Raw genomic sequence first — 70,964 nt, forward strand, 5'->3', positions numbered from 1 at the left:
AACAAAAATTATGAAGGGAAACCATGAGAAGATTTTGTCCAACCAAGTCACAGGGACTTAGTTCCCTTTTTTTTTGTCAACATACAGAGTTGTTTTCCACAGCCAATTGATCAACGCTGTTAGGTATTGTTGCATACATATGCCTCCATTATATCAAATGTATACAGGGATAGGGATCAAAAGGGAGATTTAGTGATAGGTCCATTATAGAGATTTCATAAGTGAACAGCTTCTTCTATGCACTCGGTTTTCCCAGTTGTGTCATGTGTTTGGTGGTAGCGTCGACCACTTCTATGCATTTAGTGGCTCCGACGATCTTTGAGTTGGTGTAATCTCGACTAACTTTTCATAAACCAAAAAAATATTTTTATGATTTGATCACACCATGTTTTAGTACTTTGAATACCCTTTATATCAATATAAAGTAGGCTTCGTTCCGGTTTAATGTTGGTGTGATTCAAGGATTTTCCCAATATATGTTATTTTTCGACAAGTTGAGGGTAAAATTATCATATGTTTTGACGAATATGCAATTTAGTAGTCAAACTAATTTGGTTAATTAGAAAGTAGGATAGACAAGCTTTCCAACGGTTCAAACCACGTGCAAATCGGAGTTTGGGAGTGCCCGTGACAAGGCCGCAAAGTTTGGTTAGTTTTGACACTTAAAGGTCGCGCCTGGGCGCAACAGACTGCGCCTGGGGCGCATGCATTTTCGCCTGAGGCGCATTGAAACTTGAAAATTGTGCAAACTTTGCGGGTTTATCCCGGATACTCCCGAACTCCGATTTTCGCAAGGTTGGAACCGTTGAAAAGCTTGTTGAGTGTAATTTCTAACCCAAGTGGTTTAAATCTTAAAATATTTGTACATTAAAAAATATGACCAATTTACCCTCACAGAGTTGACTTATAAATTATTTCAGTAAAAAACTCGCATCTCCCTCATTTTTAATTGAATAAAGACCTATTGTATATCGATAACGAGGATTTTGAATGTACTAAAAGTTGGTGAAATCCAATCATAGAAATAATTCCTTTTGTTTTGTGAAAATTGACAAACCTCATCGGAGTACTACCACTACTCCAAGACCTACATTGCCACCATAATACAACTCCTCCACCTCCATCCCTTCACCATCTACGCCAACATCATTTCACCATCATTGCCACCGCACTTCCACTCTTCTACCACCATTGACATTGCATCTCAACCCTACCACCTCCGTTTTCATTTAACCACTGTCACAAACACACGGGACCACGATTTCATTGCTACGACGATCACGCCACGCCATGCAACACCACCACGACTTCTACAGTTCCACATCATTATCATTTTAGGACCACATAACCACAGGCCTCCATTCCACCATCGGAACACTTATTTACTTCACCACTACTACGGACATTAATTATTTTACCGGCATTACAAATTCAACGAAAATAGTGAATAACGATTGAGAATATTCTGGATGTTTTCAATCTATAGCCACCACATTTCAAGTGTAACTTTGAGCAGTGCGACCACAACGAATTGAGACCTTAGTAGGAAGCAAATCGAATAAAATGAAGGAGATGCGAGTTTTTTACCGGAAAGTCAAAAGGAGAACGAGAGTTGTGATAGTGTTAGTTATATGGACAGAGCTTCTTCTCTGCATTCGATTTTCTTAGTTGCGTCGTGCATTTGGTGGGAGCATGATAAGTGCCAAAATATACTTATTTTGGCCCTCCAAATTATATTTACTACTCTTTTATATTTGTCAATTGATATTTTTTTATGTGTTTTTACGTTTGCAGGTTGCTCGAGCTTGGTTTTCATGATTTTTGGGTAAAGTTGAAAGTTAGCAAAAGTTTTGGATTGAAGTGCGAAGTGCATTGAAGTTTTGGATAGTCAATTTAATATTAGTCAAAACCCAAAGGACTACTATGCAATTAATACCATATATCCCTATAAAACCAATACCAATGTTTTAACCTACTGTTCTTCGGCAGTTTTTAAAAAAGGGGAATTTTTCCCCACAGCCGAAACAAGAAAAAGATTCGGACGGGAAAGAGGAGGCAGCCATCAGGAGCTCTAACATGCACAACTTCTGCCAAGGGTTCGCTTCAATGAAGAACGGGGGCTGCCAATTCTTTCGTTAGTTTTATTCAGTTTTCTTTTCTTCCTTTTAACTTTTTGAAATTTTGTTTAATTACTTGCACTCCGGTAACTCATTTTAATTTTTGTTCTTTATAAAAGTTGTTCGTTTGTTCTTATTTAACTTAGATCTTTTGTTTGTTTTCTATCCCGTATTTAGAATCATGTTTCAAATTAGGGTTTCTTTTGTTTATTGTTTAATAATGAGTGAGTAGTCGTATGGGTAGGGTTGTAGGGTGATTAGCACACCGTAATTAGTTCGGGCACTGCTCCTTTTATCAAACAATGTAAAAATGATTTTAGATTGGAAAATACTTCCCGCAGACGAACCCGGGCATCGTTGGAGCCCATGTAAACGGGAGAATGGGGTCCAAAACTCGTTCTTCGCTGCGCATGGGTATACGGCGACCATAGGGTCTCGCATCTTGCGGGGTATCTTTTTCAATCTAAAATTAAAAGTTTTTAAGAACTTCAAACAGAGCAGGTTAATCCGAACTAGTTACAAGTGCTATGAACCCTACGACCGTGCCTCCTTTTAATTTTCTGAAAGTACAATCAATTTCGTAGGTTTAGTTTAATCTCAAATCAACCGACAAGGGGTGGCTACCTAAGAGCCCATTTAAATTATAACAACCCGAATTTTTAGTCAGCACACATCACCGTCTTTGTGGATTCGACTCCGGACTTACCGAATATTGTGCTGCGTCGGTTTCAGCCCTACGTTTGGGGCAACCCATTAATTTAGGATTAGGAAATCGGTCAAGCAGAGCATCAGACCATTTCTATGCTTTTAGTGGCTCCGACAATCTTTGAGTTTGTCTAATCTCGACTAATTTTTCATAAACCAAAAAAAATTATTTTTATGATACGATCACACCATGTTTTACTATTTTGAATACCCTTTCTATCAATATAAAGTAGGTTTCATTCTGGTTTAATGTAGGTGTGATTCAATGATTTTCTCAACATAAGCTATTTTTCGACCTAATGGGTGTTTTTTTGTCAACATATAGAGTTGTTTTCCAAAGCCAAAATGTCGTTTGTTATCATTGTATATACAGATGCCTTTAGTTTATCAAATGTATGTAGGGATAGAGTTGGTTATATGAACAGAGTTTCTTCTCTGCATTCGGCTTTTCCAATTGCATTTGGTGGAGCATCGGACCACTTCTATGCATTTAGTGGCTCCGACGATCTTTGAGGTTGTATAATATCGACCAACTTTTTAGAAATCAAAATATATTATTTAAGTGATTCAATCCCACAATCGATCTTTTAGTCCTTTGAATACCCTTTCCCCAATATAAGTAGGTTTTGTTTCGGTTTAATGTCGGTGTGATTCAAAGATTTTCCCAAAATAAGTTATTTTTTGACCTGTTAAATGTGTAAAATTTTCATGTCAGTCAAACTAATTTGGTTAGAAAGTAGGTTAGGCAAACTTTTCAACAATCCAAACCACGTACAAATTGGAGCTCGGGAGTGCCTGTGACAATGCCGCAAAGTATGGTTAGTTTTGAAATTTCAAGGTAGTGCCTAGGCGCAATAGACTGAGCCTGGGACACATTACTCCACAATTGCTCAAACTTTGCGAGTTTGTGCCAGACGCTCCCGAATTTTGATTTTTGCAATCTTTGAACTGTTAAAAAATTCGTTAAATCTACTTTCAAACACAAGTAGTTTCAATCTCAAATTATTTGTGCAACAAAAGACATTACCGATTTATCCTCAGTGAGTCGAGAAGTAAATCATTCCAGTAAAAAGCTCGCATCTCTCTCATCCTAAATTCGATAAAGACCTATTATATATAGATAAAAAGGATTTTCAAAGTATTAAAAGATGGAGGAATCCAATCATAAAATTAATAATGTTTAATATATGAAAAGTTGGTACTAAGCAAACCACTACAAAGATCATCGGAGCACCACCACCATCAGTTCACCACCTACACCATCACTTCACCACCATGACCACCGCACTTCCAATTTATTACCGCCATTGGCACCACACCTCAACCCTACCATCTCTGCATTCATTTAAAATTAGTGTGATTCAAGGATTTTACAAAATAATTTTACTTTTCAACCTGTTGAGGGTAAAATTGGCATAGCTTTTGGTGTATAAATGATTTTGTAATAAAACTGATTTGATTAGAAATTAGGCTAGACAAGCTTTTCAACGCTCCAGATCACGTGCAAATCAGAGTTCGGGAGTGTACATGGCAAGACCGTAAATCTTGTCAATTTTGAAATTCCAAAAATGCGCCCGGGGCGCAATGGAATGCGCCTGGGAAGCATGGTTTTGCGCTTGGGGCGCATTAAGACCACAATTGCACAAACTTTGCCCTTTGTCCCGTACGCTCCCGAATTTTTATTTTTGCAAGGTTTGAACAGTTAAAAAACTTGTTAAATGTAATTTCTAACCCAAGTAGTTTGAATCTCAAATTAATTGTTCAACAAAATACATGTCCAATTTACCCTTAGTGAGTCGAAAAGAAAAAATCATTTTATTAAAATACTCGGATCTCACTCATCTTAAATCCGATAGAAACCTATTATATATCCTTAAAAAATATTTTCAAAGTACTAAAAGATGGTGGAATCATATCATAAAAATAATAATGTTTAATTTATGAAAAGTAGGTTGTACGTAGACCACTACAAAGATCGTCGAAGCACCACCACCATCAATTCACCACCTACACCATCACTACTTCACCACCACACTTCCACTCAGATACCACTGTTGGCACCACACATTAACCCTACCACCTCTGCATTCATTTATAGTTAGTGTGATTCAAGAATATACAAATATAAATTATTTTCGGACTGTTGAGGGTAAAATTGGCATATCTTTTGGTGTATCAATAAATTTGGGGTAAAATTAATTCATTTAGAAATTAGGTTAGACAAGCTTTTCCATGGTTCAAACCACATACAAATCGGAGTTCAAGAGTGTCTGTGGCAAGACCTACTCGGTTTTGAAATTCTGAAGATATGCGCCCAGGGCGCCATGCATTGCGCTTGGGGAGCATGGCATTGTGCCAGGGGCGCATTAAGACTCCACAATTGCTCAAACTTTGCGAGTTTGTCCCAGACGGTCCCGAATTTTGATTTTTGCAAGGTTTAAACCGTTAAAAAGTTCGTTAAGTCTACTTTCAAACACAAGTAGTTTGAATCTCAAATTATTTGTGCAACAAAAGACATGACCAATTTATCCTTAGTGAGTCGAAAAGTAAATCATTCCAGTAAAAAGCTCGCATCTCTCTCATCCTAAATCTGATAAAGACCTATATATAGATAAAAAGAATTTTCAAAGTATTAAAAGATGGAGTAATCCAATCATAAAAATAATAAAGTTTAACTTATGAAAAGTTGGTACTAAGAAGAGCACTACAAAGATCATTGGAGCACCACCACCATCAGTTCACCACCAACACCATCACTTCACCACCATGACCACCGCACTTCCACTTTATTACCACCATTGGCACCACACCTCAACCTTACCATCTCTGCATTCATTTAAAGTTAGTGTGATTCAAGGATTTTCAAAAATAATTTTACTTTTCGACCTGTGGATGGTAAAATTGGCATAGCTTTTGGTGTATAAATGATTTTGGAATAAACAGAATTGATTACAAACAAGGCAAGACAAGCTTTTGAACTCTTCAGATCACATGCAAATCGGAGTTTGCGAGTGTACGTAGCAAGACCGTAAAGTTTGTCTATTTTGAAATTCCGAAAATGCGCCCGAGGCGCAATGGAACGTACCTAAGGAGCATGGTTTTGCACCTGGGGCGCATCAACACTCCACAATTGCTCAAACTTTGCAGGTTTGTCCCGGACGCTCCCGAATTTTGATTTTTTTAAGGTTTGAACCGTTAAAAAATTTGTTAAGTCTAATTTCTCGCCCAAGTAGTTTGAATCTCAAATAAATTGTTCAACAAAATACATGACCAATTTACCCTCAGTGTGTCGAAAAGTAAATCATTTTAGTAAAAAAACTAGGATCCCACTCATATTAAATCTGATAGAAACCTATTATATATCCATAAAAAAGATTTTCAAAGTACTGAAAGATGGTGGAATCCATTTATAAAAATAATAATGTTTAATTTATGAAAAGTAGGTAGTTAGTAGACCACTACAAAGATCGTCGAAGCACCAACACCATCAATTCACAACCTACACCAACATTACTTCACCACCGCACTTCCACTCTGATACCACCATTGGCACCACACATCAACCCTACCACCTCTGCATTCATTTAATGTTAACATGATTCACGGATTTCCTAATATAATTTATTTTCCGACCGTTGAGAGTAAAATTTGCATATCTTTTGATGTATAAATAAATTTGGAGTAAAACTAATTGCGTTAGAAATTAGGCTAGACAAGCAAAACGACGGTTCAAACCACATGCAAATCGAAGTTCGGGAGTGTCCGCAGCAAGACCGTACTCAATTTCGAAATTCCGAAGATGTGCGCCCGGGGTGCAATGGAATGCGCCTGGATTTGCGCCTGGGGAGCATTAAGACTCCACAATTGCTCAAACTTGCGAGTTTTTCCCGAATTTTGATTTTTGCAAGGTTTAAACCGTTAAAAAGTTCGTTAAGTCTACTTTCAAACACAAGTAGTTTGAATCTCAAATTATTTGTGCAACAAAAGACATGACCATTTTATCCTCAGTGAGTCCAAAAGTAAATCATTCCAGTAAAAAGCTCGCATCTCTCATCCTAAATCCGATAAAGACCTATTATATATAGATAAAAATGATTTTCAAAGTATTAAAAGATGGAGTAAACCAATCATAAAAATAATAAAGTTTAACCTATGAAAAGTTGGTAGTTTGCAGACCACTACAAAGATCATCGAAGCACCACCACCATCAGTTCACCACCTACACCATCACTTCACCACCATGACCACCGCACTTCCACTTTATTACCACCATTGGCTCCGCACCTCAACCTTACCATATCTGCATTCATTTAAAGTTAGTGTGATTCAATGATTTTCAAAAATAATTTTACCTTTCGACCTATTGACGGTAAAATTGGCATAGCTTTTGGTATATAAATGATTTTTGAATAAAACTGATTTGATTAGAAATAAGGCAAGACAAGCTTTTCAACACTTAAGATCACGTGCAAATCGGAGTTCGGGAGTGTACGTCGCAAGACCATAAAGTTTGTCTATTTTGAAATTCCAAAAATGCACCTGAGGCGCAATGGAATGTGCCTAGGGAGCATGGTTTTGCACCTGGGGTGCATTAACACTCCACAATTACTCAAACTTTTCGGGTTTGTCCCGGACGCTCCTGAATTTTGATTTTTGCAAGGTTTGAACCTTTAAAAAATTTGTTAAGTATAATTTCTGACCCAAGTAGTTTGAATCTCAAATTATTTGTTAAACAAAACACATGACCAATTTACCCTCAGTGAGTCGAAAAGTAAATCATTTCAGTAAAAAAAACTAGTATCTCACTCATCTTAAATCGGATAGAAACCTATCATATATCCATAAAAAACATTTTCAAAGTACGGAAAGATGGTGGAATCCATTCACAAAAATAATAAAGTTTAATTTATGAAAAATATTTAGTAAGTAGACCACTACACAAATTGTCGAAGCACCACCATCATCAATTCGCCACCTACACCAACATCACTTCACCCCCGCACTTCCACTCTGATACCACCATTGGCACCACACATCAACCCTACTACCGCAGCATTCATTTAAAGTTAAGGTGCTTCACAGATTTCCTGATATAATTTATTTTCCGACCGTTGAGAGTAAAATTTGCATATCTTTTGATGAATAAATAAATTTGGAGTAAAACTAATTGGGTTAGAAATTAGGCTAGACAAGCTTTTCCACGGTTCAAACCACATGTAAATTGGAGTTCGGGAGTGTCCGGGGCAAGACCGTACTCAGTTTCGAAATTCCGATGACGTGCGCCCGGGGTGCAATGAATTGCGCCTGGAATTGCGCCCGGGGCGCATTATGACTCCATAATTGCTCAAACTTGGCGGGTTTGTCCCAGACGCTTCTGAATTTTGATTTTTACAAGGTTTAAACCGTTAAAAAGTTCGTTAAGTCTACTTTCTAACACAAGTAGTTTGAATCTCAAATTATTTGTGCAACAAAAGACATGACCAATTTATCCTCAATGAGCCGAAAAGTAAATCATTCCATTAAAAAGCTCGCATCTCACTCATCCTAAATCCGATAAAGACCTATTCTATATAGATAAAAAGGATTTTCAAAGTATTAAAAAATGGAGGAATCCAATCATAAAAATAATAACGTTTAACTTATGTAAAGTTTGTAGTAAGCAGACCACTGCAAAAATCATCAGAGCACCCCCACCATCACTTCACCACCTACACCATCACTTCACCACCACGACCACTGCACTTCAACTTTATTACCATCATTGGCACCACACCTCAACCCTACCATCTCTGTATTCATTTAAAGTTAGTGTGATTCAAGGATTTTCAAAAATAATTTTACTTCTCGGCCTGTTCATGGTAAAATTGGCATAGCTTTCGGTGTATAAATGATTTTTGAATAAAACTAATTTGATTAGAAATTAGGCTAGACAATTTCAACGCTTTAGACCACGTGCAAATTGGAGTTCCGGAGTGTACGTGGCAAGACAGTAAAGTTTTTCTATTTTGAAATTTCGAAGATGCGCCCGAGGCGCAATGCAATGCGTCTGGGGCACATTAAAACTCCACAATTGCTCAAACTTTGCGGGTTTGTCCCAGACGCTCCCGAATTTTTATTTTTGCAAGGTTTGAACCGTTAAAAAACTTGTTAGGTCTAATTTCTAACCCAAGTAGTTTGCATCTCAAATTAATTGTTCAACAAAATACAAGATCAATTTACCCTCAGTGAGTCAAAAATAAATCATTTCAGTAAGAAACTCGGATCTCACTCATCTTAAATCCGACAGAAACCTGGTATATATCTTTAAAAAAGATTTTCAAATTACTTAAAGATGGTGGAATCCAACCATAAAAATAATGATGTATAATTTATAAAAAGTAGGTAGTAAGTAGACCACTATATATCATCGAAGCACCACCACCTACACCAACATCATTTCACCACCGCACTTCCACTCTGATACCACCGTTTGCACTACACATCAACCCTATCACCTCTGCATTCATTTAAAGTTAGTGTGATTCAAGCATTTCCAAATATAATTTATTTTCCAACCGTAGAGGTTTAAATTTGCATAACTTTTGGTGTATAAATAAATTTGGAGTAAAACTAATTGGGTTAGAAATTAGGCTAGACAATCTTTTCCACAGTTCAAACTACATGCAAATCGGAGTTCGGGAGTGTCTGTGGCAAGACCGTACTCGGTTTTAAAATTCCGAAGCTGTGCGCCCGGGGCGCAATGGATTGCGCCTGCGCAGCATTGGGCGTATTAAGACTCAAAAATTGCTCAAACTTGGTGGGTTTGTCCAGGACACTTCCGAATTTTTATTTTTGCAAAGTTTGAACTGTTAAAAAGTTCGTTAAGTCTACTTTCTAACACAAGTAGTTTGACTCTCCAATTATTTGTGCAACAAAAGACATGACCAATTTATCCTCAGTGAGTCGAAAAGTAAATTATTCCAGTAAAAAGCTCGCATCTCCCTCATCCTAAATCCGATAAAGACCCATTATATATGGATAAAAATAACTTACAAAATATTAAAAGATGGAGGAATCTAATCTTAATAATAGTAACATTTAGCTTATGAAATGTTGGTAGTAAGCAGACCACTCCAAAGATCATCGGAGCACCACCACCATCAGTTCACCCCTACACCATCACTTCACCACCACAACCACCGCACTTCAACTTTGCTACAACCGTTGGCACCACACCTCAACCCTACCAACTCATCATTCATTTAAAAATATTGTGATTCAAGGATATTCCAAAATAATTTTACTTTTTGACCTGTTGATGGTAAATTGGCATAGCTTTTGTTGAATAAATGATTTTGGAGTAAAACTGATTTGATTTAAAATTAGGCCAGACAAGCTTTTTAACGCTCCGAATCACGTGCAAATCGGAGTTCGAAAGTGTACGTGGACAGACCGTAAAGCTTGTCGATTTTGAAATTCCGAAGATGCGCCCTGGGCGCAATCGAATGCGCCTGGGCAGCTTGGTTTTGCGCCTGGGACGCATTACGACTCCACAATTGCTCAAACTTTGCGGGTTTGTCCTAGACCCTCCCGAATTTTTATTTATGCAAGGTTTAAACCATTAAAAAAGTTGTTAAGTCTAATTTCTAACCCAAGTAGTTTGAATCACAAATTATCTGTTCAACAAAGTACATGACCAATTTACCCTCAGTGAGTCAAAATGTAAATCATTTCAGTAAAAAACTCGGATCTCACTCATCTTAAATCCAATAGAAACTTATTATATATCCTTAAAAAAAATTTCAAAGTACTTAAAGAAGGTGGAATCCAATCATAAAAATAATAATGTTTAATTTATGAAAAGTAGGTAGTAAGTAGACCACTACAAATATCATCAAAGCACCACCACCATCAATTCACCACCTACACCAACATCACATCACCACCGCACTTCCACTTTGATACCACCGTTGGCACCACACATCAACCCTACCACATCTGCATTTATTTAAAGTTACGGTGATTCAAGCATTTCCAAATGTAAGTTCTTTTCCTACTGTTGAGGGTAAAATTGGCATAGCTTTTGATGTATAAATAAATTTGGAGTAAAACTAATTTTGTTAGAAATTAGGCTAGACAAGCTTTTCCACGGTTCAAACCACATGCAAATCGGAGTTCGGGAGTGTCCGCATCTCTCTCATCCTAAATCCGATATAGACCAATTATGTATAGATAAAAAGGATTTTCAAAGTATTAAAAGATGGAGGAATCCAATCATAAAAATAATAATGTTTAACTTATGAAAACTTGGAAGTAAGCAAACCACTACAAAGTTCATCAGGGTACTACCACCACCAGTTCACCACCTAAACCATCACTTCACCACCACGACCACCGCACTTCCACTTTGCTACCACCGTTGGCATCATACCTCAACCCTACCATCTCTGCATTCATTTAAAGTTTGTGTGATTCAAGAATTTTCCAAAATAATTTTACTTTTCAACCTATTGATGGTAAAATTGCATAACTTTTGGTGTATAAATGATTTTGGAGTAAAACTAATTTTGATAGAAATTAGGCTAGACAAGCTTTTCAAAGCTCCAAATCACGTGCAAATCGGAGGTCGGGAGTGTACGTGGATAGACCGTAAAGCTTGTCGATTTTAAAATTTCGAATACGCGCCCGGGGGCGCAATGGAATGCGCCTGGGGAGCATGGTTTAGCGCCTGGGCGCATTAACACTCCTCAATTGCTCAAATTTTGTGGGTTTGGGTTTGTCCCGGACGCTTCCGAATTTTAATTTTCCAAATGCTTGAACCGTTAAAAAGGTCGTTTAGTCTACTTTCTAACACAAGTAATTTGAATTTCCAATTTTTTGTGCAACAAAAAACATGACCAATTTATCATCAGTGAATGGAAAAGTAAATCATTCCATTAAAAAGCTCGCATATCTCTCATCCTAAATCCGATAAAAACCTATTATATATAGATAAAAAAGGATTTTCAAAGTATTAAAAGATGGAGAAATCCAATCATAAAAATAATAACGTTTAACTTACGAAACCTTGGTAGTAAGCAGACCACTACAAAATTCATCGGGGTACCACCGCCACCAGTTCACCACCTAAACCATCACTTCACCACCACGACCACCGCACTTCCACTTTGCTACCACCATTGGCATCATACCTCAACCCTACCATCTCTGCATTCATTTAAAGTATGTGTGCTTCAAGAATTTTCCAAAATAATTTTACTTTTCAACCTATTGATGGTAAAATTGCATAACTTTTGATGTATAAATGATTTTGGAGTAAAACTAATTTTGATAGAAATTAGGCTAGAAAAGTTTTTCAACGCTCCAAATCATGTGTAAATCAGAGTTCGGGAGTGTATGTGGATAGACTGTAAAGCTTGTCGATTTTGAAATTCCGAAGATACGCCCAGGGCGCAATGGAATGCGCCTGGGCAGCTTGGTTTTGCGCCTAGGTCGTGTTACAACTCCACAATTGCTCAAACTTTGCGGGTTTGTCCCGAACGCTCCCGAATTTTTATTTATGCAAGGTTTGAACCGTTAAAAAACTTGTTAAGTCTAATTTCTAACCTAAGTAGTTTGAATCACAAATTATTTGTTCAACTAAGTACATGACCAATTTACCCTCAGTGAGTCGAAATGTAAATCATTTCAGTAAAATAGTCGGATCTCACTGTAGACACCCCAATCTGGGCTTCCAGATTAGTTTACTTTCGGTTTTTGATTCTTCGATGATGAAACGGATCAAGAACACCCCTGAAATGATAAGTGTTTGAGCTTTGAATGTTTGACAACCTTTTGAACTGAACCAAATCAGAGCCACTTCAAAAGCCAAAAACCCTATTGGCACGCATTGGTTGAGAGCCTGTGTGCGCAGATCAACTTGACAGGTGTTGGTCAATGGTCAAAGCTTGACCGTTGACTAACGCGTGGGTAGGTGGTACACGCGTGCGACAGAATGACACCAGTGCGCGCTGGTCAAACTGCCAGGTGGTGGTCAACAGTCAAAGTTTGACCGTTGACCCTTGCGCCAGGGCGCAACCCTCGTGCGCCAGACTTGCTCCATCACGCGCCGGAGTGCAATGCCTGTTCCCACCAACTTTTCTTGAGGTGGAAACTAGGCCACCAATGCAACCTCAGCCAGCCTCTTAGACTGGCTAAATCCCTCTCTTTGTAGCCCATATCTACCTCCCTCTCTCCCTATAAATACCCCTTTTGTTCATCCATTTGAAGGGTTCAAGTGTTCTAAAAAAATACCAAATATTAAGTTCCAAGTGATATAAAGCCCTAACCCTATTCCAAGCAACACAAGCAACCTTGTTTTCTTGCTTCTATCACTCATACTCCTTCAAGAATATAGCTTGTTCTTCCACCCCAATCAACCTCACACTCAAAACTCAAGCACATTTCAAACCCAAAAACCAAAAGTAAAGCTTACCTTTGTTCTACTCTCTGTTCTGATCCCTGAAGGGGGCTGGCAGGGTCAAAATTGGTAATCAATACCAGTCCTGGCCCTAAAGCTGGCAAGGTTTCAAAAACAGTCATGGTAGGACCAGCGCACGACACTCTGTTGCTGCACGCGCTGAACCGCATGGGGATTGGTTTCCTACTGTTCTACGTCTTCTTGTACATTTAGATCACTGTCAAGCATGAAAATAACCCGTTTACTGCTTTTCTTTGTTAGAAATGCTAGCTGTAGTTCAATATGTATTTCTGCTATTATGGAGTACCACTGGGACCTTTCTGAACATACCTCAAAACCCAGAAACGTGTAAACCAAGCACTGGTCTGGTTCAGTCCCGCTCGCGCCAGGGCGCGACAATCGTGCGCCAAAGCATAACCATCGCGCGCCAGACTGCCTCTGACCAGTGAGTGGCCTTGCACGGGTAACTTGGCCTTAGGCCGTTATTTTTGTCCCCACACTATTTATGGGGTATTTTGTTAAATTATAAGGCTTTTCAGCCTTTTAACTGTATATTATAACTGCTTAGAACTGCTTATCAACTGCTTGGTTTGTCCTGGGTGTGCACTGATCCTTCCAAAGCCCAGAAGAGGGTAAAAACAGAGGCTGTGAGCAAACCAAACTCACGCGCGCTTGTGTGGTATTCGCGCGCGCAAGTTGTAATCACATGCAGTGATCCGCGTGGATTGGATCAGTGCATGTAAATTCCTTCTTGTACACGTCAATTCAATACAGTGCGTCGGATTTGCTCTGTTAAACAGAACCTGGCCTTTACCCTATTTACTAACTGCTCATCCATGCTATCTATCACATCCTGCAAACATATTACAGCTTTAATCCCCATTAAACTATTCCCCGCCCTAATTGGCTAAAAATTTGATAAATCAAACAAAATCGCAAATATTTTGCAAATGCCTAAGTAGAGACTGATCACCGAATTGGGCGAGAGGGGTGCCTTAAAATTCTTCCCCTCTCGTAACCTGGCTCCCGAACCCAGATATGGTTATGACAGACTGGTGCCTTCACCTTTTTCAAATCAAACAGCACAGCAAGCGTTTCAAGTTCGGTTTCTTGGGTGTCGGACCTTCAAACCCAAATGGCGACTCTAAATTGAGCACTCGTCTGACAAAAAGCGCGCTCATCGATCTGCCTTTTTTTCCGGGCACGCTGCCCACACTCACTCATCTTAAATCCGATAGAAACCTATTACATATCCTTAAAAAAGACTTTCAAAGTACTTCAAGATGATGGAATCCAATCATAAAAATAATAGTGTTTAATTTATGAAAAGTATGTAGTAAGTAGACCACTACAAATATCGTCGAAGCACCACCACCACCATCAATTCACCACCTACACCAACATCACATTACCACCGCACTTCCACTCTGATACCACCGTTGGCACCACACATCAACCCTACCACCTCTGCATTCATTTAAAGTTAGGGTGATTCAAGCATCTCCAAATATAATTTATTTTCCGACTGTTAAAGGTAAAATTTGCATATCTTTTGGTGTATAAATAAATTTGGAGTAAAACTAATTGTGTTAGAAATTAGGCTAGACAAGCTTTTCAACGGTTCAAACCACATGCAAATTAGAGTTCAGGAGTGTCCACGGCAAGACCGTACTCGGTTTTGAAATTCCAAAGATGTGCGCTCGGGGCGCAATGGATTGCGCCTGGGGAGCATAAAATATCGGCCGGGGCGTATTAAGACTCAAAAATTGCTCATACTTGGAGGGTTTGTCCAGGACACTTCCGAATTTTTAATTTCGCAAAGTTTGAACCGTTAAAAAGTTCGTTGAATCTACTTTCTAACACAAGTAGTTTGACTCTCCAACTATTTGTGCAACAAAAGACATGACCAATTTATCCTCAATGAGTTGAAAAGTAAATCATTCCAGTAAAAAGCTCGCATCTCTCTCATCCTAAATCCGATGAAAACCCATTATATATAGATAAAAAGGATTTTCAAAATATTAAAGGATGGAGGAATCCAATCATAAAAATAATAACGTTTAACTTTTGAAAAGTTGGTAGTAAGCAGACCACTCCAAAGATCATCGGAGCACCACCACCATCAGTTCACCCCCTACACCATCACTTCACCACCACGACCACCGCACTTCCACTTTGCTACAACCGTTGGCACCACACCTCAACCCTACCAACTCTGCATTCATTTAAAGTTATTTTGATTCAAGAATATTCAAAAATAATTTTACTTTTCGACCTATTGATGGTAAATTAGCAAAGCTTTTGCTGTATAAATGATTTTGGAGTAAAACTTATTTGATTAGAAATTAGGCCAAACAAGCTTTTCAACGCTCCAAATCACGTAAAAATCGGAATTTGGGAGTGTACGTGGCAAGACCGTAATGTTCGTCGATTTTGAAATTCCGAATATGCGCCCGGGGTGCAATGGAATGCGCCGGGGGCGCATGGTTTTGCGCCTGGGTCGCATTAACAATCCTCAATTGCTCAAACTTTGCGGGTTTGTCTCGAGCGCTTCCGAATTTTAATTTTCAAAATGTTTGAACTGTTAAAAAGGTCGTTAAGTCTACTTTCTAACACAAGTAGTTTCAATCTCCAATTATTTGTGCAACAAAAAACATGACCAATTTATCTCAGTGAATGGAAAAGTAAATCATTCCATTTAAACGCTCGCATCTCTCTCATCCTAAATCCGATAATGACCGATTATATACAGATAAAAAGGATTTTTAAAGTATTAAAAGAAGGAGGAATCAAATCATAAAAATAATAACGTTTAACTTATGAAAACTTGGTAGTAAGCAGACCACTACAAAGTTCAGGGTACCTCCACCACCAGTTCACCACCTAAACCATCACTTCACCACCATGACCACCACACTTCCACTTTGCTACCACCGTTGCCATCATACCTCAACCCTACCATCTCTGCATTCATTTAAAGTTTGTGTGATTCAAGAATTTTCCAAAATAAGTTTACTTTTCAACCTATTGGTGGTAAAATTGCATAACTTTTGGTGTATAAATGATTTTGGAGTAAAACTAATTTTTTTTGGTGTATAAATGATTTTGGAGTAAAACTAATTTTTATAGAAATTAGGCTAGACAAGCTTTTCAACGCTCCAAATCACGTAGAAATTGGAGTTCGGGAGTGTATGTGGATAGACAGTAAAGCTTGTCGATTTTGAAATTCCGAAGAGGCGCCCAAGGCGCAATGGAATGCGCCTGGGAAGCTTGGTTTTGCGCCTGGGACGCATTATGACTCCACAATTGCTCAAACTTTGCGGGTTTGTCCCGGACGCTCCCGAATTTTTATTTATGCAAGATTTGAACCGTTAAAAAACTTGTTAAGTCTAATTTCTAACCCAAGTAGTTTGAATCACAAATTATTTGTTCAACAAAGTACATGACCAATGTACCCTCAGTGAATCGAAATGTAAATCATTTCAGTAAAAAACTCGGATCTCACTCATCTTAAATCCGATAGAAACATATTATATATCATTATAAAAGATTTTCAAAGTACTTAAAGGTGGTGGAATCCAATCATAAAAATAATAATGTTTAATTTATGAAAAGTAGGTAGTAGGTAGACCACTACAAATATCGTCGAAGCACCACCACCATCAATTCACCACCTACACCAACATCACATCACCACCGCAGTTCCACTCTGATACCACCGTTGGCACCACACATCAACCCTACCACCTCTGCATTCATTTAAAGTTAGGGTGATTCAAATATTTCCAAATATAATTTGTTTTCCGACTGTTGAGGTTAAAATTGTCATATCTTTTGGTGTATAACAAAATTTGGAGTAAAACTAATTGGGTTAGAAATTAGGCTAGACAAGCTTTTCCACGGTTCAATCCACATGCAAATCGGAGTTCGGGAGTGTACGTGGATAGACCGCTAAGCTTGTCGATTTTAAAATTCCGAATATGCGCCCGGGGCGCAATGGAATGCGCCTGGGGAGCATGGTTTTGCGCCTGGGGCGCATTAACACTCCTCAATTGCTCAAACTTGGAAGCAAGCAGACCACTACAAAGTTCATCAGGGTACCACCACCGTGTTCACCACCTAAACCATCACTTCACCACCACGACCACCGTACTTCCACTTTGCTACCACCGTTGGCATCATACCTCAACCCTAACATCTCTGCATTCATTTAAAATATGTGTGATTCAAGAATTTTCCAAAATAATTTTACTTTTCGACCTATTGATGGTAAAATTGCATAACTTTTGGTGTATAAATGATTTTGGAGTAAAACTAATTTCGATAGAAATTAGGCTCGACAAGCTTTTCAACGCTCCAAATCACGTGCAAATCGGAGTTCGGAAGTGTACGTGGATAGACGGTAAAGCTTGTCGATTTTGAAATTCCGAAGATGCGCCCTGGGCGCAATGAAATGCGCCTGGGCAGCTTGGTTTTGCGCCTGGGACGCATTACGACTCCATAATTGCTCATACTTTGCGGGTTTGTCCCGGACGCTCCCAAATTTTTATTTATGCAAGATTTGAAACGTTAAAAAACTTGTTAAGTCTAATTTCTAACTCAAGTAGTTTGAATCACAAATTATTTGTTCAACAAAGTACATGACCAATTTACCCTCAGTAAGTCAAAAAGTAAATCATTCCCTTAAAAAGTTCGCATCTCTCTCATCCAAAATCCGACAAAGACCTATTATATATAGATAAAAAGGAATTTCAAAGTATTAAAAGATGGTGGATTCCAATCATAAAAATAATAAAAGTTAACTTATGAAAAGTTGGTAGTAAGCAGACCACTACAAAGATCATCGGGGCACCACCACCACCTGCACCATCACTTCACCACCACGACATCCGCACTTCCACTTTGCTACCACCGTTGGCATCACACCTCAACCCTACCATCTCTGCATTCATTTAAAGTTAGTGTAATTCAAGGATTTTCCAAAATAATTTTACTTTTCAACCTGTTGATGGTAAAATTAGCATAGCTTTTGGTGTATAAATGATTTTGGAGTAAAACTGATTTGGTTAGAAATTAGGCCAAACAAGCTTTTCAACGCTCCAAATCACGTGCAAATCGGTGTTCGGGAGTGTACGTGGCAAGACCGTAAAGCTTGTCAATTTTGAAATTTCGAAGATGCACTTAGGGAGCATGGTTTTGCGCCTGGGGCGCATTAAGACTCCACAATTGCTCAAACTTTGCGGGTTTGTCCCGAACGCTCCCGAATTTTGATTTTTGCAAGGTTTGAACCGTTAAAAAACATGTTAAGTCTAATTTTTAACCCAAGTAGTTTGAATCTCAAATTATTTGTTCAACAAAATACATGACCAATTTACCCTCTGTGAATCGAAAAATAAAATCATTTCAGTAAATAACTCGGATCTCTATCATCTTAAATCAGATAGAAACCTATTATATATCCTCAAAAAAGATTTTCAATGTACTAATAGATGGTGGAATTCAATCATAAAAATAAAAATGTTTAATTTATTTAAAGTAGGTTGTAAGTAGACCACTACAAAGATTGTCGAAGCACCATCACCATCAATTCACCACCTACACCAACATCACTTCACTACCGCAATTCCACTATGATACCACTGTTGGCACCACACATCAACCCTATCACCTCTGCAATCATTTAAAGTTATTGTGATTCAAGGGTTTCCTAATATAATTTATTTTCCAACCGTTGAGGGTAAAATTGGCATATCTTTTGGTGTATAAATATATTTAATGTAAAACTAATTGGGTTAGAAATTAGGCTAGACAAACTTTTTCACGGTTCAAACCACATGCAAATCGGAGTTCGGGAGTGTCCGTGGCAAAACCGTACTTGGTTTTGAAATTCCGAAGATGTGCGCCTGGGTAGCATGAAATTGCGCCTGGGGCGCATTAATACTCTGCAATTGCTCAAACTTTGTGGGTTTGTCCCGGACGCTTCCGAATTTTTATTTTTGCAAGGTTTGAACCGTTAAAAACCTTGTTAAGTCTAATTTCTAACCCAAGTAGTTTGTATCTCAAATTATTTGTTCAACAAAATACATGACCAATTTACCCTCGGGGAGTCGAAAAGTAAATCGTTTCAGTAAAATACACAGAATCCAATAATAAAAATAATAATGTTTAATTTATGAAAAGTATGTAGTAAGTAGACCACTACAAAGATCGACGAAGCACCACCACCATCAATTCACCACCTACACCAACATCACTTCACCACCGCACTTCCACTCTGATACCACCGTTGGCACCACACATCAACCCTACCACCTCTGCATTCATTTAAAGTTAGTGTGAATCAAGGATTTCCTAATATAATTTATTTTCCGACCGTGGAGTGTAAAATTGGCATATCTTTTGGTGTATAAATAAATTTAGAGTAAAACTAATTGGGTTAGAAATTAGGCTAGACAAGCTTTTCCACGGTTTAAACCACAAGCAAATCAGAGTTCGGGAGTATCCGTGGCAAGACCGTACTCGGTTTTGAAATTCCGAAGATGTGCGCCCGGGGCGCAATGGAATGCGCCTGTGGAGCATTGAATTGCGCCTGGGGCGCATTAAGATTCCACAATTGCTCAAACTTTGCGGGTTTGTCCCGGTCGCTCCCGAATTTTTATTTTTGCGAGGTTTGAACCGTTAAAAAGTTCGTTAAGTCTAATTTCTTACACAAGTAGTTTGAATCTCAAATTATTTGTGCAACAAAAGACATGACCAATTTATCCTCAGAGTCAAAAAGTAAATCATTCCAGTAAAAAGCTCACATCTCTCTCATCCTAAATCCGATAAAGACCTATTATATATAGATACAAAGGATTTTCAAAGTATTAAAAGATGGAGGATTCCAATCATAAAAATAATTACGTTTAACTTATGAAAAGTTGGTAGTAAGCAGACCACTACAAAGATCATCGGGGCAGCACCACGACCACCACTTCACCACCTACACCATCACTTCACCCCATGACCACCGCACTTCCACTTTGCTACCACCGCTGGCACCACACCTCAACCCTACCATCTCTGCATTCATTTAAAGTTAGTGTGATTCAAGGATTTTCCAAAATAATTTATTTTTTGACCTGTTGAGGATAAAATTGGCATATCTTTTGGTGTATAAATGAGTTTTGAGTAAAACTAATTTGATTAGAAATTAGACTAAACAAGCTTTTCAACGGATCAAACCACGTGCAAATTAGAGTTCAGGAGTGTCTGTGACGATACCGCAAAGTTGGGTCGGTTTTGAAATTCCGAAGATGCGTCCCGGATGCAACTAATTGCGCCTGGGGAGCATGGAATTCCGCCTTGGCGCATTATGACTCCACAAGTGCTCAATTTTTGCAGGTTTGTTTCAGACACTCCCAGACTCCAATTTTTCTAAGGTTTGAACCGTTAAAAAAGTCTACTTTCTAACCCTGGTAGTTTGACTCGTAAATTATTTTTGCAACAGAGGACAAGACCAATTTGGCCTTTGTGAGTCGAAAAGTAAATCATTTCGATAAAAAACTCGCATCTTCCTCATCTTAAATCCAATAAAGACGTATTATATATCAATAAAAAGAATTTTCAAAGTACTAAAAGATGGTGGAATCCAATCATAAAAATAATAATTTTTAATTTATGAAAAAGTTGGTAGTAAGCAAACCACTACAAAGATCATCGGGGCACCACCACCACCATTTCTCCACCAACATCACTTCACCACCGCACTTCCACTCTACTACCACTGTTGGCACCACACCTCAACCCTACCCCCTCTGCATTCATTTAACCACTATCACCTACACCACCACTTCAACGCCACATTTATCACTTCTCCACATGCAACTCCACCACCACTACTACACCTCCACCAATCCAACACCATCATTTTAGCACCATATAACCACCGCCCCTCCACTCCACCACCACCACCAACATTATTTTACCACAAGAACCAAAAAAAAATTGAGAATGTTCTTGATGTTTCCATCTAACACCACTACATGCCATGTACGACGTCCAGTATCACCATAACGAATCGAGAATATCTCATATTCAAGAATTCACAAGTGTTAAAATTTATCACCACTTCAAAACCACCACCTCCACCGCCACTACAAAAACCACGTTGAGACTATTCTAAAGGTTAATATTTTTTTGAACTAAAACAATCATCAATCCCTTTAGCATTGTAGTAGTCCAGAATTGATAGTATCCTGGAATCTCGATGTTGTTTCGGTGGTGGTGGTTGTTTTGAAGTGTTGGTGATGAATTTTGCTGAAATATTTTCAATTCGAAAATTTCCTATGTTTTAGATTTCTGCATATTCAAATTTTATTCTGCGGCAATGGAGATTGTGTTTGCGAAGTTGGGTTTGATTGTGTCATAGCTCTCTAATTCGGACCAGCATATCCTTTGTACGGCGCTTCCATGGTTGGCCCCGATTTCGCTGGCCCTTTAGGAAGCTGAATTAATACAAAGTTCTCTTTCGAAATCTTTTGAACCTCAAGATTAATCGAGGTGCACGTGAGTTACAAAAAAATCTTCCAATGTATAGGAACCGCATAATGAATGCGGACTAGAGGATATTTTGGTTTTATCAGAACACTGTACTGGTGATTTTTTACTTCATTTTTACTTGCTTCTAAGGGCTTCCCAAGTTGCTTTTAGCTGAAATTTCCCATCTCCAGAGGGGGTTCGAAATTGCCTTATCAGTTCTTGTCATCAAAGGCTGAAGAGAATTGGGAGTACTTTTTATGTGACAGAAGAACACATCAGAGAGGAAAATACACTTTTGTAGCTTGATAAAATAAACAAAAAATCTTTTAGGCCTACTATTCAATAGAAGCAAAAGATTAGTTCGCAAAGAACAATATAAGAAAATGATATTGTTGTTAAACATGCCTAGTCCTTCCCTTCTTTTTTCTTTTGATCACAACCAGTAAAAAATTGCAGAGTATCTAAGTTAGTTTGCAGACTCATAACGGAGGAGAGATGAGGGAACTTCTGCAGGTGTCACATCAAACGGGATATGAGCCCACAATCGGAGTCATTCAGAGGAAGAATTAAGCAAATGCTCCGGTTCTAGTCCCTCTCTTCTTCTTCTTTTTCTTTTTTGATTAACAAACGGTAGGAGAAAACAAACATCGGAACTACAGCAAACTAGAAACAAGTCCGCAATCACTATAAATCCGATCCAACTAAAAGACCCATTAATGGGAGAAATAATTCCAACAAATATAAGGGGAATAACACACTCACGCGTAAGTGAGGAGATATTCAAATTTCTGACCTCCTAGTGAGACACAAGAGTCATGACTAACTGAGCTACTCAGTTGGTTGTCTTTTTCTTCTTGAACACTTTAACAACCACAGGAAAAAGGCTGATGTTTGGCATTTTCATTGCAGAGGAAATTGAGAGCGACCTTACAATATGCCATTAATTTCCTATGAATGCATATTGCCGAAGGAAAATACCGACAACAACGTCGCATCGCTAGCTAACTGGATCATTTCCAGTAATTTTTTGGCATTGTCAATTACACGGCGGACATTATTCCATTTTTTGGTAAAATTACAGAAGTCACACAGGCATTCCAATTAAGGAAATCCCCAAATTGAATGCCAATCTGGACAAAATTTGAAATATGCGAATTTGTTCCAAACCAGAGTAGAACGCAAATGGAGAACTACAAGAACACCTGTACACTGAGACATATTTCTGAAACGTTCCAATCTAGACAAAGTTTGAAATATGTGAATTTGTTCCAAACCAGAGAGTAGAACGCAAATGGAGAACTACAAGAACACCTGTACACTGAGACATATTTCTGAAACGTCGAAGGTCGACAATCTAGGAAAATATCAGTAGTCACAAAACATTAAGCGGGAAAATATCAGTAGTCATAAAACCTTGAGGTATGAAATAGGCCAAAACCAAACGCAGACAGACTTGAACATAGTATCTACACCTACTCAGCTCCAAGTACAAACCAAACCAAATCGAGCCTTGAGTCTCAATTAAATAGGATTTGCTACATGAATCTGTTTTCCCCATTGAGTTTGGTCAAGGGCATGAACCTTATCAAGTACTTATCCATATTTGTGAAGTACTTTTACATTGCTGTTCAACCTGGGAAAATCACTTCTGATCGCAGCATGTTCAAGCATGCATAAGCTGCCTTAACTAATCTTGGTCCTTGCCACAAGCCAATAAGGAGTATAGAATGAATAATCAACAAATATAGATACACAAGGTCTTAAGAGCATCAAGAACATAGATGAGACAATCAAAAAAACAAAGGATAACATGGAAGAATACGACAATTAAAGGAGAGAGATATTTGTAAGCAAGAAACAATCACCCAATAACTAATAGTCTTTACCTCACTTCTAGATTTACGCAGATATTATGCACCTGCTACTCTTCCAAATCCTCGCTCACTTGACGTACGCGATCCCCGCTTTTACCAGCTGTTTGTTTCCTATTTTTCTTGCTTTTAGCTTTCTTGGCTTTCATCCGACGCTTCTTCTCATTGGCATCAACCCACGCATAGTCAGATGGTATGTGGAAAGGGTCAGTTTCATCCCTGAAGCTACGGCCTTCACTGTCACTTGATTGCCCACCATGGCTCCCTCTCATCCACGAGATCCACGATGTGGACCCCTCAGTTTCCTTATGGGATTTGGCATCTTCATAGTGCACAGGGCTAGAGAGAGGGGTTGAGAATTCCTCCATTGGCTTAAGCTCCTCAAACTTGGTAAAAGTGACTAGAACCCTAATGGTTGGAACAATGGGGATAGCAACCTGCGGGAGGAAACCAGTGAAATGATTTTCGTGTCAAAGGCCAATGCTAGAGTGCACTGGAACTGCTCATCAGATTGAATAAAATACTGCCATGGCGAATTACAGGATATTGGATTTGATGACTGATGAGAGTCAAGAAAATCCATCCAAATATCAATTGCATCGATACAAAATCATAACAAAAGTTGGAATAAATCAACTGCCCGCCGAAGTATTCCTAACTATCAGCACAAAAAAGATGAGTGAATGTTCTAGCTTCCAACTAATCTTTACAAATGGAGACCATTATGATCTCAGAGATTGTGTTAGCCATGACATCATGCAGACTGTAAGCAGTCATAGCGAATGAAATAAGTTTATCCAAAGCATAAATTTAAAAGAACGCCATTTTGGATAGCTTCATATTTCATTATAGGGCAGGCTCAGCTTTAGAGGCAAGAAAAAATGGACCTAACATAATTATGACTACACGATCATTTCTCAATTGATTCAAAAAATGACGAGTAAAATATACGTTCCAAAAACTTGTATCATATAAAGCTGTAAAGAGAGGACTTTTCATTAATACTGGATAACATTGTGATTCACAAGGTGATATTATCATCTAAACCAGGTAGCAAATGTTTCTACAAGTCTTGGCGAGCATTAGCGCCTCCTCTTTAGTCAAAACATTGCACCTCACTAGGAGATTTGGGTTCCAGTCTTACGTAAGCAATACTTTCCCCCCTCCCCAGGGCCCAGAGACCCCAAAAAAAACTAATACATTTCCACAGTTTTGGCAAATCAAGGCTCCAGAAGCAGAGAAGAGAAAAAAGACAAGTAAGAAGCATGTCATTGCTTTTAGTCACTTTTCATGGAGGAGTTCAAGAGTCATTTCATGGAAGAGTGCATGTGCCATTTCATGGACTGATGGAAGAGTTCACGAGGCATTTCAAGGAAAAATACCAACATTACATAACTACTTATGAAAGATTTCTAGATACAATAACTAAAATAATATGTCGCATTTCATGGATTAATGAATTGTTTTTACCCTTATCAAAGATCTCTAAATACAGTAATATATCACATCTCTGCCAATATAGAGATTATGATACACAAGCTGAAAGATCCTTATCATCTCCGTTAGTTACAGCAAGGAAAATCTAGAGTCCATATCAGTCTAGGATTTCAAATCGCTCATTTTGTACTTCTAAAATATACCAATGGTTTTTCCTTAGTTTTTGTTGGTTTTTCTTTAGTTTTTGTTGTACCCCGACCAGAATAGTATTTTCCTTTTATACGATGATGAAGTTAGCTTGGTAACACTTTTGCAATGCTCAGAATGCTTTTAGAATGAAGTTTCGTTTGGTAGTTTCTTCAATATAATGACATTAAACTCTGGTCCATATCTTAGTTTTGGCAGTTTTTTATATTGGATCCTTAACCAACCAAGCCATTTAGCTAAGTTTTTCGTTATGAAATAATGCTTACCTTCCAATAGAAAAGGTCTGTTTTCACAGACGTGTCACAACCTTACCCATACCCCACCATTTTTTAGGTTTTCCCCGTATCTAAGTATGAGTACTCCACGTGCCTCAAAGCAGGAAGCAGAATAGCCTTTTCTTTTACGAGTGAAATAACCATATCAGTGAAAGTTGAAACAAGAGAACCTAATCATACTGGATAAAAACAATTGGGAAAAATAGTTCCTATAGAATCAAAGAAGAAAAAGACAAGGAACAAGTCACTTACCTTAACAGGAAACGTGCCAGGAGGAAGTTTTGTAGTTAAAAGCTCCCTCAGTCTCCTGATAGCTTTCACTTTGTTTGCTAAAATGTCCAGTAAAGGCAAGAGCTCTTCTGTCTTCAAAGGGAAATCTGAGGTCAGCCACAAAACAGGCCTTAAACCCTTTTTAAACTCACTCTCAGTCTTGGACTCACTGGTGGATCCTTTCTTCTTTTTCTTCTTGATCCCTTTATCTTTGTCGTCCTTGGTAATGTCAGAAGGTAATCTCTGATTATCATTGTCTTTCTGGTTATTACCTTCTGTGGCCAACTTAGAGAACTTCTTCAAGACTTTTGAATCCTCAGGACCATCACCTCCATGTTTTGAACCTTTCTTGTTCCAACCGAACCAAGACTTCTTCTCTTTCATAGCACCATTAGATTCAGAACTTTCAAACGAAACTCCATCGCCATCTTCACGGAAATCGTGAACCCCGTGTTCCTCGTCCTCACAATGAACATCCGAGTTTCCCATTTTAAGTGCAGAATCCAACTGCATTCTTTCTTCAGCCGTCAATACCTCATCATACTCCCCTCCATTTCCTATCCGTTCATCATCATCCACAGAAAAAAGCTCCTCATCTGTCATAGCACCGGGGACCCGCCTTGATTTAACGCTCACCATCACATGAAGCATATCATAAACCTTAGCCCTCCAATATCCAACCGCCTCCGTCCTCTCCTGCCGCCTCCAATTCAGGTGGGGAACCAGCTCCGCCTGAGTAACGTCAATACCAGGCCTATACATGTTAGTACGCGACATCAAGGCCACTTCATGTGCAACTTCGGCTTCAGTCGGTTGCACACCGGCTCCCTCCAAAGCATTTGTGATTTCTCTCTCTTTATGAGCAAGCACGATCAGAGAACCAGGAGGCACCGATACATTCCCATCCTCAGAAGAATACCCTTCCCCAAGGAAAAGGAAAGTCTGATCAGACCGTTGGATTCGGAACCCATCAAACCCGGCAAGGGTCATATCAGCGCGAAGGTTGGACCCACGCTTCCAAATTCGGTAAGTGTCCGATGGTGCAATCCGGCCAATGAACGGAATGACAGAGCTCTCAAAATGGAAAGTTATCTCCATGTAGAAATCGCGAATTCGAGAAGCAGAAGCAACAATGCGAGGGAGCCTACGGCACCACTTGGCCCAAGCAAGAGGCTGATAATGCCTTGCAATGATCATAGCAATGTTTTCCTCTCTGGCACAAACTGCTTCTTGGAGAGCGCTCCAGCCATTCTCGTTCTGTAAACTCCAGTCAGCACCTGCTGCCATCAAAATCTCAGCAGAGGTAGGATCCCTTAGGCGCACCGCAAGATGCAGAGGGGTCTCACGCTCCGGAACATCCCTCCGGTCAATAACTGCAGATACGGCTTCAGCTTGAAGCTCCGCAGCGAGAGATTCTTCTTCGGTATTAACCTCACCGGCCTTTGCAAGCCGAGGGATACTGGCAACGAGTTTTCTTAGGGAAGAATAGTCACGGCGTGCAACGGCCAAATGAGCAGGACTGTGGGCATACTTTGACCAGTCTTCCATTGATTTCTCTCTCTTTTCTATTCTCTGAACAAAGATATAGTGTCTCCCATTGTCTTTCTTCTAAGAATTCAAGCTACAGAGTTGAAACATCAGGTTACTCAAAACTCTTGTATCTTCCAAGTTCCAACAACTTCAATCTATTTCTAGGTCTAAAACCCACTAGGAAACCGAGCAGCAAAAGGGTTTTCACGCTCCAGCCCTCTATATCTACAATTAGCTTCGATACTCCTCTTTAGTTAGTTTAACAAATCCAAACCGGGATAAGAATAATTGTTTGCCAGAAATTCAATACCAAACTACTCCAGAAAAATGTCACACTCCAGTGTACGGAGGCCACTCCAGGGTTCAAATCTGGAAAATCAAAATACAATGAGATTTAATTACACAAAAAGTATTACGTTCAAAACCATCTCTCTCACTCTCATCTGAAACTAATTGTATGCGTCAAATACCAGATAAAATGGATACAGTCAAAGCCAAAAGAAGTTTAGGAAAAACATTTAGGGGGTGATAAATAAGCCAAATGAGCTAAGAAGGTGGTTGATTGAGCTTGGTTTGAAAACTTAACAAGCTTAAAAAATATGTTCGAGTTTAGCTTGCTTATGAGACGAGCCGAGCTCAAACGAGCTTTATTCAAGCCAATCTCAAGTAGCTCAGACTTTTTATACTTCCTAGTCCGAACAAGCCGAGTAGTATTTTGTTCAAGCTTGGTTTGAAACCTTAACTTGAGCTTCAAAAAAAATTTCACGCTTTGGTTTGTCTAGGAAACAAACCGATCTTAAACAAGCTTTTAATAAAAGAACAAGTTATCCAAACGAGCCGAGTAGTAGTTTGTTCAAGCCTGGTTTGAAACCTAACCTCAGCTTCAAAAAATGTTCAAGCTTAGTTTGTCTACGAAACAAACCGATCTTGAACAAGCTTTTAACAAACAAACACGAGCTCGAACTCGAGTTAAGCTTGGTTCAATTAGCAGCCCTATCCAACTCACACATATAAGCTCACACGTTTTTCGTTATACATCTAACCCTATACATATCAATTTTACCTTTGCTGGACAAAATTCCTTCAAAAAGAGAACAAAATAAAAAATTCCGAGGAAATCTTGCCTTCTAGGCATCTCAAACGGAACTGAAGCAAGTGCTATGTCGTATAAATAGTACTGTGCGGACGCGTGTGTGCGAGTAAAGTAACAGTCTTTGACAGTTTATCTCTCAAATGTGGAGCTAGAATGCGAACGGAAGTACCTAAATTGACTCGATCGTGCAGCTTTTTCAGTCGATGAGCTTCGATGAAGCTCCAGATTGAGCGAGGCTTTGATGAAGCTTTGTGTCGATCGCGTTCATCTTTGACGAGCTAGATCCGACCCGTTCCGCCCCCCGACACAAGCTCAGATCTCTCTCTCTCTCTCTCTCTCTCTCTCTCTCTCTCTCTCTGTAAATCTACAGTACTTTTGTAGTTTGTACTGTTACAATGCAACTCTCTCTCTCTCTCTCTCTGTGTAAATCTACACTGTAAATCTACAGTACTTTTGCAGTTTGTACTGTTACAATGCAAGACTGCTTTTCCTGGAGAGAGCATGAGGTCCCAGTGACGCCTCTCTTCTTTTTCTTTTACACTCAGAAGGTCAGTGACATCGGATTAGAGTTAATACCTAATTAATTAGGTATTAATGGTTTGAACTCAATTGATACCTAATTAATCTTTCCTAAAATTGTACAGTAGAATTTAGATTTGTTGAAACCTTATTGTCGGGTGAACTAAATTAATTTGTGACGTTAAACATATTAATTTTGACTAGCACATTCCTTACTTTGAGGAATTTTGTTGAAACCTCATTGTCGTGTGAACTAAATTAATTAATTTGTGACGTTAAACTTACGCATACTTTGAGGAATTTTGTGTCTTTGAAGTTGACGACTATACAAATCTATTCAAGTATGTAGTCTTTTGGATCGGGGGGCGTGCTTGCGCACCTAGTGCACAGCACGGTGCTGTACGATCTCAACCGTCTAAAAGTGTTATGGATAGTTCAGATTTTAAAAAACTTTTCCGGGGACCCCGAAAAAATTTCATTTTAATTCGGACTATTGATTACCGAAATGAACGGTCCAAATGGTGCACAACACACGCTGCACAGCACAGTCCCCGCTTCCCTGTAGGACCGTTGGAAAATCATGAAGTCACCACGTATCACCTAATTACAGTAAAATTAATGCGTAATACTTGAAACTTAACCTACATCCAAAAGAAATCCAATTGCTTTATTGAATGACCCTTAAAAGATCATCCGTGTAAATCATTATAAATTCGTAACCTTAAGAAATACATATGACTGTCACATCCCAATGATTTTGGATTGTATGGATGCTTGATGAAAATAATCAAAAAAGGTTCATACTGGCTAAATGAGTTTTTTTTAACGCTAGATACTATTAGACAGTCAACGATTCTTATTTGCGTTTGTTAACTTTAATAGTTACATTTGAATCACCTAAATCCCATTACAATCTTACTATGACGATTGAAATACTATGACGATTGAAATACGGTTACGCTCAAGTAATAAATAAGTCTCATTAAATTACAAATAATTGGTCGTGATACGGGCTTGATATTGGACGGTTTAAGTGGCGGTCTTGTAGGTGGCATTTGTTAATCAAATTTCATGATAGCACGATATCTATCGATATCGATTAAAAAGTACTCCAGAAATTTGAAACATATCATACACTTCTCAGTAACTACTTCAAGTGTGACCATGATCGTTGGATACGCATATTCCACCTCTAGGGGAACAATATGCCAAGAAGGCCCAAGGCATGATTGAGCCGGGAGGCTGAGCCTCTAGTGGTGTTCCAAAGAGGACTAGGTCTCATAAGATTTATTCAATTATGTCATACCATACAATAAGTGCTTTTTTTCTCCATTTTTTTTTTTTAAATAACCAAATGTCCGGGACTAGTTTGCACACTCCTCGACTAATTCCAAAACCCTGAAGGTAACAAACGGCATAATCCCTAGAGACCTCAAGGTTTGAAATATTTGACCTCCATAAACATAGAACATGTGACATGTGCTTAATGCCAGGAAAATACTTGTTTTGATTTGAAGCAAGACTTCCTCGCGATCTATTAGTCAAATTAAGTCGTTAGTACCCTGCAAAGTATGGTTCGTCAAATAAGTGGTGCCCAGCACCCTTCTCCGCACACGACCCAGTAATTTTTCATCAAAAAAGGCAGCTGATGTTGAGGATGAAGACGTAGTTCATACAGAGGTAGTGTGATTGTATCAAAGTACATCAGAATCCAGCTAATTCTCACGTGAAGATCTGATTGGCTGATTCAGAAAGGGACCACGTGCCCTACAACCTTACACCTATTGGTCCATTGATTGTTCAGTGACTTCAGTCCCAGCTGACCAATCATTTTCCTTGGACAAGTTTTTGTACTACCACTCATCTTTCTATTTTTCTCTTTAACTCCTTCAGTTTTTACAGACTTCAAGAATAAAATCTGAAATAGACCACAAGTGGAGTCCCAATTGCCAAGAATGAAGGATGCCAGGCACAGAATTATAGGGCAGCAACCAGTACTCACTGCATCGAGCTGAGTTCAGAAGAACGTAGAGACTCCCGTGTATAGCTCAAAAAATGACAAGAAGAAGATTATACCTTATGCCAAACTGAAACAATTGTCCAGAGGTGTACAGGATTTCCAGTGAAAGGGATTAATAGATCGAAGGGAATGGAGAAGTTTCAATCGTCATCCTAATGATAATAGTCTCATTAACTCGAACTTCCGACATTCACCAAGATCTCGAAAAGGCACATTCTTCTCATTAAAAGATGAAGAGAGAACTTTCTTGGAAATAAACAATCATCATCCTAATGGTAACAACACATTTGACTTTGAAAATGAAAAGAAAAACTACAAAACAAATCCGGAATAAATATCTATCCAAAAGACTGAATTGCTAAGAAAAAAAGCGGCGATAAGCAACCAAAATCAATGACAGCAACCCAATACTCACCACATTGAGCCGCATTCAGAAGAACACAGACAATCCGACATATAGCTCTAAAAAATGACAAGAAAAGAAGCCATACCTTATGTCTGAAATAAAAGAAATGCAAATACCGCATGATTGAACTAATGTCATGTGTTACGGATTTACCAACTATCACCTATAGCTTTCCCCTGCCAAATCAGTCATCTACTTACATGTTGCCGGCGTAAAACAGCACCTTTGAACAGTTGTTGGTCGTGGAGGACTTGTGCAGATCAAATTGAAATTTCACAAGGCCAACTTCAAAGTTTTCTCAGGTGGATTTGAAAGCTTGCCGAGCCCGTTCAGTAACTAATCCACCAAAATTACTTGACATGTCAGGCACCACCAGCTTGACATGAGAATTCATGGCTTCTTCAAGACACCTGTAGTTCAATACAAAAATAAGATACAAAAATGAACAAATAGGGTTCATAGTTCTGATTCAGGCACTTGTTCTCCATCATTCAGGTAGAACCGCTACTGTTCCAAGGGAGCATATTCATGCAACATTTCGTTTATTCATTTATAACTGCATTTTAATAACCGTCTATTATTTTGTTTTTGCATCACTACTTTTTTGAGAAGTAGAACTACTTAAAAGAAATGCCAAAACAGGGCACCCATGTACCAAGAAGTATACGCCCGAGGCCCCGAACTAAAACCACATCATCCATATTTGAACACAATGCCCAACAAAATTCCTCAAAACTAAACGGAAAAGAAAAAAGATACCCTAAGCAACACACGCGCGCACACAAAAAAGAAGAAGAGGGAGTGACCATCATCCCCCTCATAGAGTCAACGTCTTAACGATACTCCCAGCATTCTGAATAAGGCATCACTCGCTCAACACCAAGATGTGTAAACAAATCTAAAATCCCTTCCGTCACAGGGCAATCAAGAATAAGCAAATCTTCATCATTTCCTGTTCTCTTCACAAAAATTACCCCTCCGCATAGACCCCAAAAATGGTTAGGATGGTATACCTAGCAATTTGACCAAGCAAATAAAGTCACTTTGATTGGGGCACATTCTTTTCCATAACCGTCACTAAGTTTTTAAGACTCACCCACCCCAACAAGATACTCAAGGCATGATTCGACTGAAGAAAACAATCTCAGGAAGATTCTCACTAGCACAAGAAATATTGTAATGCACACTACTAAGGACATAAGAGGATCAAGCGATCTGGTCACACGCGCCGTGCCAATTTTTTTGGGGGTTGAAGTCCTCTATCTGAAAGTTGTTTTCATCACACTAATTTGTGGAGATTAACCATTCATCTTTGGATTCTGATAGGCATGCCATGTGCACATGCAATTATGGACCTCAGACAAGGTGGCAAGATCTATCAGATTCGGTGGTGGTGACTCGGGAACCTTCCACTGTGCTTGTATAAAGAGATGAGGAAGAAACATCCGAATGAGTGAAGGCAAAGCTGCAAGGACTCGAAAGATTTTCAGGACAGGCTTTCACTAAATCTGGCATGAAAAGCCGGTTAATTATAAGAAGTGTGGGTATATGGATCAGAGGTGGTGCCCCCTGGCCCTTGATCTAAAAAAAAACTAGTTTGGTCATTCCACATTTAAAGATCAATATTCAGACAAATGGAAAAGATAACCGTGATAAAATCCACAGAAGCAGTATAATTCCCAGACGTCCTCACCTTTAAGACCTTACCAACTTGCTATCAAAAAGGGGCCTCAAGTGATTCATCCCAAACATCTCCACTTCCATTGGAAGCATCTTCAGCATCTTCTTCCATTGAAAGCCTAATATATTCCCTGTGGGCAAAACGATCCCACTCTGTCAAGTTTGGATTCTCCCGCTCCTGTTCGAAATACAACATCACTGGGTTTGTTAACAAAACAGGTACAGCAGTTTCGTAATAACAAACAATTCTAATTCCTGACCAAAACAATTGCTGAGAATGTATTGAAACTATCTTGCATACCTGACGAATCAGAAAAGGGTCCCGAGTTTCAAAGGCCATGAACTTATTCAGGTTAAAAAGAATATTGAAAAAGCTTCCGGAAAGTTTACTTCCTTTCAAGTCACTTAGTGTAAAATACTTGTCATTCTGCAAGGAAGAAGGCAAAAGTGTCACACTTCCAATAGCATTGTCAATCCTTTAGTTCGAGTAATTGGGGATTTTAAGAGCCCAATCTTCACCGCATATTTATACCAACTTATCCCAGAAACAAATTCGGACCAGGGCATATTTTACATTACAGGAGGCTGTGATAAAACTTTGCTTTCTAATCAATGCAACAGTTCAATACTAGTTCAATAACCAAAATGTGCTTTAGTATAAAATGGTTTGTGTATGACGGAACTGGAACTACTAAGCGTACGGAGGAAAATGCAGGAATATCAAAAATTCAGGTCACAGGAACTATTTTGAAAAACCATGATCATCAACCACCCAAAAGAAGGTTACAAATTGGGGACTCGTCTATAAATACCTTGTACAGAGAATTCACAATAATCTACAGTGTTCAGAATTACATGATAGAACACCAATTCCCCCCATCCCTCTTAATAAGAAAGAGCAGACCATGTTGCATTCCATGACTGTTTAAAATTACCGTAATAAATATGCAAGTCAAATTCATAAGGGAAAGTAATTACAGTGGCCGTCTGCCGAGGTCAACATTAGAAAGGTAATTCATATATAGCTAGTACACAAGAAATGAAGAATCAAAACCATCACTAAACAGATTCAGAAATAAAATTTAGTAGAAATTTAACCTCAGGCCCAATCATATCAACTATCTGACACAGAATATCCTCAAATAGCACTGGCTCTTGGGCCATGCATTCCATTCGATGCAACTGCTCCTCATAAAAGAATTGCATTTCATTCCTTGTCAAAATGCCATTTCCATCCAAGTCTATACACTTGAACCTGATTGAAAAAAATGCAATGTCAAGTGCAGCAGATGATAAACCAGAACCAGAAGGTTTGGCAAGTTCTCTAACAGTGAATTCATCGACCTTCCAGTGAGACTACATTGAAAACAGAATCTCAAACAAAGCAGAGGAACAAAAAAAGAGGCACAGACACTATATATGTGGAAGTAACACTCTGGTGATAAGCTTGTCCTGTAAGACTCCCTTGTGAAGACACTAAAATCTTTTAAGGTGCCCTGGTTTAAGTTTAATCTCCTCCGTCTAAAGTTGCAAGTATTAGAACTCAAGCATTTAATTTAAAGGATCGTTCTTTCTTATTCTTTTAGAAATGAGAAGAAAAAATCTGCAATTAGGATCAACAAATTATGTTCTCTGTTCAAATGCATAAAATGCAAAACTAAAAGAACCATTGTTACATAACTTAACGCAGCATATTGGCTACTAAGTAAGAAGTAGGCCCTGCCTAGTCATCCATCCTTGAAGCTATTTAGACGCTATTTCAACTACGCATACATTGTTAAAACATTGAGGTTTAAAGGGGTGGTACATGAAGACTGGAGAGAAAAAAGAAAATACAAAACGTTGACAACACATGAAACTGATTCTCTAAGTGATGAAAGTCTATTTTTCTTCATTTTTCTTATGGTTTGCTGTGGTAGTCTACTAGTCTCCACCTCATCCCTTATTTCCTAAAGGTTTATAAAGAAAGGACATAGGAGTCAGAAGGTTTTTTTTAACACTTCCGCCTTCTTAATACTCCCCAAGCTCCCATATCAATCTCTAGCATTTGAGAGCAACTCGCCGGAATGCCCAAACAAGCCTCCACCGACGGAATAGCATATGCCATAAAGCCAAATGCCAATGGACTATGCAAATAAAGTCGATCCATATGGATTCCTCATCCCTCTTACATATGATACACCATGGAGAATGCATATTGCAAATAGGTCACCTTATCAGAAAGATATAATTAGTTACACGACTGTGATTTGCCAAATCCCACTACTCAACACATCTCTGCGGAATGCAACTTTGCTTTCAAATTATAAAGAAAGAAGGGTTCAGAATTGATACAGCAGCAACAATATTATAAGACCCAAGGCACTTATGGCTATATGTATGTGTGTGTGTGTGTGTGTGTATAATACAATATATATGTGTCATGTGTGTGTGTATTCATTTACGAGAAGTTTTATGACCACTTATAATTGCCTACTTGCTCAACCAGAAAAAATATTATCCAAATACAACGAGACAGGTTATCTTGACAGGCTGATTATTTGAATATCTCCTCAGACTAAATGTTTCCTTCAAAAATACCTTGAGATTCGTGCAGTTCAATGATTCATCAAACTCACAGAGTCAACGTGGCGAAAATATGACTAAAACATCCATAAATTGATTTATGAAGGCAAATATACCAGTACTCGAGACTAGGCTCAGCTGACTTATCCTCTTCCGATAGTATGAAGTAAACAAAATCTTCATATCCCATCTTTCCCTCAATAGTACTCGTAAACTTTCTCGGGACCTGAGTTGATATGTAAGCATTAAATTGAAAAAAATAAGAATTAGATTAAGCATTTATGGATAGAGAATTCTTTTGCACAAAGAAGGTTGTTTAATCTGAGCAAAATAGCATTATATGCACGACACAAACCTGGGAAAATATTCTATCAACGATCCTGTAGGTAAGTGCATGGTTGCCATATCTAATAAGGTTCTCTTTATCAATCAAGAAATCATGATCTGTATCCAGCTCCCAAAACTTGCAGTATATGACGTAGAAGTGTTCATAAGAGAAATATCTGTAAGAATTTCATGCAATAGACGAGCAAAAATAAGCAAAAACAGTTTTAGAATGTGACAACAAACCAGAATCTGTTTACAGGAAATTTACATGTTTTAATTGAAAGAAATGGACTATTTCCTTCCAGGAAAATAAAATTTAAGGAGAAAACCTGGTATCATGGATGTAGCAGCAATAGTATGAGAAAGGCCAGACTTATTTTCATTTCATAAGACAAGTTAGAAACCTCACCGACGACTTTTTTCCTAAAAAGCCACTTTCGTTTGCTAATGTACCTTAAAACTTTGTTGATGTCTTCCTCTTCATCTGCATGTTGCATTGCACCAATTAAGTTTCCACGTTTCAGCTCCCTCAGAGTAAGATGACCATTTCCCAATCTATTCACGTAGTAAAATATTCTGTACACTACAGTTTCAGCTGGACAATTGAAAAAAAAATATGGTTAAAATGCATCAGACAAACATGCCATTGCTAACAAGTACTGGTAAATATGAAAACATATCTCGAAAACAATTAAGCCTGCAATATCCGCAATGGGTTTTGCTGGATATGAACCAATGAGACCACTCTTCCCTTGACTAGCAACAATCAAAATGACGATGAGAAATATAGGAATCAAAGGAATCTGAGACTAAAAGCATCACCCAAAAAGTAATACACAGCACAAGCTAAAATTTATGTGCAAACCAAGATTAAACAGAAACCAGGTCAATAATCAATACAGAATTCAAGGAAACTTTGGAAAGAACAATCAGATATGTTGTCTATAAGGGTAATCTGCCTCATGGTTGAGTGCTGCAATAAAAAGGTATCATTATTCTCTTAACTCTGATGTACACATGATGAGCAAATGTGCATCCAGACCTTTTCTTTTTTCATACATGATGCAACATAGAGATACAAATAGGAGGAACAACAGAAGTGGGAGAGAGAACAAAGATTTTCCAATAATCAAATTACATTCATGAACCAAAGCGAATGTCGCTTCTGCCTGGATAGGAGGTAAGAGGGTGGCTGGCTTTTATAAAGGAGTATTTCCACCTAACTAAGAAAAACAAAAAAGGCCTCACAAAGAACAGCCCAATGCAGGGGGCTGTAATAACAACTGCCTATCAATTTTCACGTACCCAATTGGGATATCGTAAGACCCAAGACTTGATCCCTAGCAGTCTGAAACCATCTGACACTAAAGGAAATACACCACTATATTAGAAAAGATGCTAAGAATATCAGAATGACTCATTCGAAAATCTTTATGTTAATCTTGCATAGGTTCCTTCACCTCTTTCAGGTATGCTGTATGAGAAGAAAAAAGTCGAAGGCTAGTATTTTAACAATTATTATGTGCTAAAAAATTTTACTAAATCCGCCCAGATCTAAGTTCTAACTCACAGGTAGGCTAGACAAATTTTGGCACAGTGAATCTAGATATATCCAACTAGGATACATTTGATTTATGGCGTCTTCATGCAGTACCAAATCGTGAGTGGGCCAATCACATAATGATTTTTATTGTGCACGAGGTTAATGAATAAATGAGTGCCATCTACACCTACAACCAAATTTGTATCAAACAAGACAAACAATTAAACTAGAATTTGCAGAGAATTAAATCTTTGAAATACACACCATGCATAAGACCTCATAAGAATCAGAAAGAAACAATATGGCCAACACTGATATCAAGGAAAGCAAACAAAATCACACTAAAAATAGAAGCTATAGACTGATAGGCAACATACCATATCTATCTTGAAATTCAGGCGTGCTCTGCAAGAACTCCAACCCTGGATGAGTCGCCAAAAGTTCTCGAAGCACAGGTTTGAAGTCATCCTACAGTCAGGTCGATAAATCCATTCAGGAACAGAAGAACTCAAATTAACATTCACGCACTTAAATCATGTATACAAACGAATCTCTTCTGATGGCATAGCCACCTGACAAGTGCCACAGACACAGTACACACAAAACCATATCGATAAAAAGATGGCTCTTAAATTCCTCATAGATATCAAAGGGAGGAAAAATAAAAATATTAAACGCAAAAAACACCTGGGTAAGGTATTTGAGATCTGGCTGCTTTAAGATTGTAAATATTTGAGTTGCAATATCTTTAGTCAACATGTTGCCATTGACCCAATAATCAACAAAAGCATCCCTGCATGTTAGTAAGCAAATAAGAACAAAAGCATCCAACAGCAGATGAGAATATCACGTGGCAGCAATCATCAATTACAACTTCAGGAAAATCAGCACTCAAAAACCAAATAGCACTTGACGCACATTCTATGACACTCCATAATTATCAATTTGGTTGCCTATTCTATAGTGCCCCAACAATACGCAGTATAGAATAATAAAAAAATGAAATAGATTTCCTGAACCCCAAGACAAACTTTCAGAGATTTTTCTTTACACAGGAGCCCAACCTTGAAGCGCTGACTGTGAAAGCAAGTTTAGCTAGAGGTGGCAAAAGGGCGGTTGGGTTGGTTTTGGGCGGGTTGATACGGTTCACGGGTTAGATGTGGGCGGGTTAGATATGAGTGAGTGAGTGGATTGGATTTGGGTGGGTTGCCTACCCATGAACCCACTTTGGGCCCAATAAAATGCATGCCTCTGCTTTGGACACAATTTGTTGGGAAAACCAAAGGGCTCCCCTTTGAGTTCCCTCCGCACAAAAACTCTCTCTCCTCTCTCTTTATAGTGTATATCCCAACTTTCTTCTTTAGTTTTGCAATTACAACAATATACAGACTTCTTAGGAAAGAAGATGCAAGGGAAATCCCATGGTTCCCTCTCTCCGATTTTTCTCCTCCTCTCTCAATCAAACTCTTTAAGAGAAAACAATAATAGGCAATCAAAGCATGAAAGCAAACTCGTGGACGATAGTGGACAAAGAGCGTGACTTTGTTAGTTAGGAGGTTATGACTTTGTTAGTCAGGAGGTTATGACTTTGTTAGTCAGGAGGTTAAGGCTTGATTTGGAATGGTAATTGAGTGCAAGAGGAAGTTATATGCATTGAGAGAGAGAGACGCATCAGCTCCAATTCTCATTTTGATCCTCTGTTAAGATGTTTCCATGTTCTTAGATATGACACACACACACACACCCACACATTATAGGTATATAGTTGGAGAGAGAACATAAAAGTTATAAAACAAAGCCAATGATTGAAATTAAGCTTCCACGTACATTTAAGACAGTTCCAGCATGGTTCTAGTAACCCATAGTTTGAAAATTATTAACCCATTTAAACCCATCTATAATGGGTTTACACAGTGTGACCCAATTACAACCCACTAAATAAATGGGTGAGTTGGGGCGGGTTTAAAACAGGCGGACACGGGCAGGTAATTGGGTTGGAGTTGAGATTGCCACCTCTAGGTTTAGCGATTCCACCTTACTAGAGATTTTACCGGAGCTAAGTTCCGATGTACCGGATAACTGGAAAACCACTTATGAAGGAATTTCATTTGGGAACCTAGGTTTTCCAGATCTATACATTATGGGAGCGATGGACGAAGTTTGTGAGCTTCCACATACCATATAATTCGCTTACAGAAATGCGATCTTATATATGATTATACCTGTCAATATCCTCATCCATACCCTCATACGACATACATACCCAATGATTGATAACCCAAAAACTCAAAAACACACTGATACATGAGTTCAAATTTGTCAAAATTAAAAAACAGATCACATCGGAAGAAACTAGCACTTATTAATAAGACACAAGGTGCATACCTTGTTACAAACCCCATGCACTCAATGTCAATCCTTCTAAATAAGGCACTAGAAATGAACGATGGCAGCTTGCAGATTTCCTTCGTAACTAGTTTAAACTCTGATATCCAAATTAGAAGTAAACATAGATTAATGGCATACCCCCCCAAAAAAAACCAAAAATTCTAGGATAAGAGGACTATCTTATCAACAATGATATACAATCTATATCTCACCATGGATTTGTAGCCCGTCCAAGTGACCATAGAAAAACTGATTTATTCTGAACAAACATCGTTCTTTAATCTCATTTGGAGGTGGACGACCATTTTGAAAGTAGAACTGCAACAGTTGCAAGCATTCCACCCAAAACGCATCATGGTTAGTAGCTAGCAACAAATACAAATGGCACCACGCGAAGAACATGGTAGAGGTAGCATTTCAAGCAAATATGAAGAGAAAAAAATAGCATTCAAAGACTAGCTGACCTGAGGTATCAATTCTTTTACTGGCTCATTGACTAATTTTAGAGGAGAACCTAAAGTAGATGGCCCCACTCGCTGTCTCACAAAACGTGGAGAACCAGATGAACTTCTTGGTGAAAGTGGAGGTGCACTGCCAGCAGGAAACATGGAGGGTAATGAATTACTTGAAGCAGCCTTTGGGCTAGATGATGTCCCAGTGACATTCAAGGGAACACCTGTCTTTGCATTGTGAAGCAACGATTTCACCTGCACTCAAAGATGACAAAACAAACCTTTTTTAAAACACATTGCTTACCATACTAACCAAGAAAAGAGACGGGAAGTGAAGAAAAAATGCAAGAGAATATAAAAAGTATAAAACGCATCCCTTCTCAGAAGGCGAAGTTAGAGCATACAACTGAGTAGTTTTAGTTTACCTGCCAATGGCAAGCGCAGATTGTGTCTAAACTTTCTAATAAAACCGACATGGGAATGGAGAAAATATAAGAACACCGCATAGCAGATGAGAGACTGCACTTCCATCACTAAATAGTTATCACCAACAGAATAATCTATGATGAGTAATATCCTTAATCTCTAATAGATTTTTGGCTTATTTAGACATTTGCATTCCTATGAAAAGGATGTTAATACAAGCTGCCATGGTATCAATGAAATCTTGCATACTCTTTTCCTTGCATCTTCTGAACTTACACCAAAATGGAATAAGCCAGATACTCATTTAAAATTTAAATTCCAGCAGACAGTTAAATGATATTTCAATGCCAAGCAAAAATACCACCAAGTTCCTTTCTTGCACCAAAGCCACCTCTAATCAAATATCACAATTCTTATGGTTTTCTTACCAAATCTAGATAAATATCACCATCAAAAAATCCAAATTACCTTACCTCTCAACCCCGATCACATCAATCTTGATTCTATGCCCACAACCACAATCATGATCCACCACCAATAATATGCTTTCACAACCATCGCAATAGCCATTCCAACCAACATCACCAGCATCGTCGCAGTAATGCAGTAACACACTAGGTCACCAACTCAACAACTCATCACCACCATCCTTCACGTGAGTGTAAGAACATTTCTAGTAGGTTTTTCTAAAGCATATATGAATACTGAAAGAGAAAGAATTCCAAAAGATCTTAGGAATCCTAGAATGGGATATCATCAAACCAGCAACAAATTGGAAATCTGAAAAACAAGAATTAAGGAGGACTCTAACATCTGATCAAGTCTATATCATCCAACCAGCAAAAAATAAAGGTGGATGCTAACCTAGCTAAGAATAAGATCTCCATTTTGAAACAGAGATTCACCTCCAAGCCTAATCCTTTAGCCAAAAGTTATCTAGTACATCCCAAGTACTAAATTCTAGCACACTTTCAACAGCAAAGAAATTCCTCCTCTGAGGTGTCCTCGACTCCCTTGATCCTTCGACAATAAGATCTTTTTTTCCTTCAATTAAGCAGCAATAAGAATTATAATAACAAGCACAACCTTTATGACTATCACTTTGGCATACCTTGGATTTCAATGAGGAAACTCACATATCATTTTCAGGCAATAGAAAAAATTCCTCATGATCCTGTAGAGTTCTATCATTGATGTGCATTCTTTAGCTCAGCTCAAGGCAAAACTGTAACTATCCTTGATTGGACAGGTAATCAGCAATTTCAACCATGTGTGCATGAAGACCTTCTATCTTTGGATTAGATGCTATGAGCTTGGTTCACCTAAGGACTAGCACTTGCTTTCTAACTTCTTCATTACTTGGTTTCGGTAGGCTAAGAAGCATGGATACGGATACAATACAATACAGAAACGCAGATACGTGATTTTTCCAAAAACTAGGATACGATACTTTGGGGATACATTGAATATAAAAATAAATAAAAATAAAATTTCATTAATGATTGAAGTTTTCCATTACCCAAATTCACCATTTCACATACCAAGCTAAATAAGACGAGAGAGAGAGAGAGAGAGAGAGAGAGAGAGAGAGAGATGACAGACGAGAGAGAGAGAGAGAGAGAGAGAGAGAGACGAGAGATATATATTTCCGTATCGGTATAGATATGCCTGTATATATATATATATATATATATATATATATATATATATATATATATATATATATATATATATATACGCGCGCGCGCTGATACACAACGAGAGAGAGAGACGAGAGAGATCGTCGTCTTTTTTCTGCCCTCGTTCTTCTGTTTTTGACTTGTCCAGGGGGAAATACATATAAAGTCCTAATTGCAGTTTTGACCCCTATATTTTAAGTAATAACATTTCTAACCCCACGAGTATCCAAAACGTATCCATAATGTATCGGGATACCAAAAATTAAATCTGAAAACAAGATACTCTAAAAAAACGTTTCGGATATGTATCCGGAACGTATCCAAGTGTATCCGTATCCGATACACATACGGTATGTGATACATCGCTTAAAATAGAGTATCCGTGCTTCATAGTTGGTAGGTATGTGGCTTTTTTGCCAAGTGAAGGGACTGTCGGGACCTGTTTCCTTTCATTTTCCCCAACTCCCAAGGTAAAATACAAGTTCCTTCCTGATGCTATTGAACAAAGTAAAGCTACTCCCATATTAAAACAAAAATTCCTTCCTGAGGCCTATTCAACTTAGGAACGCTTTCAGACCACTAAAAATTCGGGATTCAAACTCGTTAAAGTTTTTCCTCTCAATATTAACTTAAAGCTGTACTTCAATCGTAGCTACTAGAATTGCCAGGCTAATTGCCATGCTATAAAGAAACTTATATACATTCCTCGGTCATGGTTTACTTCTGCTTTCCTATTGTGCCTTTTTAATCAAGCAAGCTTAACTAGTTAATCTTTCCATCCCTCTTTCATCCAATAAGTTCATTCACTGAAATACATGAACTACAATCACAAGCTAGTCTCACTTAGACTCCCATTAATAACTAGAAGATGGTATAAGAACCAAAATCTGAGAAGGCCACAGGGAACTCATTTGTTCAGAATTCAGATACCATAAAACTCGAACATTTCTGAAATCCATAAATGCACCCTACCAGTCATCTAACTTTACATTGCAGGTACATGTGTCTTTCATCTCCATTTTAGTTTCTGTGTTTACTGGTTTCTTTAAGGCTGGACAGAAAGTGACGCATATCCAATAGCCTGAGAACCGCGTGAACATATCAACGATACTATTGTAATTGATAAGGTACACTCTTAAGAGTTAAGACCATTTCCAAACCTAAGCCACGTCATGGCCAACCCAAAAATTGGCACAATCTCTCAAAAGACCGTCCAACCGTATGCCAGATCCATTTCTGAAAAATTGCTTTCCCAAATCCTCTTTATATCTATCTACCGATATGTCCCACAAAAGTTCTCCCACAATGTTTGACACAGGGTTTAGCTGGAAGGAAAATGTGAGAAAAATGGAAGGACAATTTTTCTGTGCTTAATATTCAATCTTGCCATTTTCTCTCCTCTTTCCTCTGAAGCCAAACAAGGGGAGGAAATTATTTTAAACCTTCACTTCTTTTCCTTTCCTTTCCCTATGTTCCAAACAAAGCCAAAGTTCCTGCATCTACCTCTTCACTGGTAGGTACCATAAAAACTAAGGGTGCAAACAAGCCGAGCAAAGCTTTGTAGTGTTCGAGCTCAGCTTGTTGGCTAAACAAGCCTAAAACTTGAGCTCGAGCTTGGCTCCGTCGTAAACGAGCCAAGCCCGCTTAATTTACTTAACGAGCCTCTTTAAACAAACCGAGCCTATATATACAAGCCAAGATTTTGCAAGCCGAGCCAAGCTTTTTAAGTGTTGAGCTCGGCTCGTTTAGTAAACGAGCCTAAAATTTGAGCACGGGCTCAGCTCGATTACTAAACGAATCCGAACCAAGCCAAAGCTGTTTGCGAGCAGCTTGGTTCGTTTGCAGCCCTAAATTAAACACGGCTCAAGCCAAAAAAAATCCTCTCACAACCTCTCTCTAAACGTTGGAGCAACATTACCAAACCGAAAAATGACTCTGGCTTAAGAAACCATTGGACCCATGTAATTGAATTGCTCAAATTCATTCGAGGAAAAGGAAATTACCACCAAAGCGGTTTCGGGGAGCGAGAGCCACTGATCGAACATCTTCCTGGCGACGTCCGGGTTCGATTTGAGCGCCGAGGGAGACACCTCCGGAATCTGCAGCAATTCGGCCTCGAAACACGCCACGTCGCCATTGAAATCCACGTCCATCGCCCGAAAACAAAAACAAAAACAAAAAATTCAATCTCTCATCCAAACAGATCGTCGCGGAGGTAGAGAGAGAAACCCTAGGAGTTGGATGTGTCGGAGGTGTGCGAAAGAGAGAGAGGGGTTACGGTGGAGAGAGAGAATTGAGAGGTCGAAACCCTAGGAAAGAGAATGGGGGGCGGGGTGGGTGTTTGTTTGTTGAATTGAAGAGAGAATAGAGAAGCTCAATGAGGACGAAGGAGGACACGTCCGTGCAGTTAGAGAGAGAGAAAGAGAGAGAGAGGCCTGTGGCTGTGTAAATCTCCGGTCTACGTCACGAGAGAGGAACGTGAGTTGGTAATTCAATTGCGAGAAAGCCCCAAGAGTTCTACTTTAATAACGAGTTAAACCTTGGGTCTTTAAATTTTAGCGAATCGAACCCTGGTCTGTTTTCGTTTCCGTAGGATAACAACGTAAGAGGAGTAGCACTTTTAGGCTTCGTTCGGAACTTGGAGAAGGGAAGAGAAAATATGAAAGAAGATGGAGTAAAATAACACGGTGAAAAACAAGAGAAAAATTTAAGAAGATATCATAAATTGGATCAAGTACCTACACGTATCGGATTAAGCAGATTTTTCATGGGGTCATTCAGGATCCGAAGTGAGGCCCGCGTGATGGTCGGTGCCGTTAGCATTTTCAATATTAGAGAAGTGTATAGGAACTAGTAATGAATTCATTACTTTACATAATTAGTTTTGTGCACTATCTGTCATTATCTGGTCAATATAAAATTTAAAATGGGATATATTTGTCTCGAACTCGTATTTATCAATATTCGATCAATTTGAGGTTTGACACAGTATATATCTACACGTTAAAGGAAAAACATTTTTCGGTGTTTATTAGTAAAACAGAAAACATAAGATAACGAGAAACATATTCCAACTAAAAAAACCAACAGAAATCAATCATTTTGGCTGGAAAATGTCCCTTCAAAAAAATGTGAAAAATGATTTCCAAAAAAAGCTCCGGAAATCATTTTTTAATGGACGACTCCATGTTTGCCACACCCCGACTCAAACTCAGACCTCAGGTACTCTTTCTAATCGTCCCCATCTCCCTCATTGCTTTCTCTTTCTCTTATCGTCCCTCATATCTCTCTCTCTCTCTCTCTCTCTCTCTCTCTCTCTCTCTCTCTCTCATCGTTTCCCTCTCCCTCATCGATTTCTCTCTCATCGTTTCCCTATCCCCAATTGTCTCTCTCTCAACACTAATGGTTTGATGCGGTTTATAAGTTAGTTATAACCCTAGAATGAATACGAAACTCATACCTATTTTCTTTTCCTTCAAGAACTAGAGCTAAGTGTTAAGACTTGTAGGTAGTTGTTTGCACCACCACCAGATCCTGATTTGCTTTTTGACCTCTCTCCCCCATCCATTTTGACAAGAAAATCTTGATTTTCTAAAGCTCCCCATAAGGTGTTTGTGAAAAATCCCTTCAACTAATTATTACTTTATTACAGATTATTCTTGCAAAAATTCTAACGGTATCATGAATAGAGCAGTTTGCAAACTTTCATAGGATATATTTTTTTAAATATATACAAAAGAATAGGTATTTTGATCATTTTTTTGTCCAATTCGTGTTTTTTCATGTCAACCGAATAATATAAAACGTTTTCAAGAAAACATTTTCAAGCTATTTACAACCAAACACCAAAAAACATATCGATCATTTTTCGGAAAAATGTTTTCATTCCGCCCGAAACGAACTGAGCAAATAATTATTTAGAGAAACGGGAAAAAAGAAGGTTGTTGACTTGTTGGCTTGTTGCTACTTGCTGTTGTAAACGAATCGAGCTTTGTCGAGCTCGAGCTCGCTTGTTTAATAAACGAGCTAAAAATTTGAGCTCGAACCTTAACGAGTCAAGTTTAGTCATTTTCTATACGAGTTTATTTAATCGAGCCGAGATTTTATCGAACGAGCCGAGCTTCATTCGGCCAATTTATTAAAGGAGCCGAAAACTCGAGCTCAACAGTTTTGCAAAAAAAGAAAGAAAAAAATTGGCATTATCAATTTTTCAAAAGAAAAGGAAAAAAAAGGAACTGTCTCCAACGGTTGCGGAGCATTGCTACTGCTTTTACACGCTGTCCAAACTCCAGTCTCAACGCTATGTTTGGATCTTTGTGCAGAAACCTCCGACCAAATCGAACTCGAGCACGAGCACACGAGGCAAACCTCAACATCGTTCGAACCCAAACTACATCGGTAAGGCACGAGTCTGAAATCCCAGTCGATCGACCGCGGCAGAGCCCTATATGTACCATCATCAGATACTAAAAAAATCTGAACTCTCAGATGACTCCAATTACCGAAGGAAACTATCTCGAGTTATTGACAGTTGGAGGATATTTTGGATTCTGACCCTCTTATGTAAGTCGTCTTCATCGTATAATTTCACCACAGACACGTGTATATAATTTCATATGTTGTTTTTTCATATAACCGGATGTCCGGCCAGCTTGCACGCATCTGACTAATTCCAAAGTCATAAAGTTAACGATCTGACTAACCTCCGGTGACCTCTGGAATGTTTGGCTTCATATAATTTCATATGCTGTATTTATACATTTTTGTTGAATATTTGCTTGGTTGGTTGGTTTTGAAGCTAGGATTTACAAATTCATTCCTGAACCCATTGGAAACCTCCGGCTTTTCGAATGTTTTGTTTTGTATGGTTTTAATTAAACACGGACCGGCGCAGGATTTTAACCTCAGGAAGGTGAATGTGTACAGAGCGCCAATTATTTTTCGGATTAATGTTGGAATGGGAAAACGGGGGTGTGTAGTGCACGTGTAGGATGACACACAACCGTCGATCTCATCAATCAACGGTCCAGATCAAAAATCAATTATGACCGGTAAAAAATGATTCTTACCGGCCATAATTAAAAATCATATCTTAACCATTCATTGTCAAGATCGATAACTCGTGTAAGCCCTACAAGGTGCCTTGCAGGGCCTTGCACTATGTGATTTTCCAATCCCTAGTTGAAGGGTGAGATTTGATAATAACATGAGAAAATAGTTGAATTCAAGAGTCTACAACATGCGTTTCATTTTATATAAGCAGCTACGTTTTGATTTGCGTCTATATTGTTAATTTTTTTCTATTTTGTTTTGATCATCAGAAGTTTTCAGTTTCTTAATCATTAGGCCATCCACAGTGGTATAATCAAAAGTCAATTATTTTTAAAGTTAACAATGTTTGTGCAAAAGATAGCTCACAATGGTATAATCTAACTTAGCAACATCCTTAGAAATAATCAAATTTTGGGCTTTGGATAACCAAAACTAGCAAAAATTTTCAATAATCAAAACTTGTTGACCCCGCGTTACATAAGTTAACTAGTTCCAAAATTTGTATATATGCATGTTTTAATTTATATTTTCTTCTTCTCTTCTTCACCAACTCTATATTTCCTCCACTTTACCCACAAACTATTTCTTTTTCGTTCCCTCCCAAAGTGAAGTTCATAACTCTCGATCATCTGCAATTCAACTCATCGTCGCCGAATTAAGGTATTTCACTCTTCTTTTCTGTTTCTATCCCCCCCAAAAAAAAATAATAATAAAAATAATAAATAAATAAAAATTCATAATAGGAAAGAAAGAAGTCACCGATTTTTTCCAAAATTAAGAGAGAGAATCGATATATTTTTGCCCAAAAAAAACGTAAATGAAGAGAAGTGAATGACGGGAAACAGAGGGGGAGAGAGAGAGTGAAATTGTTGTGAACCATTTATTTTGGTTATGGACTAGAAGCGACCATTGTGAACCTCAATATTGGTAAGTTTAACAACTTTTTAAATGAATAATCAAAAGCTGATGTGTCAACTTTTGGTTATTCATTTTTTATTATACCATTGTGGATGGTCTTATAGCACCTCAAACATTGGTTTGAATTTAACATTATTGTAATCATATCCTTCTATTTCTAGAAAAAATTACGTTGGTATTTCTAAAAAAAAAAAATACATTATCACCCATTCTTACAATACTACCTTATGTTACATATTCACATGTCAATCACGTCTTATGGTACGAGTATTTCCCAACTTTTGGTTTGTATTTTTTCTGTAACATTTTAATTTTTAAAATCCATCAATATATATTTATTAGTCTAAAATGTTGCCACCACACTTAAAAAAATTGAGGCTTAATTGCATTTCATTCCCCTAAATTATCACACTTTTCAAATTATCCTGCAAGCTATAAAACTTGACACTTGACCACCTTAACCTATCTAAACTTTCCAACTTGTGCCCTTTATTAGCCTTCAATTGTATAATGGCCGTTAAAGGGCCCATAATAGTGCTGAATTATTTTCCTCGATTCATGACTAGAACGACCATAATGGTATGTATATAAACTTGCATAACTAACAAAATCAAAGATCAACTTTTTATCTCGATTACATTCTTTCACTCACCTCCTTCCATCAATCTCCCTCTGTTTTTATCCCCATTTATACATCTCTAATGTATGATTGCAATAAATATGTAGATTTACATGCATATCTGATCCTCGACATTCTCACCATGTTTGGAGAAAATTAACATTTGGAAAGTATCTAAAACCTTTAATAGCAGCTAAGGGGCCCCATTTGAAGGGTTTAGATACTTTAATGTGGTTGAGTGTTTAAACTTTATTGTTTAAGAGGTAATTTTAAGAAAAATGTAATAGTTCAAGGCCAATATGCAATTAATTCAAAAATTAACCAGAAGCAAGTCAAAAGAACAAAAACACAATCTCGAGATAAACAAAAACTCTGTTTGAGAAAATTTAAATATTTTTCACTCCCTTGTTTGGTTCTTAATAAAGAGAATGGAAAATTTCAAAATTCAATTATATTTCCTTCCCAATTTCTCTCTAATTTTTCCTCTCATTTCTTTGTTAATTATTCTCTTTTCTTTTCCCTTTCTTTCCCTAATTCTCTGTTTGAAACTTAGGAAAAGTGAGGGGAAAAAAATAGGAAAAAAGGAGAGAAATTGGAAGGGAAATATCACTATCCAGCAAACTTGAATTCTTTATTTTATTTTCTTTTTCTCTCCAATCCAGACAATTGGAGGAATTTTTTTTAACTTTCTTTTCTTTTCTCTCACTTTTCCTGTGTAATTTTTTTCTCTCACTTTCCCTGTGTAATTTGGAAAACGAAGAAGAAAATAGACCCAGATGCTGATACAAATACACAGAAGTACTGAACCAAAGAAGAAAGAAGTTGGACCCCATGAATCCTCGCACCCTTTTCCCACCTCCCCCTCCTCCATCCTTCACCTTTCTTCCTCCCCCCCCAAACCCTAACCCTAACCCTAACCCTAACCCTAACCCAAATCCTACCCATTTCTTCTTCCACGCTAATCTCAACCACCAACACCATCATTCCTCTTCCCCCAACCCCATCACTCCACCACCACCACCACCTCCTCCGCCTGACCTCCCCACCACTCTCAAAACCCTAAAAAACCTCATCCACCAATCCCAATCCACCCTCCACTCTCTCTCATCTCTCCTCCCCACAGCCCCCTCCCCCTCCCTCTCCCCCTGCCCCTTCAACCCCCACCACCGCCTCCCGCCGCACTCCCTCTTCCGCCACACCCTCCTCTGCCCTTCCCCACTCCTCCCCGACCTCGGCCTTGAATCGCTTCGATACCCCACCACCCTCCAATCTTCAATCAAACACAACAGCTTCCTCCAAACCCTAGACCACGACCCCAGCTCGGACCTCTGCTTCTCCCTCGACGAGTACTGCGATTTCGGCCCCAGTTTCTTCTACACCGATTGCCCCGGCGTCGTGACCAGTCATGATACCACTGGTCGTACCTTCACACTTCCAGGTATTCTATCTGCCGAGTGTGCAAATTATATTGGCAGTGGTGAGAGTGTTAAGGGATTTGATAGGGATTGTGCTAGTAGTCTTAGGTTACTTCCTTCGGAATTGTGGCTTGTTAGGAGCGAAATCGAGGCGTGGAGCGATTATCCAGTTATGTATTCGTATTATGTTGTTAGGGCGATTGTTTTGCGCTCTCTTGTAAGCGAAGAGTGTGGTTTCATGAGGTGGGTGATTGTGAATTCGCCTCGTTATGGAGTTGTTATCGATGCGCCCATGAGGGACCACATTGTTTTGCTTTTTCAGCTCTGTTTGAAAGCGATTGTAAGGGAGGCTACTGGTGTAGTAAACTTGGTTTTGAGAAGAGACGCGATGGAGTCGAATCCCGTTGGTACGAGTTTCAAGTGTCCTGTTTTGGTTGATGTGCTCAAGTGGTTGTCCTTTCAGCTTTCTGTGTTGTATGGTGAGGTGAACGGGAAGTTTTTTTCTGTTAACATGCTTAAGCAGTGGATATTAAGTGCTTCACTGAATTTGCCATTGTTTCCATTGGAACAAAAAACCCCTGGCTCACCTGCTTTGAGAGACACGGACAGTGAATCTGGAGATTCCTTTGAAAAGAGTGTGGAGGATGATGGAAACAGTATGCCGGGTGAATCCATTGATAGCAAAGTGATTTTTGTTTTCCAAGTAGCAGCAGCAGTGGCTGCATTGCATGAACGGTCCTTGCTTGAACAAAAAATTAAGGCGCTACGGGGTGGTCATCGACTTACTAATTACCAGCGGTATGTCCTTATTTTCCATTCATATTTAACAACTGTCAAACACGCAATACGGATATCAATGCTCTTTTTGCACACTATTCACTGCCCCAAGGGTGGTCGCTGGTTGTTAATTAATCAGCCACGAGGCCTCCCGATCTACCGCCAGTCCGTAAATGACCGGAAAGATAACTTCGAGCAACTCGTCTCTGCACCACTTGTTTCTACAGAGACTAACTCTATTCCCCAGTACACCCGAAAGCTAACTGCTTTAAAAAAATCTTCCCGAACCATCTAAATGCCTTCTCACAACTCCTCCCTTTGAGGATCAGACACCTAGGCAGTTGCCCAGTCCCGCTGGCTTTCCCTGTAGTTTGAAACCACCCATTTCCGCCATAATCTATCTTTCACAAGCAAACCAGACCATACCCACCAAAGAACATACAATTAGGTACTAATACTTATTTGCTTCATAATTTTGTACTTTTCCTATTAAGTTTCTTTGCATTAAACATGGCTTAAAAAAACCAGTTGTTAACATTTCTAATTACTAGCTTATGTTTTGAGATTGTTGATGAGTCTTTACGTATTGAAATGAGCTAAAGCATTTGTATAATGACTATAATCTGAATGCTCATTTTTTCTTTGGGAGCTAGCTGAAGAAGTAGTAGTCTATTTGCTGTTGCCAAAACATCCGAAAACTATTTGTTGAGGACTTAATTTGAAACATGCACTCTTAATGAGATGAATTTATACTCGCGAGAAGTATTAGTGCAAGTATTTTGAGGGAGCAATGATTCTACCTTGTCTTAAAGGCACAAGCATGCATAGGAGCAGATTATATCCTGCTGTGGGTTAGAGAAAAGCTTGCTTGTGGACTCTAAGAAATTAAGAGCTGTGTTGGCTTTATACATAATACTCCCTCTGTCCCAAAATGGATGTCATTTTTGACACTTTTTGCCGTCCCAAAATGGATGTCCATTTTGAAAAGTAAAAGCATGAAAACACTTGATCTTCCCATTTTGCCCTTGTCTTAAACTATTCAAATTACTTTAACAAAATGCCAAAAAGATACTTCAGTACACTTTGCCGCCAAAATTTTCTTACTCCTTGGATTCCGTGAGTTTACTACTCAGTTTGGTTGCCAACTGAGTTGTTTTCAAAATAAAAGGGTATTTTTGGAATGTTTTATTAGAAAGGGTGTAGTTATTTTGTGTCTGGATAAATTTTGAGTTTTCCCAAAATTGCCATCCAATATGGGATGGAGGGAGTAGCTGTGTGGCTGAGTTGTATAGCTGAATCCAAATAGTTGTCTGAGGCTCTTTTGTGTTGGTGTTGGTATAGTATGTGTAACTTGTAATATCTAATCTTAATAGGGAAAACATAAATGATGTATCTTTGAGCATTAGTAGATAAAACAGCTAGGTAGTTTACCTTCTTTGTTTTTTCAGACAACAAATTTCATGTGTTATGTTATGGTTTGATTCATATGTTTTTGTGCAATTTTTTGTTCCTGTATAGGTAAAATCAATTTCTTGGTAGCTTGAGCCATTCATATGCTTTATGAGTTTGTTTTGATGAAACCATTCTTCCTCACGACGGACACTATAGAGTCGAGTTAATTGCCTCTCTTCATTAACTATTTGTGCATCAAAGTGCATTGTGTTTGCAGTAAGGGTGCTGATTATGTGTCATTATTCTTCTTTGGGTATTCCCTTTGCTGGTTAGTTCTTTACTTTGTGTTTAATGAGGTCTCTTCATTGCATTGTATACCAAAGCATATCATGGAGCTAATTTCCTTGTAGGATGGCTGAGCATGCAAATTTCTCAAAATGGGCTGATGAGGAGCGGCAAAAACGTTCTAACTATAGGCCTTTACTTGACCATGATGGTCTTTCTTGGCAGCAGCCTCGTAACCAGGTACTTTTTTATGGCATGACCGTACTGGTTACGGTATTGCCTTTGGGTTTTACTTTTTGGAGTATTCTGATTACTCTGTGGAAATGAGTAGGATTATGAAATGAATTGAACTTGCAAGACAATTCAACTAATGATCGACATATTTGGTGTCATTTGCGTTTGTGATTACAAACAATGCTGTAGAAGAGTTGCTAATTGATTTAAAAAATGTCTCTTTGGCAACTTGTAACTATGTATGTTTCGTTTTGTATGTATTATATATTTTTCCTCTTGGCAGCACTTTATGGTGGTACAATCTTTACTTTTCAGTTATATATCTTCTTTATCTCAAAGTCCTTGTGGTCTTGTTAGGATATGAATAAAACAAAGACTAGGGAGGAGTTATTAGCTGAAGAAAGGGATTACAAACGTCGAAGAACGTCATATCGTGGCAAGAAGTTAAAGCGGTCTACAACACAGGTAAGAAGCTGCATCAGTGCTGTTCCCCCCTCCCCCCCACCCTTTTGAGTGTTGATTAGACTCCTTTATGTGCAAGGGCTTGATGTTTTCATGCTTTCAAAACCTTTGTAAAAAAAATTTAACTGAATTGTCAGTGTGCAAGAGCTTTGATCTTCTTCTTTGTATTGTTGCCATTTGCTTTTGCTTATATTCTTCAGTTTCTAATCTCATGATATTTCAAATCTCCAAAAGGTGATGAGAGATATAATAGAGAAATACGTGGATGACATCACACAAGCAGGAGGCATTGGCTGCTTAGTGAAGGGTGCTGATGAGGCCGGAAAGTCCATAACCGAACCTCCTCTGTTGCATGACATCTCTACAGATGCGGATGGGCGAAGTAATAGTGTTTATTACTCGTCTGAAATAACAAGAGAAGGGCCTTATAGCTACAAAGAACAGTTACATTCTCCTAGTAATACCAGATCTTCAAGATTTGAAAATGAGTCTCCTCAAGATCACAAGCGACGTAGACGAGATTCTAGTTACCCTGAGCATCTAGAAGCTCGGAGAAGTGTTGACAGGAACAGTCGTTATAGTAGCGATTATATTTCTAAAACCCCAGATAGGCAAAGAAGTAATGACCGCTCGCATGACCACCATAGCAATCGTGGGTATGGGGATAGCTACAGTCGGTCACGTGAGCGGACTGATCGTCGAAGGGAAGAAGGTGATAGGTATTCAGAAAAGAAAGAAAGACACCAAAGGCATGCATACAGGGATCGCAGATCAGACTCTGTTGCATCTAATGAGTTTGAGGACAGATATGATCCCTCTGAATCTCGTAACATGCATGAGGATGATATCTCCTTTGGCACAGGTACCAGTCAAAAGTGATGTTTGGAAGTCCAATAATGACATGGTTGCTTTTTCTCCACAGCAGTGTTATTTTGATTTCCAAATGAAACCCTGAGTGGTTCTCTCCATGCGTGGTAAGTCATCTCACTCATGCATGAGTAATAGTTTATCAGGGCCAATTAGGAAAAGATCAAAAGATACACTAATACATGAAGCTTGTTCTTGGCTGTGTGTTTGCAAAACTTTGCAGTAGGAAATCATGCGGCTTCAGCAGTTTATCCACATGTGTATCCTCCTTTGTATCCTTAGTTGTTGTCTATTTGCTTCTTTTCATTTGGTAGTTCTTGATTTCTTTATAAATTCCCCCCTTCTAATGGATCATAATTTACAAGTCTATTATTTCCTGATTTCCCCCCATCTTTCTTACAGGACTTGAAACTTGTCCCAAATATTAGCTGAAGAGTGTCCTCATGCTCCTAAGCCTAAACCAAATTGTTTACTTTAATTTAAATAGAATGCGATTTACTTTACCCGAATGCATATTTAATATCTTTGTCCCAAGTACGATATCATGGTCATGGACATGGTGGACACATTCAGCTCTAGCTGAGGAGTATTTTTAGGTGCTGAGGTATCCAACATTGGTATGGTGCAGTATATGTTTAGTATCCAGAGCCCTTGTCCCTTTTTTTGTGGCGTGTACTTACAAAGGTGTCTTTGCTAAGTACTTATGGATGGGGAGTCTAGCTGTTACACTGTCTTTTGGAAAGGAATTTAGTGCTCATGTTGTGCCCAACGTATCTGTGATATATTTTGTACTCTCACTCGAAACAAGGAACCCCAGGTTTATTCCTTTTAAAAGGATTTTTGTATAGATTAAACAGAAAGGAATGGGAATTGTCCAGCGTGCCTAATGTTGCTTTAAATTGCAAGTACATTGTGTTAGTGGCCTCTAGTATTCCAGAGCTTTGGAAATGTCAGGTTGGAGTCGGGCTTAACTCTTGGTAGTATTCACCTAATGTGGAGTTGAGTTTTGTTCACCCTCCACTTAAGAGGGTGAACATTACCCTCCTACCCTCCTTCCTATTTGTTGAAAGGGTGTGGATCACATCACAAAATGATGTCATGCTTATCAAAAAGTGTATTGCAAGGATGGGACCTACACTATTTCAACCAAAAAGGAGGGTAATGTTCACCCTCTTTTAAGGACCTCTTTTAAGGAGGGTGAACAAAATTGCACTTCCATTAGTAAGATAGTTTACCACCTATATTAGTTAGTTTCCACTTTCCAGTGAGCATATGCCATCAGCACTCTCTCTCTCTCTCTCTCTCTCTCTCTCTCTCAATTATGTTGTATATACACATGTTGCTTGTTTTCCGTTTTACCCAATATTTCATACAAACTATGGTAATAGGTAGGTCGTAGGTCGGTAAAAGTTAAACAGGGCCTTATTGATGCCGAATCTTGGTTGTTGCTGTAGTTGCTGATGTTAAAACAGGTTATAGGAAAGCCAAATTGGTTGATAGGCCTGAGTTCTTGAGGTGCTGTTATTGTCAATCTTCCATCTCTGCTCAGCTCCTGTAATACCGTCATAGGTTATTGCTATCTTCTTCAGGTGCTTTACTACTAAAGCTCTGGTGTGTAGACCTCTGCTGTTGCTGTTTTTCTGATGGTGGGTGCAGTACCGGGGTTTTCAGTGTTTAAGTTTGGCACTCTCAGTGTGTTATTGATGACTTTTGCTGCGTTCTCTCTTTGCCTGCTGCTTTGGATTTTTGAAGAAACTAGAAAGTAGAAGATATCAAGATTTTTATTTCTGTAGAAAGTAGCTTTCTTGTTATTGAAGAAGCTGAGCTGAACTTGAACGCTTGTAAAAATATTGCATAGAATCTAAATTTGAGTTTGGTGTTGGTCAATGCTCCTTTTCTTCTACGCTTTCTTTCCGTATGCATTACATTTGAATGAACAAGTCGAATTATTTTTCCCAAAAGCTAGAGTTACACTCAAATTCATTTCAATACGTATATAGATATACAGTTCTGTATGTAAATCAACAAATCCAAATGCAACCTAAGTTTTTTCTTCCACAGAGGGATTGCCAGAAGCACCTCCTTCCTTCCTCACCCGAACAATTATTAACTAGCAGAAAAAGTAAATATAATTCCAATTCGTGGAATGTAGAAGCAGAGAGCAATTGAATTAAAAATTAGTATAAGTCATGTAAACCCAGTAAAACCAAATGCATTCTCTTAAGTTTCATTCTTTCAGTGCGACTCATTGCCTTCAGTACAGTGAAACCTCTCAGTAGGTGCATCTCTTTAAAGTTCAAATTTTATGAATACAAATTTGCTGTGAATGCAACTCTTGTACAGTAAATAAACTCAGTCACAGCGGCATGTAGACAGACCCAAAGGACTTCACAGCTCCACGTTTCTTCAACCTGAAGAAAAAGGCATTGAAACGTGGTCACAATTATGAAAAGAGAAGGTATAAGCGACACCTAATGTATGGTGAGCGACACCAAATGTATGGTGATAAAGGATGGGTGAAGGTGCACAAAGGATTCCTCAAAAAATGGTGTGGAAAAGTGGCTTAGCGTGGTAGTTATTTCCGAAAAGACAAGTCGATAGAAGAAGTATAATGTTGTAACTTGCTAAGAACAGGATACCTTTAGCTACTATTACAGAAACCAAAGGGTGCATGCAGTACAGTGAACTGAGTGAAGAGAACATCACATAACTCAGCTAAGAAAATTATGGTCGTGACATGGAATGAAATGATGGATGTCATGTTTCCCCCAATGTTTTCATTGACACGAAGGGGGAAATACAACAAACTTTAAAATAAAATTAACATGTCCTGCATTAAGACCTCTTTAGTCTACTACAAGCAAATAAGAAACAATATGGCTACACAAGGGCTTGGAGTGTGGTGTCAATTGACACCACAAAGTTGGGAAAATGACTTCTACTAGCATAGATTTTAAGGGAAATTTTACTCATTAGACCCACAAATATCAGAAAATTGTCCCAAAGACCCCACTAAAATGACAAACTTTGCTCTTTTATCATTGTCAACCGCAACTCCAGGTATTTGACCTCACTGTCTAGGAATCCTGGCTCCGGGTCTAGGACTGGTGTATTCAGGTGCAGGTTTCAGCTGCAATAGATTGCAGAGGTACTAGTTTCAACCAATTTGCTCACTGCATTTTCTGAAAGGCGTTTCATTTAGAAGCCTGAAAACAGAAGAAAATCTGAAGAGAAATCCTCATTCCCCCAAAGCATCCAGAATGGCTGCTTTGAAGTTTCTCTCATGCATGCCCAAACAAATAAGGTAGCTTCTTTCCCCTCCTGTTTAATTTGACTACATTGAGACCCTAGTTCTTGGTTGGAGTTCTCAAAACCCCTGAGAACATGTCTATTATCAGAAATTCTATTAGTGAAGGTCAGACCAATGTTGAGGGTCCTCTTTGGGTCAGAATAAGCATATAGATGTCCTCCTGCCTGTTACATTAGGAGAAGGCGGCCCAAGCAGTGACCTGAGTAGCAACTATGACTCTCGAGCACAATGATTTCACCAAAATGCGAATAGTACAGCTGAAGGTAGATGACAAGTACAATTTTCTCAATGGTTACTAACAATCCTTTACCGAAAGTTCCTACTCCACATATACATACTATCATCTCTTGTAATCTGCATGCTTACGTCACCAATTGCTTACGAACACCACTATTCATCGGGACAGTATCTACTATCTAGGAGCAAGTTGTGCTGAAGAAACGTGAAAATTGGCCAATTAAAAAAGGCAGGAGCTATATTTCAAAAAAACACCATAGACTAAAAAGGAATATGTACACTCGTTCTCATAATTAGCCTGCATCATGCATGCTTTAAACCCGCCTCATTACCTCAAAGAAGAAAAAACAAATTTGGTGAAGCTTTCGAGGACTGACTATCTATTTCCATACCTCAGTTACCACCAGTTAGATCTAGGGTCACTTGTGCAACACACTCTTCTTAGGAAGCTTTGGTTTCTTTTGAGAGTGGTTCTGCCAAGAAAAAACCAAAAGATGAGAAAAGAACAGACAAGAATCACAATAAAAAGGGTAAAACAAGTGAGCAAACACAAAACCAAGGAATAAATTAGAAGGCCAGGCAATGGACAAGTGTAAATGCACCTTCTGTCTTTCCAAGGCATCATTGTCAGTCCTCTCTCTCCAGTTGCTTTTGCGTAGTTTGATAGGCCTATTTCCAACATATTTACCTGCCACCAAGGTTACACGAATGATGTTTTCTGTATTCTTCCAGAATATAAGTCACCCCTCAAGATCCCTTGCCCCTTTCCATCCCAATAAACAATACATCCTTAGATAAATGACCATACAATCAAATTAAATGGACACCGTGATATAATTGATAGGCCTGGATATAATGAATAACTAGATTAAGCTCCTTTTCCAAACAATTTTTTGGGCTTCCTAAACTATACATTTGTAATATCAAACTTCAAGAACATCTAATTTCCATAACCACAACCAATCAACTCAACCCAGTTACATGTGTTTTAGTTCTATCTGCTACTGATACATTCTTTAACGTTGTCGTATTGAAAAGTACAACAAAGTCTACTTGAAAGGGTTGATAACAAAATGGAAAGTATGGGCCAATAAAAAAAACAAAATGGAAAGAATGATTTGAAGACACCTAGGAATACGTACCATTCATTTCTTTCAACGCTGCTGCAAGATCTAAAGGGTTTGAAAAACTAACAAATCCATAGCCCTTGGTTTTTCCAGTACGCTTGTCTCTGACAACCTGTGACCATACGCGTAGTTCAAAGGGAGAAGAAAACCATATAAGATATTGCAGCAACTACAGGTACACCACGTACAAGGAAGTATATTAGCAACAAGGGGAAACAATGACGAGATAAATAAAAATGGAACAGACAGAGCACTGTGCCCTGCTCTCAAGTACAAAACACCAAGCAAGAAAGAAAGGTAAATGGATACATTGAGATGTCAAAACATCATAGGAAGTTGCAAGATGGGAACAATGACCATGATGTCAAAATGCACGTTCTCTCTTTCTTTATTAGGAGAGGGAAGCAGTATGGAACATAACATTGCCTACCAATACACAATTCTCACAGAAATCACTTACCAAAAAATTATCTAAGACAATGGTAAATGAAATCACTCAATGGGTGCTAGTTGTTCATACATGGCTTGGTATATGCTAGAAAGTATGACAACATGATCATTTAATGGTAAATGAAATCACCCAATGGTGCCACCACACACAGGGGAGCACCTTGAGCTGTTTCCAAACAATAACTATAGTAGTAGGATACGTCTGTATTTACCAGTAATCACACTTGAGTTGCTTTTTGAATGCAAATATCAACTTGCCTCTTGGAATGCCCACACCGTTATTGATCTCACATTATCTTGCTGAGATAATATCACAATTATTCTTACCTGATTCCAAGTTTAGTTGGAAAATTTGTGGTGGAACACACTCAAGTTAGATAAGATTAAACACCAAAATACTTTCACTTTGTGGCAACAACATACCCTACTTCCCCTACCTCCCATTAGTCAAATGCCAAAAGGGTTCACATAATGTAAATCCCAAAATAAGGTACAAGACTCCAGTGAAGTCCCAGATTGCAACTAGGGACCTTTCTTCCACCAACTTTTGTGCCTTAAACATGGCGACCTATAAATCGTCAATTGTCTCTATGCATAGTCAAACAGCAGACCACATGTAGAGAATCCTACCTTAGCATATACGAGAATTTCGTGAGCTGCATGCACTTCACATTAACAGTTGAAGAGGGCCTACAAAAGGCTCAAATAAAAAAGTAAACAAACTATAACATTGCCACAACAGGAGAGCTGGAGCAATTCCAATTGGAACTTACCTTGGCCATGTTGAACGAAGGAAATCGAGTAAAAGCTTTAGAAAGAACATCATCATTCACCTCGTTTCCAAGATCACCACAAAATAGACGATAATCATCTGTGGAAAGGCCAACAAAATCAGAACAACAAGGGATGCATCAAACTAAATTTGCGGATAGAAAAGATTTCTAGCAAAGCGCACATGCAAAAGAAAAGGAAAAGCGCAAACATTGTGATGGAACCAGGTACACGTACAAACGTACTCTAGACAAAATGCAAAAGCATCACAAGAACTATCAACCTTGACTAGTAAGAAAAGCCACAATTCATTTGCAAAAGTCTTGGGCAAGTAGTGCTCCATTGACATTAGTCACCACCACAACAAACAGTAGGGAACCCTAACGGAAGGGAGAGAGAACTTAACTGAGCCACTCTCCTAGGGATATATTTTATGATGAACATGCTATGTCTGACCAAACAAATCCTGGTGTAGGGTCAGCTTCTGCCAAAGATTTTTTTTATATTTTATTTCCTATGAACCCAATATGATGGGAAAATAATAGCAAAACAGTATTGAGCTAGGATAAGATACAACTTTTCACGAGCTTGTCATGCTCACGGGTTGAAAGAAACATGTACTACAGATGAAGCCAAGAATCATACTTTCTGGCCATTCTGCAAGTGTAGGATCCTCCCAGTTTTGCCCAGCAGCTTTACGAGGTATAGCTTTCTTTTTTGTTTCTGCTTTGTGCTCAATTTCACTGTTTGCAAGAGCAGCTTTCACACTTTCGAGAGCTTCCGGCGTTATGGTTTGTGCATCCCTTTGGAATAACTGCTGGGCCTGCTTGCAGATACTACGAAGATTATACTCATGATGGACCCAAAAACGATTACTTACTGTTTACAACAACAGCTAACTAAAGTAATAAACACGTATATTACTGGAAATACAATTTCCCTTCAATTAGTCATTGGGTAGATTCAAATGACATCAAAGCCACTTTTAAGCACACACACATATGCACATACATGTTTTGGTCGATGAAAGATTCATCTGAAAGTTCATGTCATATATGAGTAGAGGATGGCATAACTTCCACCTAAACCAACAGAAAAAAGGAAATAAACTAATGAGTAATGAGGATTCAAAAATCCTTAGTGAAATCTTCCAAACTTGGGCATAACCGAAGACCAAGAGCAGAGTGCTAGACACTGGTGAACTGAGAGTCTCTCTAATTCTAACATCAAAATAAATCTGATCCTACATAAGAAACACACGTTTTGGTATTGTTGAATGCCCTACGTAGAGCCTTTGATTCTTATCAAATGTAATATCGATACTAAGTACCCCTGTTACAATACCAACTACTATAATTACCATTACTTTTCCGGTCTAAGCAAGCATCAAAGCACAAAAAACGGAGATAAAGAAACTCGTTTGCAACACAATTTATGTAGAGAAACAACAATAAATTCAGACCATGATCAAGCTATCATAACCAATATTTTTCCGGCAAAAGAAAATTCCATTATCACGAAGACAAAAAAAAAAAAAAACTGAAATCGATATGATAGGAAAAGAAAAGCATAGAGAAAGCTTCAAAGAGTACACAAAAATCTTCTAATGCTGGTACTCCCAAAATCTCAATTTACCCCTTAGCCTCTATATTTGTTATAAAATCATTAAAAGGACACACACAAGGCTCGGTTTAGCCGACCCCAATTGATTGGAACACAATACTCTGTTCGGTTCGTTTTACACACAAAATAAGATTGCTCAGACAAGATGCCAACAGAATAGCCTAAAGCAACCGAAATTCAACCTTGTCCGCTGAAGCACCTAAAAATTAAACCAAAACATAACCAGTAGTAAACCCCAAGGGGTTGGCCTTGTGGTGAAGACCTGAGACTAAGGGATTTGCTCCCTCCTAGTCTCAGGTTTAAAACCTTATAGGTGCTACCCACTCCTTTGGGGCAGTCCCTATGGAGCAATTGCTCCGGCTTCAATTGGGATCCCCGCAAGTGGGCGGTGGGATTGGGCCCCTAGGATTATTAGGATTATTAAGGTGCACGTAAGCTGGCCCGGACATATTGAGTTATCAAAAAACATAACCAATAGTAAACCCGAAGTAGACACACTCAAGGAAAGAGGATCATGCATATCAATCCGCCCAAATCGGTAAATGAAAACCAGTCAAGAATGGAATCGTATTCGTTGAAAAAAAGGGAGGGCTCACCTGCTGATACTGCGGCAGCGTGTAAACTCCGGGGAGGGGAGGCTGGGCCTGGTAGACGGACGGAAGGTTCACCGGAGGCGGAGGAAGAGGGGGAGCGGCGGCGTAGGATTGTTGTTGGACGTGGAAAGGCACCGGAAAGTAGGAAGCGTTTGAGTAGGTGAATTGTGCAGAAATCGAAGGGTTCGAAGCGTTCGGTAGTGACATGGAGTTCGAAGATGAGGGCGCAGTCGACATGTCCTTACCCTCTCTACTGATCGATCGCTGATCGAAGATGATATATTCAAACAGTATGTATGATTGAGGAAATCTAGGGTTTTGAACTTTTGGGTGGGATTTTGAGGAGAGAGAGAGAGAGAAGAGAAGAGAAGAGAGAGAATCGGATGTTGAGAAAGGAAGGGAAAGGGTAAATTGCACAGAGGTACCTGAGGTCTCTGACAAAAGCCTCTACCATCCCTACTCTTTTTCAACATATCTCTGTGGTCCCTTTCTTTGCTGACATTGTACAAATCCCCCCTCCGTAGTGTTGGGGAAGGAAGTGAGTGATTATTAATAGCTCCTTGAGGACCATACCAATGTGTGGTGAAAAAAGGTCCTGAAATACTATGTGGTGGTACTCTAGGAGCTGCCGGGAAAAAAAATTCCTAACAAACACATGGGTATATTTTACACTTTGCACATAACATTAAAGAGTCATTGTTTCATCGGTGATTTGGAGATTATAAGGCCATTGACATATTCTGCAAAATTAAATAAGAATAAAATAAAAAAATCTGTAATTTACAATTTGTTGGCTAGTAGGAACACTCCTTAATTTAAGTTTATTTATTTTTTGAGGTTTTATGGTGAAAACAACACTTATTATCGCGGGCCGGCCAGCTCAATTGGGAGATTGGAAGCATGCATGAGATGCGGACAGACAGCAAAGCAAGATCCAAAGGGTGACTACTACCTTGTGAAAGCAATTCGAGTGTGTCGGTGGACAGGGAAAAAGGAAAAAACTGCTTTTTGCCAACAAATTCCCTCCGTAAAAAACACCATCCCCCAACGCTAGCATGTGTGGTTTATTCTTTTCTCTTCAGCAGTGATCAAGGTTTGAGTTTGAAAATAGATTTGAGGTTTCAGGATTATGAATAGTTTCTGAGCCCTGTTGACCAACACTTTAACACCCCGAATAACCTTCCCCTTATGTATATTGTCTCGCAAAAAAAAAATAACGCCTCTTTTATTTTGCGAAACCAAACACTCCCTTGCCAGGCCCCGCGTAGAGTACCAGAAATCAACCGTTCAAAACTCCGTCCTCCTCTCCCACCTCCCCCCACCCCTCTCTCTCTCTCTCTCTCTCTCTCTCTCTCTCTCTCTCTCTCTAAACAAACAATACACACAGAAGAGAGAGAAACAATCAATCAATCAACCCACAACAATGGGGTCTCTCCCTCCACCCCTAGTCCTCTCAACCTCCGCCCCCACCCCAAAAACACCCCCTCGAATCGACGCCACCCACCTCCTCAGCCTCTTCAAAACCCAGCAATCCTACCTCAACCACTTCTTCCACCACCTCTCCCTCCCCCAAACCCTCCTCTTCACCCAAACCCTCTTAAACTCCACCGGCACCATCTTCTTCTCCGGCGTGGGCAAGTCCGGCTTCGTCGCCCACAAGATCTCCCAGACCCTAGCCTCCCTCTCCATCCGCTCCTCCTTCCTCAACCCCGTCGACGCCCTCCATGGCGACATCGGCGCCTTATCGGATAACGACATCCTCGTGATGTTCAGCAAGAGCGGGAACAGTGAGGAGCTGCTGAGGCTGGCCCCGTGCGCCAGGGCGAAAGGGGCGTACTTGATTAGTGTGACGTCGAGCGAGGCGAATGGGTTGGTGGGGTTGTGCGATTTGAATGTGTACTTGCCGCTGGAGAGGGAGTTGTGCCCGTTTGATCTGGCGCCGGTGACGTCCACCGCGATCCAGATGGTGTTCGGGGACACCGTGGCGGTGGCGATGATGGGGGCGAGGAACTTGAGTAAGGAGGAGTACGCTGCGAATCACCCTGCGGGAAGGATTGGGAAGAGCTTGATTTTCAAGGTCAGTTTTTGGGATTTGTTTTTTGGGTATCCTATGAAACTATGAATGTTGATTTGGATGTGATTAATTTGGCAGACATATCATATATCACAATGTGACTGTTGGTTTGATGAAAATTTTCCTATTTATTTTATGGGTATCACATGAATGTTGATTTGGATGTGGTTAATTTGGTAGATATAACATTTATGCCATTATCTTCTCAATCAAACCGTTTCATTTGATCCTGACGGTATTTTGAACTGGGTTTGTGCATTTCTGTTTCAATGAGAGAGAGAAAGAGAGATGAGCACGATTGTGAACCCATGCTTCAGTTGATGCTTTGATAAAGAATCTAGTTTGCTTGTTTGGAAGGTTTAGCACAAAAAAAAAAAAACCCTTACTATATGGTTTTCTAGATCTTGGCAATGAGTTTTGTGACTGATATATTATTTTCTAGTGTTGAGAATATGATCTTGATGATTAGGCCTCCTTGGGGATTCACAGTGTTTAGTGTCGATAGGTATTGTTTTGATCAGTGCAGTGCAGGTAAGCAGTTTTTATTTCTTTTCTCTCCTTGTCCATATCTTCTCAGTCGACCGGTTCCGTTGATCCTGATGGTATTTTGAACTGGCTTTGTGCATTTCTGTTTCAATGAGAGAGAGAGAGAGAGAGAGAGAGAGAGAGAGAGAGAGAGAGAGAGAGAGAGAGAGAGAGAGAGAGAGAGGAGCATGTTTGCGAACCCATGCTTCAGTTGATGCTTTGATAAAGAATCTAGTTTGCTTGTTTGGAAGGTTTAGCACAAAAAAATAAAATTAAAAAACCCTTACTATATGGTTTTCTAGATCTTGGCAATGAGTTTTGTGGCTGATATATTATTTTCTAGTGTTGAGAATATGATCTTGATCTCGATCTCCTTTTGGGGAGTCACGGTGTTTAGTGTCAATGGGTATTGTTTTGATCAGTGCAGTGCAGATAAGAAGTTTTTATTTCTTCTCTCTCCTTGTCTGTATCTTCTCAGTCGACCAGTTTCGTTTGATCCTGATGGTGTTTTGAACTGGCTTTGTGCATTTCTGTTTCGATGAGAGAGAGACCTTATGTTTGCAAACCCATGCTTCATTTTTGATGCTTTGCTAGAGATTCTAGTTTGCTTGTTTGGAAGGTTCAGCGCGCGCACACACAAAAACACCTTACTCTATGGTTTTCTAGATCTTGGCAATGAGTTTTGTGGCTGATATATTCTTTTCTATTGTTGAGAATATGATCTTGATCCTGATCTCCTTTTGGGGAGTCATGGTGTTTGGTGTCGATTGGTATTGTTTTGATCAGTGCAGATAAGAAGTTTTTATTTCTATTTCTCCTTGTCTTATCTATCGATGCAAGGGACTTAATTTGGAGCTTTGGATTGTAATTGAATTCCAGTGTTTGAAATTTGGACTGTTAACTAGGAATGGAATAGTTTGTTATGGACTTGACTCTATTTTTGTGTGGATTTGCAAATGGGGAACATGTGAACCTGCTAATTCTAGATTACATAGCAACCAATCACAAGAAAAACTCCCTCACATAGCAACCAATAACTGTTGGTACATATCGCCATAATTATCTTGACTCTACAGTTTTCTATCTTGGGTTTCAGTAAACTCTGTGCTACGTTTCTCTTTCCTTCAGTTTTGTGTCTGAATCTCGTCAGATCTGAATTTTTAAGTTATATTGTACATATTTTAGTCAGACATGTTATGACGCATTGAGGACACATTAGGAGGTCAGAAAGTACTTTTAATATATCAGGTCAGGGTCAAAATTCCCATGAATTAGTCCTGAACATGTGTCTGATGTGTCCGTATCTTAATTCTTGGAAAGATTGGAACTGCTCCTTTTTATTGCTAACTGTTTTAAGTTTCCCTCTTTGGTATTTCAATTCAATTTTTTCCTTCAAGAGGCCAATTTGCAACTTGCAAAACTGTCATTGAAAGTTATTGGTATCTGAAATTCGCACCTTTTTTTTTAGTTTGTCCGAATGGCTTCTAAGTTCTAACTAGAATAAAGATAGGAGATAGGGTGCTGGTTTGACATCTCACAGTTCTGGTTTCTGATTATGTTTCCTTTATCTTTGTCTAAACAACCAAATTCCAGTTGCTGCTGAATTTCCAATTCCCTTGGGTTAAACAAGGAGCTTTTTTAGTTTGAGTTTCATGTTTGAATTAATTTAAGTTGGTTGGACTGAATTCTCTTTATTGCAGGTGAAGGATGTCATGAAAAAGCAAGAGGAACTTCCAGTATGCAGGGAAGGAGATTTGATAATGGATCAGCTGGTAGAGTTAACTAGCAAAGGATGTGGGTGCCTTCTTGTTATCGATGATCAATACCACCTCATTGGTACATTCACTGATGGAGATCTGCGGCGAACCCTGAAGGCTAGTAAGGAGGGGATCTTCAAACTCTCTGTGGGGGAGATGTGCAACAGGTAATTGTCTCAGTCAAAATCTTACAGAATGTATAGGCCCCTTTTGAAGCATAGCTTGGTGAATCACCAAACCGAGCCTTAAGTCCCAATCAATAGGGGTTGGCTACATAAATCCGTTTCTCCATGAGATCTGTGAATGGTAGTGTTCCTTGAAATCTAACAAATTAATCTTTCCGAACTATTGTCTCTATAGTCAATATTGGTCTTCCCCTCCCCTAGTGCTATACTCTACCATAAACAATATTACTCCTCCCAACTACAGCATCTTCTGATCAAGATAGAGTCATAGACATGTTCATCTTTATGCCAATTTTTATCTGATTGAATGCTCCATCTAATTTGTACTTGACTGGCTATTTTTGGTAAAATCAGAAGTTACCAAATTCTTAGTTCATCCTGATGCTGTATCTTGGGAAGACACAGCAGTGTTGTGCAAAGGCTAGAATTGTTCCGGGAGATGAAACTCTTTAATCCACATGAGAGAAGAACCCTGGATTGCTTGGGAACATGGTTACTTAGAAACTTCATTGATTGCTGATTGAATTGCTTCCCTGCCATTAAGCTTCCCAATTCCTGCAGGACAAAGAAACCTGCAAAAATGGGCTGATAACAAGAAATCGGAAGTAGACCAATAGAATAGAAACTAAATCAACACCAAGTAGAAAACTAGTATTTCTTAATGTTGACGAGGGTCCTAGACAGGAGGTAGGCCCAAGATCAGCTCCCTGACAAGATTGGATTTGAGGCGGGTTTTTTTTTGGGGTAAGGTAAAATTTTATAAGCAACAACCACATTACACAATTTAGGGGCATACCCCTATCCAACCAACTAAACAAGTTAACAGGAACATACTCCTGAAACTATCACAACACGAAACCAAGGTAAAAAAGAGGAAAACCCTCAACAATTACACACTGCCGAACACTCTTAACTGGGATATTCCATAGAGCACAAAGAGCTTTGTTAGAACCTGACGGTTTCACATTCCTCCAGGAACTAACACATGCTCGGATGTCAGTTCGCACTTTAGTTTCCAACTGCTGACCAGAAATCCCATAGCCTTGAAATTCTGCCATTCCTTTCACCCCAAACATGGTACAGAGTGCAGCAAAAGCAACTTTAGATAACAGGAAAGAAAACTGTGTCCCCTTATCAACTTGAATCATCCAGTTCATAATTTGGGGCAGCCCGTCGACAGGGCACTGAGGCATCAAATCCTTTTGCAAAGACTTCCAAAGTTGAGAAGAGTAAGGGCACTGAAGGAAGAGGTGTTCATGGTTCTCTATAGCAGCAGAACACAAAACACACTGATCAGTTATGGCCATCCCCCATTTAAGGAGTCTATCCTTTGTAGCAAGTCTCCCCAGGTTTGCAAGCCACTGGATAATGGACCAGCGTGGAACATGATGCTTAAACCAAATAATTGGGCACCAATTAACTTGGGGATGCTGCCTTCTAACAGCATTCCAAGCTGACTTGATAGAGAATTTGTTCTATACCTCTGCAGGAGACTTCAATGTCTCGTCGTTTTCTCCCATTTTCCCAATAAAACCATGTATCTACGTGTGTGTGTGTGTGTGTCCACGTTAAATCTCTGTCTGTGCGATCCAGATCCCCAACACGTTAATTATAGCACACTAGATCACAAGTTCACGTATTTACTAATCCCAAAATGAAGATAAAATTAGATTTAGTGAAACTCCTAAAATCTTGTCTCACATCACTTTTGCCTTACTGTTAGCGAAAGTGAGTGTGGATTGATGCAGATAGGGAAAGATGTAATGTTCTTTCACATATCTTGGTCCTAACATTTTTCCACGACTTTGTTGGCATTTCAGGCATCCGAGGACAATTGGTCCTGATGCAATGGCAGTTGAAGCAATGCAGAAGATGGAGTCTCCTCCATCTCCCGTTCAGTTTCTGCCTGTCATCGATCAACAGAACATCTTAATAGGTATAATTACACTTCACGGATTGGTCTCAGCTGGCCTGTGAATTTCTTCAATGGATGCCCTGCACTCTGTTCTGTATTTCATTTGTTCAATGGCGATTCTTTGCTTGTTTTCCCTAGATCTCCAAATGGGGTCATGTATTCTATTCTTTAGATGATTAGTTTTGTAGTGGTGAAGAGGAAGGAATGGGAGAAACCAAAGAAACAAGAACAACCACCCAGGGCATGGCGGGAATAAGAAAGTAGAGAGCTTATTGTATATTAGTAGTGAGTTTCTTCATATTATATTTTCTGTAAAAACGTATAACATGCCTTTCGCCTCTAGTTGTATGTCTTCGCTGATCACTCACTTGGTTCAATGACAAGCATATGAACATGCTCATTGAAGATTTAATTTCCTCTGGTGTATATGTCTCTATTTACATTTCTCTGGGTTACTAAATCATGAATAGACGGTGTAACTTACCGGGTTAGTAATCCAAATTGGATGCAGCGATACACAGTTATGTGTCAGCCGTGTCGGTGTAAAACCCAGGTCAGTCGGCTCACCACCGGGCTTTTGAAACTATACTGCCATTTTTCGAAGAGACAAGATGTACTTCCTCTGTCCCTTTTTCGAAATGTGCATTTCGTCTCTAGCATAGTGTGCCATAAGTATTTTCACAAGATCAAATCTTCAAGCAGCTAAGGAAATTTTAGCATAAAATCAGTGAGGTGTATTTCCTGGAATTATCAAAGCCTCTTGCACAGGCTTGAAAAACACATGCTTTTAGCATATTGGGTTTACCCAAATTGAGTACTTGTATATTCTCAATCATTCTTTTACAAACATTTTTCTCAGTTTTGAAACTTTATATATTGATTTTCAAAGAATGAATCCTCTTTCGTAGATAACATTAGAAAAATATACACTCGTACTTTATATTCTTGTCAAACAAAAACCTCAAAAGCCAAAGGGTGTGGGTCAAGTCACCCAACTAATGTCCTACAAAACGAAGCTTCACAACATTCTTTCCAAAAGTTGAAAAAACCCAAAAAAAAATAAAAATCAAGCAAAGCTAGTCTCTATCGAATCCAAAATAGACAATTTTGGAAGTATGCTTATCTAAAGTCTGAATAATCTGTGTTTCAACTGTATTATTGTACTCAGTCATGTTATAGGTTTGAGCCTGAAGAACCATAATATCCTCCGTACCATAAAAATGATCTTAAGAACCTTATTGTCCCCTGGACTGTTCATGCCATTAGTGATTAGTGTCTCTAATTTGAACAGAGTCTAACTTCAATAGTAAGCTCTCCATTTAGTACGTGATAAAAAAAAAAAACAATGTATTTACGTAGTACTTAGCGCATTATAAAGTTAATTTCCACTTTAATTAGGATTAATTTACACTTTAATTAGGCATCCAAGATACACAGCCTATTGTACCACCAAAACGTTAGTGCTCACACACTCACATTCACTGTGAGCTCATGCACACAAAATAGCACGGTGGCCACAAGAAGCAAAGAGCGCATCTTTCTTCAAGAGGTACATGAGTTCCGATCCTTCCTCAGCGAATTTGTCAAAGCCACACGCAATTCACATTCATTGTAGGCTCCACACCCAGTATGTGGTACTCACAGTGAGTGAGTGCGCGCATGCATTGGTGTGTGGTTGTAGAAAGATTTAATTTTGTACTCTCCTCCCTCCATAAGCATATAACGAATCTTCCTTTTTTATGTACAACAAGAATCTTCCTTTTGGAGGTTAATGTACAAATTAAGCTAACACTTTCCCTGATACTTCTATACTATGTTTGGGCCCCTTTGATTCTTGCTTATTGATGTTTGTTCCTACATTCAAATGAGAAAAATTCTTTGATTTCTGGAAATTTTCTTTACTTATTA

At 38.9% G+C, this 70,964-nt stretch overlaps 5 protein-coding genes across 11 annotated transcripts; 2 read left to right on the forward strand and 3 right to left on the reverse strand.

The window, feature by feature from the left end:
* Positions 1-23,480: 23,480 nt before the first annotated feature.
* LOC131301181 (uncharacterized) lies at positions 23,481-29,002 on the reverse strand. 2 transcript variants are annotated; one of them, XM_058327340.1, is made up of 3 exons: positions 28,633-29,002; positions 25,823-27,739; positions 23,481-24,088 (listed from the first exon to the last, which is right to left on the reverse strand). In XM_058327340.1, exons 2-3 carry the CDS (start codon positions 27,386-27,388, stop codon positions 23,702-23,704), a joined length of 1,953 nt encoding a protein of 650 aa, XP_058183323.1. In that variant the 5' UTR covers positions 27,389-27,739; positions 28,633-29,002; the 3' UTR covers positions 23,481-23,701. The 2 variants fall into 2 exon arrangements, with proteins under 2 accessions (XP_058183323.1, XP_058183324.1); XM_058327341.1 differs by having other exon boundaries at positions 25,823-27,461; positions 28,633-28,860.
* Positions 29,003-31,201: 2,199 nt separating this feature from the next.
* On the reverse strand, positions 31,202-44,928 carry LOC131301182 (serine/threonine protein phosphatase 2A regulatory subunit B''beta-like). The gene is made up of 13 exons (XM_058327342.1): positions 44,472-44,928; positions 40,376-40,618; positions 40,124-40,229; positions 39,909-40,008; positions 38,211-38,316; positions 37,901-37,991; positions 36,434-36,575; positions 36,009-36,156; positions 35,770-35,879; positions 34,187-34,343; positions 33,390-33,515; positions 33,102-33,266; positions 31,202-31,818 (listed from the first exon to the last, which is right to left on the reverse strand). Exons 1-12 carry the CDS (start codon positions 44,619-44,621, stop codon positions 33,126-33,128), a joined length of 1,620 nt encoding a protein of 539 aa, XP_058183325.1. The 5' UTR covers positions 44,622-44,928; the 3' UTR covers positions 31,202-31,818; positions 33,102-33,125.
* Positions 44,929-49,820: 4,892 nt separating this feature from the next.
* On the forward strand, positions 49,821-56,376 carry LOC131301183 (U11/U12 small nuclear ribonucleoprotein 48 kDa protein). Of its 4 annotated transcripts, none has more exons than XR_009191196.1 (5): positions 49,821-51,270; positions 53,052-53,166; positions 53,518-53,625; positions 53,857-54,596; positions 54,678-56,376. XR_009191196.1 is itself a non-coding variant. In XM_058327344.1 (4 exons), the coding sequence occupies exons 1-4, from the start codon at positions 49,889-49,891 to the stop codon at positions 54,499-54,501; spliced, it is 2,250 nt and encodes a 749-aa protein (XP_058183327.1). In that variant the 5' UTR covers positions 49,821-49,888; the 3' UTR covers positions 54,502-56,376. The 4 variants fall into 4 exon arrangements, 1 of the variants encoding a protein (XP_058183327.1); XR_009191195.1 differs by having other exon boundaries at positions 54,713-56,376; XR_009191194.1 differs by having other exon boundaries at positions 55,944-56,376.
* Positions 56,377-56,631: 255 nt separating this feature from the next.
* On the reverse strand, positions 56,632-63,005 carry LOC131301184 (uncharacterized). Of its 3 annotated transcripts, none has more exons than XM_058327345.1 (7): positions 62,604-63,005; positions 61,030-61,207; positions 60,387-60,484; positions 59,179-59,275; positions 58,639-58,724; positions 58,429-58,509; positions 56,632-56,900 (listed from the first exon to the last, which is right to left on the reverse strand). In XM_058327345.1, the coding sequence occupies exons 1-6, from the start codon at positions 62,835-62,837 to the stop codon at positions 58,456-58,458; spliced, it is 747 nt and encodes a 248-aa protein (XP_058183328.1). In that variant the 5' UTR covers positions 62,838-63,005; the 3' UTR covers positions 56,632-56,900; positions 58,429-58,455. The 3 variants fall into 3 exon arrangements, 2 of the variants coding, with proteins under 2 accessions (XP_058183328.1, XP_058183329.1); XM_058327346.1 differs by having other exon boundaries at positions 56,632-56,902; positions 58,441-58,509; positions 62,604-62,983; XR_009191197.1 differs by lacking the exons at positions 56,632-56,900; positions 58,429-58,509 and adding an exon at positions 60,244-60,303 and having other exon boundaries at positions 58,690-58,724; positions 62,604-62,983.
* Positions 63,006-63,779: 774 nt separating this feature from the next.
* On the forward strand, positions 63,780-69,468 carry LOC131301185 (probable arabinose 5-phosphate isomerase). The gene is made up of 3 exons (XM_058327347.1): positions 63,780-64,677; positions 66,900-67,123; positions 68,962-69,468. The coding sequence occupies exons 1-3, from the start codon at positions 64,024-64,026 to the stop codon at positions 69,116-69,118; spliced, it is 1,035 nt and encodes a 344-aa protein (XP_058183330.1). The 5' UTR covers positions 63,780-64,023; the 3' UTR covers positions 69,119-69,468.
* Positions 69,469-70,964: the final 1,496 nt, after the last annotated feature.

This window comes from Rhododendron vialii, chromosome 9a (assembly GCF_030253575.1).
Source record: "Rhododendron vialii isolate Sample 1 chromosome 9a, ASM3025357v1".
NCBI classification, from domain to species: Eukaryota; Viridiplantae; Streptophyta; class Magnoliopsida; order Ericales; family Ericaceae; genus Rhododendron; species Rhododendron vialii.

Excerpts from the sequence above, each read along its gene's own strand:
- LOC131301181 (XM_058327340.1), bottom strand. The coding sequence starts at position 27,388 with ATGGAAGACTGGTCAAAGTATGCCCACAGTCCTGCTCATTTGGCCGTT. Across the intron at positions 24,089-25,822 it reads CTGGCACGTTTCCTGTTAAG|GTTGCTATCCCCATTGTTCC; the intron begins GTAAGTGACTTG and ends TTCCTCCCGCAG.
- LOC131301182 (XM_058327342.1), bottom strand. The coding sequence starts at position 44,621 with ATGGACGTGGATTTCAATGGCGACGTGGCGTGTTTCGAGGCCGAATTG. Across the intron at positions 40,009-40,123 it reads GGACGGGCTACAAATCCATG|AGTTTAAACTAGTTACGAAG; the intron begins GTGAGATATAGA and ends TTTGGATATCAG. Across the intron at positions 38,317-39,908 it reads TGCATGGGGTTTGTAACAAG|GGATGCTTTTGTTGATTATT; the intron begins GTATGCACCTTG and ends ACTAACATGCAG.
- LOC131301183 (XM_058327344.1), top strand. The coding sequence starts at position 49,889 with ATGAATCCTCGCACCCTTTTCCCACCTCCCCCTCCTCCATCCTTCACC. Across the intron at positions 51,271-53,051 it reads CGACTTACTAATTACCAGCG|GATGGCTGAGCATGCAAATT; the intron begins GTATGTCCTTAT and ends ATTTCCTTGTAG. Across the intron at positions 53,626-53,856 it reads TAAAGCGGTCTACAACACAG|GTGATGAGAGATATAATAGA; the intron begins GTAAGAAGCTGC and ends AATCTCCAAAAG.
- LOC131301184 (XM_058327345.1), bottom strand. The coding sequence starts at position 62,837 with ATGTCGACTGCGCCCTCATCTTCGAACTCCATGTCACTACCGAACGCT. Across the intron at positions 59,276-60,386 it reads CTTCGTTCAACATGGCCAAG|GTTGTCAGAGACAAGCGTAC; the intron begins GTAAGTTCCAAT and ends GTATGGTCACAG. Across the intron at positions 58,510-58,638 it reads ATGCCTTGGAAAGACAGAAG|AACCACTCTCAAAAGAAACC; the intron begins GTGCATTTACAC and ends TTTTCTTGGCAG.
- LOC131301185 (XM_058327347.1), top strand. The coding sequence starts at position 64,024 with ATGGGGTCTCTCCCTCCACCCCTAGTCCTCTCAACCTCCGCCCCCACC. Across the intron at positions 64,678-66,899 it reads GGAAGAGCTTGATTTTCAAG|GTGAAGGATGTCATGAAAAA; the intron begins GTCAGTTTTTGG and ends TCTTTATTGCAG. Across the intron at positions 67,124-68,961 it reads GTGGGGGAGATGTGCAACAG|GCATCCGAGGACAATTGGTC; the intron begins GTAATTGTCTCA and ends TTGGCATTTCAG.